This window comes from Nicotiana tabacum, chromosome 22, assembly GCF_000715075.1.
Source record: "Nicotiana tabacum cultivar K326 chromosome 22, ASM71507v2, whole genome shotgun sequence".
Classification (NCBI taxonomy): Eukaryota; Viridiplantae; Streptophyta; class Magnoliopsida; order Solanales; family Solanaceae; genus Nicotiana; species Nicotiana tabacum.
Genome location: NC_134101.1, coordinates 83,154,945 through 83,227,033, shown reverse-complemented (window position 1 = coordinate 83,227,033; position 72,089 = coordinate 83,154,945). Strand labels below are relative to the sequence as shown.

Here is a 72,089-nt window from a genome sequence, read left to right as displayed (position 1 = left end):
ATCCCGTACTCAGTTATATTCATGCATTGTTATATCATATTTCAGTCTCAGTTATTTGTTTATTCATCATGTCATTGTTCTGAGTTATTTTCATGACATTGTGAGACCGTGGGTGAGACTGGAGAGGTTGATGACCGAGTAAGGCCGAGAGCCTGGTTATGAGTGATAGTTGTGAGATCGGGCTGCACGCCGCAGTAGCTATATAGATGATTATGATAGTGTTTGGGCTGTAGGAGCCCCTCCGGAGTCTGTACACACCCCCAGTGAGCGCAGATTATAGTATTGAGGGATGGATTTCCCTAGACATGGATTTTTCCGAAGTACTTGATACCTGGAGATGTATTTCTCCACAGGGTTGGATTGCCCTTTTTCCTCGATATTGGGTGACTTATATCTAGTGCTGTATATATTTCGGGATGGATTTTCCTGGGTCGTCTGGGCCATATACAGTACCGAATTGTTGATCATGATGAGTGAAAAGTGTGAGACAGTGAGATTGAGTGCTCTAAGAGTGTGAGTACATGATTCATCTCTGAGATACATGGCATTCACATGCACACATGACATACATGCAAAGAGATGCATATTTTCTCATGCTCTATGGTATCACGTCATTTATGACTTTATTACACACATTGAATATGTAGGCATAGATAGGTATTTTAAACTTTCTATTTATTGTGGAAACAATTTTTGGAAAAATTTACAGTTTTCAAACTATCTCATATTTTACGACGATTTCGGTAAATGATTTGAGTTTTCACGGATATTCTTGAAAAGTGAAATTATTTTAGGAAAATTGGGAAAAAGCTGAGCATGTTTATCTCTAAGTTGCATTCTTATTTATATGCTCTACGGTGTTATAAACTGCTATTGGTTATTGGTGTTGGACCCGACCTATGTTCCAGCTCGTCACTGATTTAAACCTAAGGTTAGGTTTGTTATTTACTCAGTACATGGAGTCAATTGTATTGATTCTACACTTCTGCACATTGCGTGCAGATGTTAGTTGTTGTTTTTGCTGTGCTCGATGGTTGCCGGATTTGAAGATGTACCTGCGTTCCTGTTGTAGCTACCTCTTGTTCATGGTAGCCTTAGATTTATAAAAAACTTTGTTTATTTACTTTTCAAACAGAAGATGCATTTACTTCTTATCAGCTTTGTGAATTCTATTCTTAGAAGCTTATGATTATACTACCGGTCCTTGGAAAAGGTTTAAGATTCAGATAATTCCTTTGTTTGATTGTCTCATTACTAATATTGAAATTGGACAATTGTTAGTTGGCTTACCTAGCAGGTTGGGTTAGGTGTGCCATCACGACTAGCGGATTTTAGGTCGTCACTGATTGGTATAAGAGCTCTAGGTTCATAGGTTCTACAAGTCATGAACAAGTGTCTAGTAGAGTCTTGCGGATCAGTATGATGATGTTCATACCTATCTTCGAGAGGCTACAGGGCATTTATGATATACTTCCTATCTATCTTTCCCTATCGTGCGACATCGATTCATCTTGAAGCGTAATTCTTTGAATTCTTTCCATGCATTCGTATACGTACGTGAGCGCTCGGTATCAGCTGTGCATCAACGGCTTGTGATTCCATAGATAAGGTACGAGATCTGATTTTTGTATGTTGATGATGGGCCAGTCTAGAGGACTTGAGGTCGGGTTTCGACCGTAGCTTGAGCATGAAGATTTAGACAATGTGAGCACGAACTTATGGATTTATATGTCCGGTAGTATCCCTATTAGTGGAATTTATGGCTGGATGGCTATGTGATGAGTATGATGTGACTGCGAGATGTGTTCATATAGTTTGAACATGACAAGAAGAGTTTGTTTGATGTGTAGAAGGAGCTATTGGGTGCTTGATTTCTGTCTTTATTCGATGTATAGGCTCGAGTTATAGGCGTGTTAAAGGATCTTTCATGTTGTTTAGTTGTAGAGTGAAGTAAGTTTTCAATGTCTTGATATGAGTTCAAACTTAGGAAGATTAAATGACTGCGTAATAATTATGACTATAGAAGAGAATAGAGGAATGTTAGTTTGATGCAAAGCTGGTGGGTTATCTCCTGCGCGGGTGTCTTGAGGTTTGTGTGATCCTTATGTTGTTTTGTAGCGAGTTCTCTTTTACCAGTGAATTATATGTGTTGTAATTTGAGTTTGGATCGCTTATGAGAGATAGTAGATGATTTGAGATATTAGATGATTTGTGTTTCATGAGCTTATAGAGGATTTAGTGTAACCTCACTGCGGTATTCTAGCAGTAATAGAGTATGGACATTATGAGTTATTGTGTGTTTTGATCTATGACTTTTATCTAAGTGGGGGAGTCTGCTATTACTAAGTTGATTGCACGGGTATATGTTGTATTGGTTTCGGTCTGAGGTATACTTATGAATAAATTATGTTTTGTAGAGGGTGAGATCGAGTAAAGGAATTTTTGGATACAGGTTGTATTATTCTTTATGAGGATATGGGAAACGTGGAATAATTGAGTTGTTATGCGTAAAGGATATAGTCTGCATGGAGTGGGGTTTCGCTCGGTTGCTTAGAGGTATGGATTACTTCCCAGGGTGTTGGTGAGCTAATGGGGCACGGGTCATGCAGTCCGTTTGGTCAGTTTAGTCGAGATTTAAGCAGAGTGGGAGATTCTTGTGAAAGGTTCTAATGGATTCGAGATTTAAATGTAGCAATAGGAAATTTTCAAGATTTGTATATGGTTAGGGTCGGGGATTTTTCATTGGATGGTGTCGAGACTCACAATATTTCTATATCATTATGGATTCTACATTCAGTATCAAAAAGGTAAAATGAATAGCTTAAATTCATAGAAGGTCTCTTCAGATTGGGTGTCTTGGTTATGGTACTTTTGGGGTGCTTAAGAAGGGATGCAACAGTTTATGAGCCTTAGGGCGGTGTGGTTCTATGCTAAAGTTTGTAGGGCAAGTTTTGGTTAAGGTTAGTAGTGTTCTAGCAAGGAAAGGTATCAGTTTAAAGATAATTCGGGAGAAACTCGGAGAATTAGGACAAATTGGTAGTAGGTTGGACTTGCACATTAATGGATATTATTGGTTCTTTGGGTACTTATGATGCGGCCAGTCTCTACAGGTATTTCATGGCAATGCTCTCATGTTTTGGCGACCTACATGGCTTGGTGAAGTTAGAAAGATTCGGTTATGATAGCTTGGTTATGTGCAAATGGGCTTCGAAGAGTTCTCAGTGGTTTCTGCCACAGTTTGAGGGATATATTTCCTACTGACATGAGGAGCATGTGGTGTATAGTGATTTTCTCCTGGATGAAATCAAATGGAAGGTCCTTGGCTAATTGAGTATGTAGTTGATTGTGGCAGGGAGTGGATTACGAAGTTCTCATATTTTTCGTATGATGGCATGGTGTATGCGGTGTGTTGTGTAGGATTGGGATTTGCATGTGTAAGGGTACAGTTCAATTTTAAAGGGAAGGTCATGAGTCCTTAGGCAGCATGGATAGTTTCAGATGACTAGGTAAATGATACTACTATCTGGCATGGCTTGATGAGAGTATACATTTCAGAAGTGGCAATGCGTTTTGATCTATGGATACTTCATTGGTATTGCGGCACTCTCCTGGTTGATCGACTGTTGATGCTCAAATTTTGCTTTATGGCACAGAAGAATTATAGAAGTATTCCTCGTAGGATGATTGTGTATTGGAGAAATGTTAGACATTCAGGCGGTAGAATTAAGATCGAATATGGTGATCCATAGGTTCTATGGATTTGGAGACTGGGAGTTCTCATGAGTGGATGGTTTCGTGGTAATGGACTGTGAAAATATAGCCAAGGTTAGTCAGAGGGTAGTATGTGTTGTGATTTTATTATTGTGGACTTTCTGAGGGTTATTTATCTATCTATAGGTAACCAGAGCTGATTTGGGGGTCCATTGGTAGGATCAATTAGGATGTGTATTATGCACCGAGTCGGATTGGTTGGCTCCATACTGCTATTGTTGAGGGATGTGCCTTTCGGTTGTTGTTGAGGTTATTTGTGTTCTGAAGTGATCTGTGAGTTACTCTTCTATACTACGAGGTGTTGTGATTCGTTGGCCACATGCACATATGGTGCAGTTCTATTTTGGGCTTTATAGCAGAATTTGAGCGAGATGAGTATTTGCATACTGCAGGATTGATTGCGTGTTGGCTATGTTCTTTCCGGATTGTAGTGTCGTGTTATTTACTTCTCCATGGTTATGGTAATGCACTTTGGGTACTCTATGTCGAATCTCGCGTGGTTATTGATTTTGAGCAAGGCGGCTCGAGGTATATAATATGGACCAGCATTTGGATGGGGTCACACATTGCAGCGGAGTTATGTTGAGATATGATCCTTTGTGTTGGATTCGTGTTTTTTGGTTCTACGGTGTGTGCTAGGCTCTTAGCATGGCGTTGTGATGGTACTTGTTAAGATGGCGGGACAGTTCTCTCGTTTGAGTCATTTTCATGATTGAGTACATTTGGAAAGTTGCTATTTGGTGCAGGGGTTGCACGGGTTGTGGTTTTAGATTGTATTGATGTGTCATGTAACTAGAGTGGATGGGTTGGATGAGATGAGGTCATTGGACCTTGAATGTATACTATCGGATTTGATTGTGGTATGTTTGGAAGGATGATATCGAAAGTCGGCTTACAAATCTACTATGGTTCTTATCGGAGGAGAGGGAGCTCCACGACTTGTTGATCTGGTGAATGGTTATGAGTTTCTACGTGTTTCTTTCATCATTGGCAGTGTATGAAGGTGCTAGAACGAGGCTTTGTTTGATAAGAGGTTTATTACTGTCATTGGGTTATTTTGAGTAGCCACTATGATTAGAAGACATCGCTATGAGTAATTGAGTTATGCAGTATATCATGTGATTATATCTTGGGTCATGGTGAAGACTTGATACAACTTATTCAGACTAGTACAGTGTGTAGATGTAAGATTCTAATCTTATGGAAATTCCGGATGTTAGAAATTGGATTCAAGGGCTTATGGGTTAAGGTTGAAGTAATGATTTTCAGTTACGTCGTGTTATCAGACCTATATAGGATAGGGTGATGTGGGATCATCCCCTGGGTATGTTCATGGTAAGGTTACACGGCGATTTGATGGCTTTTGGAAAAACTCTTGGCACGTTCGAGGACGAACTTAAGTGGGGGAGAATGTAACGACTTGGTCAGTTATTTTGAGCATTTGCACTTTGCTCGGTTGTTTGGGGGCATGAGTAGCTTCTTATGATGTATTAGTACTTATGTGAATCGTCGAATTTGGTTTTCAGGCTATTCAGAATTGATTTAGAAGAATGATTTTCAGCTAGAAGCTTTAAAATTTAAAAGATTGACAAAGTTTGACTACTTAGTAATTGGCCTCGGATTAGATTTTTTATGGTTCTATTAGCTCTATTGGGTGATTTTGGACTTAGGAGCGTGTTAAGATTGTGATTTGGAGGTCCATAGTAATGTTTGGCTTGAAATGACGAAAGTTGAAATTTTCGAAAGTTTGACCGAAAGTGGAACTTTTAATATTGGGGTCGGATTCCGATTCTGAAAGTTGGAGCAGGTCCGTAATGTCAAATGTGACTTGTGCGAAAAATTTAAGGTCAATCGGACGTGATTCTATAGGTTTCGATATCGGCTGCGGAAGTTTGAAGTTTCAAGTTCATTGATTTCGAATTGAGGTGTGATTCGTCGTTTCGATGTTGTTATGTGTGTTTTGAGGCCTCGAGTAGGTCCGTGTTATGTTATGGGACATGTTGGTATGTTTGGACGTGGTCCCGAGGGGCTCGGGCGTGTTTCAGATTGTCTTCGGATCATTTTCCTTTATGTTTTCAGTGCTGAGGAGCTGCTGGTTCTGGTGTTCCGCACCTGCGACTGATATTGCATAGGTGCGATGGAAACAAATACAACCCAAGCGTTGCAGATGCGAGATATCACTAAGAGGTGGAGGTCCGCAAATGCTGAGGTATTTGCGCAGAAGTCCGACCGCCGATGCGATCAGGGCCATCGCAGAAGCATCTCTCTCGCAAATGTGAGTCCATCATCCGCAGAAGTGGAGGTCGTAGATGCGATAATTTGACCGCAAATGCAGAATAGCAAGGCAGAGTTATAAAAATCGAGGTTTTGGTTCTTTCTTCATATTTTCAGATGTGAGTCTCGGATTGAGGCGATTTTTAAAGCAAATTTCATCACAAGGATTGGGGTAAGTATGCTCTACTCAGTTTTGATTACATTTCATGAATCTATCTTCATTTTTGGTAATTGGTTGATGAATTTAAAAGAGAAAATGGAGGGTTTTGGCCTAAAATTGTATAATATGAATTTTTGAGCTTTGAGTGAAACTAGTATGGTTGGACTCGTAACTAAATGAGTTGTCAGATTTTGTGTATTTTATCTGGTTCTGGAGTGTGGGCCCGGGTCTGATTTTTGGCCGGAATCGGGATTTGAGTTAGGATTCGATCTTTATTATTTGAAATTGGTTCCTTAGGTTTATTTGATGTATTTGAGTTGCTTATGGCTAGTTTTGAGCCGTTCGGAGGTCGCTACGCGCGTGAGGGTATTCTTGGAGCATCACTTGGCTTACTCGATATTGAAATTTGGCTTGTTCGAGGTAAGTAACTCTTCTAAACTTAGTGCTGAGGGTATACAACCCCGAAGTACGTGTTATGTGATGGATGTTGATGTGGCGCACATGCTAGGTGACGGGCGTGAGTGCGTGCACCCTATAAATTGTGACTCTGTTATTTTATGGCACCGTTTAATGGCCCTATTTTGTTGATATCTATGTTTTTACCATGTGATTAAGTAGCTGAACTGTCAATCATACTAGATATCATATTTAGGCTGTATGCCAATATTGTTGGGACCCTTAGTGGTCGTTTCTTGCTGTCATATCACTATTTTCATTTATATCCCGTACCCAGTCATGTTCATGCATTGTTCTATCATATCTCAGTCTCAGTTATTCATTGATTCATCATATCATTGTTCCGTATTGTTTTCATGACATTATGAGTCAATGGGTGAGACTGGAGAGGTTGATGACTGAGTGAGGCCGAGAGCATGGTTATGAGTAACAGTTATGGGATCGGGCTGCATGTTGCAGCGGTTATTTTAATGATAGTGATAGTGCTTGACAGTTATGGGATTGGGCTGTACACACTACCAGTGAGCGCAGATGATATTATTGAGGGATGGATTTATATAACGACCCGAATTTCCCACCTTGGGAGTCGTGATGGCACCTACTAATGTGAGCTAGGCAAGCCAATTATTTAACCATCTACCTTTTTTTACCAATTTTATTCTCTTTAACAATTACGAAGAAATAACATTTAAACAGCGGAATATAACATAAGCGGAAGAAAACAATAAGCCATCTGAACATGAATATCTATTACAACTGTTTGAGTCTCGACTACCCAGAACTGGTGTCACAGTTTCACAGAAAGTCTAAGAATACTACAAATAAAGGTTTGAAAGAATCAATTACAACACTGTTTCTGGAAATACGTGTAAGAAATAGAAAAGTAGATAGAAGGAGACGCTAAGGCCTGCGGACGCCTATAGGACTACCTCGGGTCGCCTGATGATCAAGAACCAGCAATCTCACTGCGGTCTGAAGTCCACAATACTAGAGTCTGCACAAAAGAGTGCATAGTGTAGTATCAGCACAACCGACCCTATGTGCTGGTAAGTGCCTAGCCTAACCTCGGCGAAGTAGTGACGAGGCTAGGACCAGACTACCAAATAAACCTGTGCAGTTCAATTATATACAGCGGGAAAGAAATACAGAAATAAACAAGTAAAGTTGGGAGGGGGAAACATGCTTCGGGGAATAACAGGTAAAATAAAATATCAAGAGAATTATTAAGGAATCAAAACCACCCACTAACAAGAAAAAGGGAACAAAGGCAGATTTCACTTTCTTTTCATATCTCATGGTAGGCGTGCCACCTGCTCCCATTTCACCTGTCTTGTGGTAGGCATACCACCCGTTTCCATTTCATTATATCTTTGTTGTGGCGTGCAACCCGATCCACATATAATATTGTTGCGGCGCTCAACCCGATTCATATATGATATCGTTGCGGTGTGCAACCCGATCCATATATAATGTTGTTGCGGCGTGCAACCCGAACCATATATAATTTTGTTGTAGCGTGCAACGCGATCCATATATAATGTTTACAATTATAACGAGAGTCCCGACAAAATATCAATAGGGTCTACACTATCCTAGTAAGGGACTCGACAGCAAAAGAAATCACGTCCCGGCAAAAGAGAAACAACTATAGCCAAATTTGATACCATACCTAATTACCTTAGCTATAACCAAACTCGTTACAACATCCAACCACCTCAGCTATAACCAAACTCGTTACCACACCTAACTACCTCAGCTATTATCAACCTCATTCCGATACCTAACTACCTCAGCTATACCCATAATCCCTACCCAACACAAAGAATCATCAACCTAAGTATCCGTAATATCAATTAAGAACACAATGCAAGGGAACCACAATTCAAACATAGCCCGACAAGGGGGGCAATATAATGATCTCTTCTCTTTCTCACTCTTACTTCACAATTCACATCACAACTCGAGCCAATGCTCTAGAGTTTCAGTTATCACTTATACTTTCACAACTCGAGCCAATGCTCTAAAAGTTCAATTGTCATTTATACTTTCACAATTTCACTATACAACTTGAGCCAACGCTCCTCAATGTTCATAGGTCACAATTCTTTCCACAAACTTTATACAACAATTAGAAATCTTCACCAAGGCATGAATAATACAACTAAATCATGAAAATCACAATATAAGACTCACGGTCATGCTTGACACCAATGTATAGATACTCGTCACCATGTCTATACGTCGTACTCAACAAGAAGCAAATAGCGAATATGACACAACTCCTAATCCCTCAAGCTAAGGTTAGACTAAACACTTACCTCGATGCCACGAACACAATTCACGATTCAATTATAGCTTTACCCCTTGATTCCACCGCCAATTCGCTCGTATCTAGCGACAAGCTACTTAATTACATCAATAAACGCTAAATGAATCAATTTGAATGTATGAAAATGAGTTTTCCAAAGTTTTACCCAAAAAGTAAAAATCGCCCCCAGGCCCACATGGTCAAAACCCGAGGTTCGAACCAAAACTCGATTACCCATTCCCCCACAAACTCAAATATATAATTTGTTTTGAAATCGGACCTCAAATCGAGGTCCAAATCCCCACTTTTTGAAAAACCTAGGTTCTACCCAAAACACCAAATTCCCCCATTAAAATCATTGATTTGAAGTTGAAATCATGTTAAAAGATGTTAATGATTGAAAAAAACTAGTTAAAAATGACTTACAATTTATTTGGAGAAGAAAGGTTGTTTGAAAAATTGCCTTTTATGTTTTTGGGGTTTTGAAAAATGAAAAATGACTGAAAATCCCGTCTCTTTATACCCCTCTCAGACCCCCTGTGAGGACCGCACAAAATGGATAGCGGCCGCACAGGCCTTCCTGAGGTTACTGCGGTCCAGTGCCCTGTGTGGACCGCACAAAGTCGACTACGGCCGCACAGCCTCCACCGCGCACCACACAAGGTCGACCGCGGACCGCACTGGTGGGTTCAAAGACCTGCAACTTCTGGGTTTAAGCCTAAAACATCCCGAAATCTACCCGAAACTCATCTGAGCCCTCGAAACTCCAAACCAAGTGTGCATACTAACTCAAAAATATCATATGGACCTACTCGTGTGATTATATCATCAAAATAACATGTAAAATCATGAATTAAACCTCAAAACTTAACATTTCCATCAAGAACTCTCAAAGTCCATAACTCATCAACCGGAAGTCCAATTCACGTAAAAAAACTCCGTTTTTTCACCAAATTTCACGGAAACGTCTTAAATCATATATAAGACCTATACCGGGCGCCGGAACCAAAATACGGGCCCGATACCATCATGTTCTAAGCAAATTTCATTTCAATTTTCCTTAAACAGTTTCAGAAAACAATTTCTTTTAAAAAAATCATTTCTTGGGCTTGGAACCTCGGAATTCGATTCCGGGCATACGCCCAAGTCCCATATTTTCCTACGGACCCTCCGGGGCCGTCAAATCACGGGTCTGGGTCTGTTTAACCAAAACGTTGACCGAAGTCAAATTAACTCATTTTATAACCAAATTTTATCATTTTTCACATAATTTCATATTTAAGCTTTCCGGCTACGCACCCTGACTGCGCACGCAAATCGAGGTGACTCTAAATGAGATTTTCAAGGCCTCAGAACACAAAATTTCGTTTTTAAACAAGTGATGACCTTTTGGGTCCTCACATTCTCCACCTCTAAAACAATTGTTCGTCCTTGAATGGATAGAAGAAGGAAGTACCTGGGACGGGGAAAAGATGGGGATAATGGCTCTACAAATCGGGCTCGGACTCCCAGGTCGATGCCTCAGGAGGCTGACCTCTCCACTGAACACGAACAGAAGGAAAACTCTTCGACCTCAACTGGAAAACCTGTTGGTCTAGAATAGCCACCGGCTCCTCCTCATAAGACAAGTCCTTGTCCAACTGGACAATGCTGAAATCTAACACGTGGGATGGATCGCCGTGATATTTCCGAAGCATGGACATATGAAACACTAGATGCACGGCTAATAAGCTCGGCAGCAATGCAAGTCTATAAGCGACCTCTCCCACTCGATCCAGAATCTCAAACGGGCCAATAAATCTAGGGCTAAGTTTGCCCTTCTTCCCAAATCTCATCACGCCCTTCATAAGCGACACTCGGAGCAATACCCGCTCACCAACCATAAAAGGCACATCTCGAACCTTGCGGTCTGCATAACTCTTTTGCTTGGACTGAGCTGTACGAAACCTATCCTAAATAATCCTGACCTTATCCAAGGCCTCCTGAACCAGATCCGTACCCAACAACCGAGCCTCTCCTGGCTCAAACCATCCAACCGGAGATCGACACTGCCTACCATATAAAGTCTCATAAGGAGCCATCTGGATACTCGACTGGTAGTTGTTGTTGTAGGCAAACTCTGCTAAAGGCAAGAACTGATCCCACGAACCTCCAAAATCGATGACACAGGCTCGGAGCATATCCTCCAAAATCTGAATAGTCCGCTCGGACTGCCCGTCCGTCTGAGGATGAAATGTTGTACTCAACTCAACCTGAGTGCCCAGCTCTCGCTGAAATGCACTCCAGAAACGTGAGATAAACTGCGTACCTCGATCCGAAATGATAGACACAGGCACACCATGAAGATGAACAATCTCCCGGATATAGATCTCAGCTAACCTCTCGGATGAATAGGAGACTGCCACAGGAATGAAATGCACTGACTTGGTCAGCCTATAACCAATGACCCATACTGCGTCAAACTTCTTCCGAGCCTGCGGGAGTCCAACAACGAAATCTATAGTAACCCGCTCCTACTTCCACTTGGGAAGATTAATCCTCTGAAAAAAACCACCAGGCCTCTGATGCTTATACTTAACCTGCTGACAATTCAAACACCGAGCCACATATGCAACGATGTCCTTCTTCATTCTACGCCACCAATAATGCTACCGCAAATCCTGATGCATCTTTGCGGCACCCGGATGAATAGAGTACCGGGAACTATGGGCCTCCTCTAAGATCAACTCTCGGAGTCCATCCACATTAGGCACACAAACTCGACCCTGCAATCTCAAAACTCCATCATCATCTAGGGAAACCTGCTTGGCACCTCCGCACCGCACCGTGTCTTTAAGGACACATAAATGGGGATCATCATATTGTCGATCAAGGATACACTCCAATAACGAAGAGCGAGCGACTATGCAAGCTAGCACACGGCTGGGGTCAGAGACATTCAACCTCACGAACTGACTGGCCAAAGCCTGAACATCCAAAGCAAGCGGTCTCTCACTGACCGGAATATAAGCAAGACTGCCCATAATGGTTGACTTCCTACTCAACGCATCGGCCACCATATTGGCCTTTCCCGGGTGATATAAGATAGTGATATCAAAATCTTTTAACAACTCCAACCACCTCCTATGTCTCAAATTCAAATCCTTTTGCTTGAACAAATACTGAAGACTTTTGTGATCCGTGAACACCTCACATGCCACGCCATACAGATAATGCCTCCAAATTTTCAATGTGTGTACAATGGCTGCCAACTCTAAATCATGAACCGGATAGTTCTTCTCATGAATCTTCAACTGCCGCGAAACATAGGCAATGACCTTGCCATCCTGCATCAACACTGCACCAAGTCCAATACGAGATGCATCACAATAGACTATATAAGGCCCTAAACCTGTGGGCAAAACCAACATTGGTGCCGTAGTCAGAGCTGTCTTAAGATTTTGAAAGCTCGGCTCACACTCGTTCGACCATCTGAACTGGGCACCCTTCTAGGTCAACCTGGTCATCGGGGTTGCGATAAATGAAAACCCCTCCACGAACCGACGATAGTAGCCTGCCAATCCCCAGAAACTCTGAATCTCTGTAGCTAATGCTGGTCTAGGCCAGTTCTTGACTGCCTCAATCTTCTTCAAATCCACCTAAATACCCTCTGCTGATACAATATGACCAAGAAATGCAATTGAACTCAACCAGAACTCACACTTCGAGAACTTAGCATATAACTGACTATCCCTCAGAGTCCGAAGAACCACTCTGAGATGCTGCTCGTGCTCCTCCTGGATGCGGGAATATATCAAAATATCATCAATGAAGACTATCACGAACGAATCCAAATAAGGCTTGAACACTTGGTTCATCAAATCCATGAAAGTTGTTGGGGCATTTGTCAACCCGAATGACATAATCAAGAACTCATAATGCCTGTACCGAGTGCGAAAAGCTGTCTTAGGGACATCAGATTCCCTAATCCTCAACTAATCATAGCCAGATCTCAAGTCAATCTTTGAAAATACCTTGGCACCCTGAAGCTGATCAAACAAATCATCAATTCTCAGCAATGGATACTTATTTTTGATCGTAACCTTGTTCAACTGCCGGTAATCAATACACATCCTTATCGATCCGTCCTTTTCTTGACAAACAACACCGGCGCACCCCACGGTGAAACGCTGAGTCTAATAAAACCCTTCTCGAGCAAGTCTTGCAACTGTTCCTTCAACTCTTTCAACTCAGGCGGGGCCATACGATACGACAGGATAGAAATGGGCTGAGTTCCCGGAGCCAAATCAATGCAAAAATAAATATCCCTGTCGGGTGGCATACCCGACAAGTCTGAAGGGAATACCTCAGGAAACTCACGAACAATGGGCATAGAATCAATAGAGGGAACCTCAGCACTAGAATCACGAACATATGTCAAATAGGCCAAACACTCCTTCTCGACCATGCACCGAGCCTTCACATAAGAGATAACACTATGGGTAGAATGACCAGGAGTCCCTTTCCACTCTAAACGAGGCATACCCGGTAAAGCTAAGGTCACAGTCTTGGCATGACAGTCCAAGATAGCGTGGTAAGGTGATAACCAGTTCATCCCCAATATAACATCGAAATCAATCATGTACAAAAGAAGCAAATCTATACGAGTCTCAAGATCTCCAATAACCAATATACATGAACAATGGGCGCGATCTACCATAATAGAATCACCCACCGGCGTAGACACATAAACAGCGGCATTCAAAGAATCACTAGGTATGACCAGATACGGTGCAAAATAAAATCGAAGCTTTTCTACCACAAACCAGAATAGTACCTGCACCTCCACCTCTAATACCTTTACCTCCACGTATAGCATCTCTACCTCCGCCTCTAATACCTTTCTCTAAGTGATGTGAAGAAACTTCTCCAGGAATAACTGCGTGAACTGCTCCCAAGTCAAAGCTGGCGATCCGGCTAGTCTAGCCAAGCAATAATTTCTCCACTAAGCCTTGGCGGATCCAGACAAGCAAAAAGTAGCAGAATCGACCTCATCGGTCTCCACGATCCCCATGTTCCTGAGAACCTCATGACAACTGCCTAGAAAGTCTTGGAGATCCTCAGAAGATGCTCCGCTGAAAGTAGTAGTGAAGAGGTTGGTGAAACTTATACAACCTTCACAAAGCCTCCGAAAATGAAGCTAATCTATCACCGGTCTGTGCTGTTGTTGCTCGGCTGAAGAAGCGGTATATGACCTCGCCATTCGCGAAAGGACAAGAGTAGAAATTCAATTAGCATTGAGAAACAGAACCGCACGACATGAAAGAAAAAATGTGAAGTTTTTCCTAACTCTGTAGCCTCTGGGGGATAAATACAGACGTCTCCGTACAGATCCCTCAGACTCTACTCAGCTTGTCTGTGAACTGTGAGACTCATGTAACTTATAGCTCTGATACCAACTTGTCACGACCCAGATTTCCCACCTCGGGAGTCATGATGGTGCCTACTAATGTGAGCTAGGCAAGCCAATTATTGAACCATCTACCCTTTTTTTACCAATTTTATTCTTTTTAACAATTACGAAAAAATATAATTTAAACAACGGAATATAAAATAAGCAGAAGAAAAAAATAAGCCATCTGAACATGAATATCTATTACAACTGTTTGAGTCTCGACTACCCAGAACTGGTGTCATAGTTTCACAGACGGTCTAAGAATACTACAAATAAAGGTCTGAAAGAATTAATTACAACACTATTTCTGGAAATACATGTAAGAAATAAAAAAGTAGATAGAAGGAGACACCAAGGCCTGCGGACGCCTACAGGACTACCTCGAGTCGCCTGATATTCAAGAATCAACAATCTCATTGCAGTCCGAAGTCCACAACACTGGAGTCTGCACAAAAGAGAGCAAGGTGTAGTATCAGCACAACCGACCCCATGTGCTGGTAAGTGCCTAGCCTAACCTCGATGAATTAGTGACGAGGCTAGGACCAAACTACCAAATAAACCTGTTCAGTTCAATTATATACAACGTGAAAGAAATATAGAAATAAACAAGTAAAGTTGGGAGATGGAAACATGCTTCGGGGAATAGCAGGTAAAACAGAATATCAAGAGAATTATTAAGAATCAAAACCACCCACTAACAAGAAAAAAGGAACAAAAGCAGATTTCACTTTCTTTTCATATCTCGTGGCAGGCGTGCCACCCGCTCCCATTTCACCTGTCTTGTGGTAGGCGTACCACCCGTTCCCATTTTATTATATCTTTGTTGCGGCGTGCAACCCGATCCACATATAATATTGTTGCGGCATGCAACCCGATCCATATATAATGTTGTTGCGGCGTGCAACCCGATCCATATATAATATTGTTGCGGCATGCAACCCGATCCACATATGATATCGTTGCGGCGTGCAACCCGATCCACATATAATATTGTTGCGGTGTGCAACCCGATCCATATACAATATTGTTGCGGCGTGCAACCCGATCCATATATAATGTTTACAATTATAACGAGAGTCCCGACAAGAGATCAATAAGGTCTACACTGTCCCGATAAGGGATTCGACAGCAAAAGAAATCACGTCCCGGCAAAGAGAAACAACTATAACCAAACTTGATACCACACCTAACTACCTCAGCTATAACTAAATTCGTTACAACATCTAACCACCTCAGCTATAACCAAACTCGTTACTACACCTAACTACCTCAGCTATAACCAACCTCATTCCGACACCTAACTACCTCAGCTATACCCATAATCCCTACCCAACACAAAGAATCATCAACCTAAGCATCTGTAATATCAATTAAGAACACAATGCAAGAGAACCACAATTCAAACATATCGTGGCAAGGGGGGCAACATAATGATCTCTTCTCTTTCTCACTCTTACTTCACAATTCACGTCACAACTCGAGTCAATGCTCTAGAGTTTCAGTTATCACTTATACTTTCACAACTCATTTCACAAATCGAGCCAATGCTCTAAAAGTTCAATTGTCACTTATACTTTCACAATTTCACTATACAACTTGAGCCAACGCTCTTCAATGTTCATAGGTCACAATTCTTTCCACAAACTTTATACAACAATTAGAAATCTTCACCAAGGCATGAATAATACAACTAAATCATGAAAATCACAATATAAGACTCACGGTCATGCTTGAGACCAATGTATAGATACTCGTCACCATGCCTATACGTCGTACTCAACAAGAAGCAAATAGCGAATATGACACAACTCCTAATCCCACAAGCTAAGGTTAGACTAAACACTTACCTCGATGCCACGAACACAATTCACGATTCAATTATAGCTTTACCCCTTGATTCCACCGCCAATTCGCTCGTATCTAGCCATAAGTTACTTAATTACATCAATAAACGCTAAATGAATCAATTTGAATGCATGAAAATGAGTTTTCCAAAATTTTACCCAAAAAGTCAAAATCGCCCCCGGGCCCACGTAGTCAAAACCCAAGGTTCAAACCAAAACTCGATTACCCATTCCCCCACGAACTCAAATAAATAATTTGTTTTGAAAACAGACCTCAAATCGAGGTCTAAATCCCCACTTTTTGAAAAACTTAGGTTCTACCCAAAATACCCAATTTCCTCCATAAAAATCATTGATTTGAAGTTAAAATCATATTAAAAGATGTTAATGATTGAAGAAAACTAGTTTAAAATGACTTACAATTGATTTGGAGAAGAAAGGTTGTTTGAAAAATCGCCTCTTACGTTTTTGAGGTTTTGAAAAATGAAAAATGACTGAAAATCCCGTCTCTTTATACCCCTCTCAGACATCCTGTGCGAACCGCACAAAATGGACTGCGGCTTCACAGGCCTTCCTAAGGTTACTACGGTCCAGTGCCCTGTACGGACCGTACAAAGTCGACTGCGGCTGCACAACAGTGCCCTGTGCGGACGATACAAAGTCGATTGCGGCCACACAGCCTCCACCGCGCACCGCACAAGGTCGACCGCGGACCGCACTGGTGGTTTCAGAGACCTGCAACTTCTGGTTTTAAGCCTAAAACATCCTGAAACCTACCCGAAACTCACCCGAGCCCTCAGAACTCCAAACCAAGTGTGCATACTAACTCAAAAATATCATATGGACCTACTTGTGCGATCACATCATCAAAATAACATGTAAAATCATGAATTAAACCTCAAAACTTAATGTTTTCATCAAGAACTCTCAAAGTCTATAACTCCTCAACCGGAAGTCCAATTCACGTCAAATAAACTCCGTTTTTCACCAAATTTCACGAAAACGTCTTAAATCATATATAAGACTTGTACCAGGCGCCGGAACCAAAATACGGCCCCGATACCATCATGTTCTAAGTAAATTTCATTTCAATTTTCCTTAAACAATTTCAGAAAATAATTTCTTTTAAGAAAATTCATTTCTCGGGCTTGGGACCTCGGAATTCGATTTCGGGCATACGCCCAAGTCCCATATTTTCCTACGGATCCTCCAGGACCGTCAAATCACGGGTCTGGGTTCGTTTACCCAAAATGTTGACCGAAGTCAAATTAACTCATTTTATAACCAAATTTTATTATTTTTCACAGAATTTCATATTTAAGCTTTCCGGCTATGCGCCCGGACTGTGCACGCAAATCGAGGTGACTCTAAATGAGGTTTTCAAGGCCTCAGAACACATAATTTCCTTTTTAAACAAGTGATGACCTTTTGGGTCCTCACAATTTCCCTGGACATAGGTTTGTCCGAAGTACTTGATACCTGGAGAAAGATTTCTCCACAGGGTTAGATTGCCCTTTTTCCTCGATACTGGGTAACTTATAATTAGTGTTGTATATATTTCGGGATAGATTTTCCTGGGTCGTCTGGGCCATATACAGTACCGAGTGGTTGAGCATGATGAGTAGAAAGTGTGAGACAGTGAGATTGAGTACTCTGAGAGTGTGAGTACATGATTCATCTCTGAGATACATAGCATTTGCATGCACACATGACATACAGGCATAGAGATGCATTTTTTCTCATGTTGTACGGTAGCACGTCACTCATGACCTTTTTAGACACATTGATATATGGGCATATAGAGGTATTTCACACTTGATATCTGAAAAGAAAACGAAACAAATAATTTATTATGGAAAGAATTTTTGGAAAAATTTACTATTTTCAAAATATCTCATATTTTACGACGATTTCAATAAATGATTTGAGTTTTCACTGATATTCTTGAAAAGTGAAATTATTTTCGGGAAACTCTGAAAAAGCTGAGCATTTTTGTCTTTGAGTTGCATTCTTATTTATATGATCTACATTCTTATGAACTACTATTAGCTATTGGTGTTGGACCCGACCTATGTTCCAGCTCGTCATTACTTTCAACCTAAGGTTAGGTTTGTTACTTACTCAGTACATGGAGTCGGTTGTACTGATATTATACTTCTGCACATTGCGTGTAGATGTTAGCTGTGATTGTTGTTGTGCTCGGTGGTTGCCGGATTTGAAGATGTACCTGCGTTCCTATTATAGCTGCCTCTTGTTCATGGTAGCCTTAGATTTATAAAAGAAAAAAACTTTGTTTATGTACTTTTCAAACAGAAGATGTATTTACTTCTTATCAGCTTTGTAAATTCTATTCTTAGAAGCTCATGATTTGTACTACCAGTCCTTGGGAAAGGTTTAAGATTCAGATAATTCCTTTGTTTGATTGCCTTATTACTAATATTGAAATTGGACAGTTGTTAGTTAGCTTATCTAGCGGGTTGGGTTAGGTGTCATCATGACTAACGAATTTTGGATCGTAACAAAGTCAAAATTTGCAAAGTTTAAGTATAATCGCCACAGAATTAACTTCACACATACGAGTCTAAAGTTGAAAATTGTGGGTCTAAAGTTGAAAATTGAGACCTCCAGTTCTAAAATTGGGTTCTACTAAAGTCTATGTTCTATCCTTTTGTAGAGTCCAACTTCTAACAAAACACACTTTTCAAATCAGTATATTTTGGAAGCTTGGCTAACTGGATGATTTCTTTGTTACAAAAAAAATTTGATAACTTTTGTGATAATTAGGTTTAGTTAATTGACTTTTTCATTACAAAAAATAGTTTAGTGACCTCGGTGCAATTAAGTGAAAATTGATTGATAGTTCATTGTACTCTGCTCTTATATGTTTAGAGTTGAATTTTATATACCGATAGTTTGAAGGATAACTACTAGTTACCACCCATAATTTATGGAATTAATAACATGAAAAATAAGACAATAATCTGTTACAACAGGTAAATTCACATTAATAGTGTAAAACTTCCTTACAATATAAAATGTTAAATTAATATTTATATGTGGGCACTTCGCACATGAATGTCTCATGAAAAGACAGAACATAATGTGTTATTACCAGATTTTATGGTACTACATTCAAGATTTGAAATTTATTGATTGATTATAAATTTGTCATGTAATTTATAGTTCGTTTTAATTCATAGGTTTGCAATCACATATTAATATATATTTAATAAATTTCTTAATACAAATATGATCTAAACAAAAACTACTGAATCTGATGATATCAGTAACTAATACTCTCAGTACCTGCTAGTACTAGAAAGTATAACTTCTAATTTTGGGGGAGTCAGCGATTTTGAGTGTTTGTTCGATGAGTTTACGAGCTTTCCTACTTCTTATCTCGATTCTCATGCTCTCACTTTTCTCAATCTTGTCGTAATTTGGTTCCTTCATTTTCAGGCATCTTTTTAGTCTCGTCTTTAAGCTCGCCATTAATCTCACCAATCCCATCATCACCACTTCCTCAAGATTTTCTCTGTAATTATCGTTCTTTAAGTACCTACGCAAGAATAATAACCAATTAACGAATACCATTCCAAAAAAAAAAAAAACGCATGCACACACACAACAATTAGAAAAATTATGTAAATAAGAGTGCGCTCTTTCTAACATCTTAAACCTTTAGATGAGATCTTACATTCACACAATTCAACATGGTATCAAAGTAGACAGAAATATGGATTTGAGTCTCACAGCCACCAATTATCAAAAACTTTCACATCAATTCTTGACATGTGAGTGGTGCGTTTAATTCATAATTAAGTAAAAATAAATACGTATTTTCTCTGGCGATTTAACTGTTTAGATAAGATGATCACACAATTTAATAAGTACAAAAAAAACAAAAAACAAAAAACAAAAGAAAATGGATATCTACAAGAAAGCAAAATGAAAGAGTCATCTGGAGAAAGGAAAGGAGAATTAATTACCTGCAGCGGCTCTAATAATTCATATATGAAGAGGGCATTGTCCAATACTAGTAAGTATATACGGAATATATAGAGGAGATTAAGCTAATGCCAGAAGGAGGAGGATTTTGACAATACCAATAATAAAAGAAAGAATCAATTTATAGAAGTATGAAAGAGAAGAGGAGGAATTTGGAAGAGATGAGGTTAACTCTTTTTTTTTTTAATATATTTCTTTTTTAAAGTCAAGCTACTAAAATCATGATTCATGGCAGACTAGCCCTTCATTTAATGTGATATAGTATTACAAAAATTGACAGTATAATGTTTTTTACATTATTCGTGTAATTTTATTGGTTGGAATATTAACTTACAGTATTTTATTAGTAGGTTAATTATCAACGCATTAATTGACTTTCAAGTAATCTGATTATGTAAATTTTGTTAATGCATAAAAGTTAAATCTCTGCTTAATAATGGGGATGAAAATTCTCAAACTCTTGTTTTTGGTTCTGTCCCGATTTGTTTTATTAATTGTGTAATAGTTTTTTGTTTCCAAAATCTTGCACTTTGAAATGGTAAAATAGACTTGGGATTCCTCAAAACGGCAATAGGAATTGTTGGAGATGGTTTCTCACAACACTCAGTCACAATGACTGAGGATTCACGACGGAGACAAGGCAAAGAAAGAGTTGAATTTGAGGCAGCGTAGGTGGCTTGAATTATTGAAAGACTACGACGTCGAGATATTGTATCATCCCGGTAAAGCCAATGTTGTGGCAGATGCTCTCAGCCGTAAATCAATGGGAAGCTTAGTACATATTGAGGCAGGTAGATGGGGGTTGATTAAAGAGTTTCATCAGCTAGCCAATATGAGAATCAGATTGTTAGACTCTGATGACGGAGGTGTTACTGTACAGAATACATCAGAATCATCTTTGGTAGCCGAGGTAAAAGCACGACAATATGAAGATCCTATCTTAGTACGATTAAGAGAAAGCATTCAACAGTGTAAAAGTATGGCTTTTGGGATCGGAAAAGATGGGGCACTGAGATACCAGAGCCGATTGTGTGTGCCTAATGTGGCAGGGTTGCGAGAGAAGATTATGAATGAGATTCATCAATCCCGATATTCCATCCATCCCGGCTCGACAAAGATGTATCATGATGTTAAGGAGCAGTATTGGTGGGATAATATGAAGAAGTCTATTGCAGAATTTGTAGCCCAGTGTCCCAATTGTCAACAAGTAAAGATAGAACATCAGAAACCCGGTGGATTGCTTCAAAATATAGAGATTCCGACCTGGAAGTGGGAGGTGATTAATATGGACTTCATTATTGGATTACCTCGCTCTTATCATAAGTTTGACTCCATCTGGGTGATAATTGATCGACTTACAAAATGTGCCCATTTTCTGCCAGTGAAGACAACTTACACGGCTGAAGATTATGCAAAGTTGTATATCAAGGAGATTGTTAGCCTTCATGGTGTGCCCATATCTATTATATCAGACCGAGAAGCTCAATTTACGGCTAACTTTTGGAGGTCTTTCCAGAAGGGTTTAGGCACACAGGTAAATCTCAGCACTGCATTTCATCCGCAGACTGACGGACAGGCTGAACGTACCATTCAGACACTGGAAGATATGCTACGAGCATGTGTTCTAGATTTTAAGGGGAATTGGGATGATCATCTTCCACTCATAGAATTCGCCTATAACAATAGCTACCATTCCAGTATTAAAATGGCCCCATACGAGGCACTATATGGGAGGAGATGTAGATCACCAGTTGGATGGTTCGAAGTCGGTGAAACAGAATTATATGGGCCAGATTTGATTCACCAAGCTATTGAGAAGGTGAAAGTGATACAGGAGCGATTGAGGACGGCACAAAGCAGGCAAAAATCTTATTCTGATGTCCGACGTCGTGATCTAGAGTTTGAGGTTGGTGATTGGGTTTTCCTGAGGATCTCACCAATGAAGGGTATTATGCGTTTTGGAAAGAAAGGTAAGCTGAGTCCAAGGTATATCGGGCCGTATAAAATTCTTCGACGGATTGGACAGGTTGCTTATGAGTTAGAATTGCCATCCGAATTGGAATTTGTCCACCCGGTATTCCATGTATCTATGTTGACAAAATATATTGGAGACCCTTCTCGAGTTGTCCCAATCAAAGATGTACAAGTTACAGAGGACCTATCATATGAAGAAGTGCCAGTGGCGATATTAGATCGGCAAGTCCGCAAGCTGAGAACAAAAGATGTAGCTTCCGTCAAAGTATTGTGGAGGAACAAAAATATGGAAGAAATGACATGGGAAGCAGAAGAGGAGATGAAGTCTAAATACCCTTACTTATTCCAGAATGAAGATAACAAGGATGCTGGTGGAAGACATGATACATTGGAAGGTGAAACGGCTCTATGAGGTAAGCAATAATTTGAGAATACTCCTCCTTAATACAAAATGGTGATATGTAGATAATGTAAATACGCATAATGCTTTGTGTAGCCTTGTGAAGCCATATGTTGGGCTTAATTACTTGCAAGTTTTGCTAGTGACCATTTTATAGGGGAAAATTGATCGGAAATTTCCATTGGAATCCACGATGATTTAAACTCTCCATAAACCCTTACATTCGAGGACGAATGTTCCTAAGGGGGGAAGTGTTACAACCCATATCCACATGTGTTAGTTCATGCCATATATTAGTTAACATAAATCCAAGAAGGAATTATCTTTAAGATGATAAGAAGTCAATCCTATTGGTCTTAAGTGATACAAGAGTGTATAAGGGTGATTAACCAGTATTAGAAGTTAAACGAATCAAGGATGTTGTAACTCATATTTTCAGGTAATCTAGCGGTGCTTAATACACTCAAGAGATCATTTATTAAGGTATTTTAATCATATAATATCCTTATCATAAGTCTTGAAGTCAAACGAGTTATGAAACAAAAGTCGACAAAAGTTGTCGCAACTTAGGTTCATAATTTTACTTAAACATTAGGTCAAGTGTTTCTAATCTTTTCTCCTAATTTACAAGGAATTACGGGGTGATATACCAACCAAATTAAATATCTATGAGTCTAGTTTCCAACGCATTAAACCTTTCATCGATACGATCTCGGAGTAGAGAGATATTTACGTTTTCGCGAGATTGCGCCAAACACCTCTCTATGGGGCCCACTAAGGCGGTTTAAGATATTTGGACCTATATAGGATGCCTCCAACCCGTTTTAAGTCATTTCTTCTCACTATTTTCAGACCTTAGAACCCTAGGAACATCCTCTCAAGGTTCTCTCAAGATTCAAGACCCAAAAAAGGGCAAACAACACAAATCAAGTGTCGGGAATTCCGTGGCGCTAGTAAGTCTCTTGTTCTTCTTGTTGTTGCTCATTTTTGTGTCATTCCAGCTCGTGTGGGAGGTTGTTTTAAAGGGTTTATGTTCTGTAAATACTCCCTCATGTTCTTATTATCAATCCTAGGTGATTTCAAGCCTTCTAAAGTGATTCTAGTGCCGAAAAACACTAATTGATCGCTAGTTTCGCTTTTTTGTTGTTATGGCAGCATTGGAGGGATATTTCATGGAAATTTAAGGTCAAATTGGAGTTGTTCTTTCTGTATAAAGGTAAGGAACCTATTACTCTATATGTATTTAAGATTATCCAAGTTGCGGCTAAGCCATTGAAGCTAGAACTTGTGAGATATATATCGAAAGGCTTGGTAGTAATGTTATTGTTTTGTGGACTGTTTTGCGTTGTTGTTGGGCTGCGTATTTTACTACTATCTTGTGGAGTTTTGGAGGAGGAAGGGTGTGGAGAAACACCATATATATGTAGGGTTATGGGCTGATAGTTATTCGTAACATTTCTAGGTTGTTTGACACGACTACGGTGGTCGTCGTATGTATGGAGTGATTAGGCTGTGTGTGGACTATTTTGGGAGGATCAATATGTTTATTATTGATGTTGTTTGGGCTGTTTGGTGACTGTTTTGAATGGTGTTAGGTCATATATATAGGGGAGGTGCTGTCCGTTTCATCGTAAAATAGGTTGTGGTCGATACATAATAATTATGACGATTAAATGATAACGATAGTATCGTTTCTCTTATTGTAGACAAAGGAGTTTTGAAAATTGCATAGCTTGAGATTGGGGCAGTATATACAAGGTATGTGAGGCTATTCCTTTCCTTCTTTTGCATGACTCCGATTGTACATAATGTAATGAACGAGCTTCCAAGATACTCTACTCTTAGAAGCTAGCAGTACTTGCATTGTTATCCCTCTTATGGAACGATTGATATTAATGTTTCTTCTCTTATTCTTATGTTATCAATGTTGTTCGTACTTCCTAAATCTTATAAGGTTCACAGTGAAGAGTTAGTCCTAATAACGTGTACAGAGGATACCGACCTTACGTCACTCCGAAAGGTTTAGAATGTGATTCCATGAGTCGAGCATGCATTATATATATGTATCTATTTTACTCTACCGAGCCACGCTATAGTTGGTCGGGTACGGCACCTATTGTGCAACCACTGATCAGTTGGGTTTTACCGAGCTCCACGTGGCCGGGTACGATTCTACCGAGCCTTATGATGGCCGGGTACGTTTTTTTTACCGAGCCTATTATGGCCGGGTACGATATGATGATGATGATGCCCACAGAGGCGAATGTTTTAAGGGTTTATGTATTTATACATATGTATCATGCATTTCATGTAAGTAGCCCTCAGAGGTACTAAGATGTTACAGGTTGTATATTCTCTATCCTTGCTTACATTACTGATCGTATTTATGGTTCCCTGCCTTACATACTCAGTACTTTATTCGTACTGACGTCCTTTTATTTGTGGACGCTGCATGTCGTGCTGCAGGTCCTGATAGACAGGCAGGTGCAGCTCCCCCACCACAGTAGACTGTCCAGTTCAGCAGTGATTGGCGAGATCCCTTCTCCGGACTTGCCTTGGTCTTGGTATGCAATTTTTGTTATAGACATTATGGGTATGTCGGGGCCCTGTTCCGGCTATGTTTTAGCACTTATGTTCTTTTAGAGGCTCATAGACAAGTGTCGGCTCATGTATAGTTTGGTATGCCTTGTCGGCTAGTTTTTGTTATATAGTCTTTCATAGTAGCGTGGTAGCTCATACCTTATATGTAGTTTCTTGATTGTCAGGTCATCCCCTGCTATGTATGTTCATGCCGTCATATTTTATTGCTGGTTGTCCATGATCTAGGTCTACCATTTATATTGATCTCGTCAGCCCTAAAAGATAATAATGAAGGTTAGATGAAATGTACGTTGGTGCTCGGCAAGTGTGGTCGGGTGCTAGTCATGGCCCTTCAGTTTGGGTCGTGACATTCGACTTTTCTTCTGAGAACTAAATCTAATGCCTTCCCTATACTTAAAGATTTTCTAGCCATGACTGAAAGACAGTTTGACACTAAAGTAAAGATTGTTAGGTCTGAAAATGCTTTGGAATTAGGATCTGGTTCTATCCATTCTGAATTCTTTAGTTCAAAAGGAATCCTTCATCAAACAACATGTGTTTACTCTCCCCAACAGAATGGAGTTGTTGAGAGAAAACACAGGCATCTTCTTGAGACTTGTAGAGCATTGCTATTTCAGTCTAACCTGCCTACTAATTTTTGGGGGGATTGTTTGTTAACTGCAACTCATCTAATAAACAGATTCCCCTCTAAAGTCCTAAAGGGGAGAACACCTTATGAAATTTTATTTGGTTCACCTCCTTCTTACCATTTGAGGTCTTTTGGTTCACTTTGCTATGCTTCAACTCTACCTATACAGAGGTCAAAATTGGATCCTAGATCCATCAAGTGTGTCTTTGTGGGATACCCCTTTGGGAAAGGGCTACAAATTGCTAGACTTACAAACCAAAAAGGTTTTCATTTCTAGAAATGTGGTATTCTATGAACATATTTTTCCTTTTTCCTCACCTAACTCCACTACTTTATTTCCTATTGATTCACCTGTACCATCCACAGATCATGTTCCTACACCTCCATCTCAGTCTCCAGCAATACAGAACCCTTCACTTTCTAGACCTGACTTTTCCCCTGTATCCAATTCACTTGGTTCCTCACATACACCTTCTAATTCTTCCTCTCCTAGTATTATGGATCCCCACTTTTCCCATTCTCCTATTCCTTATAACAGTCCAGCTACTTTTTCTGAGGGACACTCTACTTCACCTTCTTCTTCTACAGTCAATCAGCCAGCTCTTAGAAGATCTCTTAGGGACCATCATTTGCCTAGTTATCTTAATGACTACATCTGTAATTCTGTCTTCTTCACTGATTTTTCAGCTCATTATTTTTCTTCCCCTGTTATCCTTCCTACTTTGTCTTTTTCAGCCCTGTCACACTCTAATCAATCCCTTCTAAACTCAGACTCTTATATCTCAGAACCCTCTTCCTATTCCCAAGCCTCCTTACATCCAAGTTGGGTAGATGCCATTTCAAAGGAAATCCAAGCACTAGAGGCAAACAACACTTGGGAAGTGGTAGAATTACCCAAAGATAAGAAGGTTTTACCTTGTAAATGGGTCTACAAGATAAAATACAAACAAGATGGATCACTTGAAAGATTGAAAGCACGTTTGGTAGTTAGGGGGGATATTCAGAGAGAGGGTATCGATTTTACTGAAACCTATTCTCATGTGGTAAAGATGACTACTATCAGATGCTTGCCAGCTGTTGCAGTCAAGAGAAATTGGGAGGTTTTTCAGTTGGACGTTAATAATGCATTTTTACACGGGGACCTACAAGAGGAAGTCTACATGAGGTTCCCAGTTGGGATATCACCTCCAACACCTAAACATGTATGCAAACTCACAAAATCCCTATATGGTCTTAGGCAAGCCTCAAGACAATGGTATGCCCGACTTACAGTAACATTAAGTTTCAAAGGTTATTCTCATTCACTCAATGATTATTCTCTTTTCTTTAAGCATTCAACAAGGAAGACTACTATTGTTGCAGTTTATATCGATGACATATTGTTAACTGGGGATAATCCCTCAGAGATTATTTCACTCAAGTCTTTTCTTGATTTAGAGTTTCATATTAAGGATTTAGGAAAAGCCCAGTACTTACTTGGCATGGAGATTATTCGCGAACCACAAGGATTAATCTTAAGTCAGAGAAAGTTCACCTTGGATATATTGTCTGAATTTGGTTGCCTGACCATGAAACTAGCTTCTTCTCCCATTGAGCCTTCTTGCCATCTTCGTCTAGATGATGGGGAATTAATTTATGATCCCATAGTTTATCGGAGGCTCATTGGTGAGTTAAATTACCTCACCCGCACTCGCCCAGATCTCTCCTTCACCGTGCAGCATCTTAGTCAATACATGCAGTCTCCTCGAGCACCTCATTTCGATGTTGTTGTTCGTTGCTTAAGATATCTCCTCACAGACCCTTCTATGGGGTTGTTCATGTCTGCTACTTCCTCTTTTGACTTGGTTGCTTTTTGTAACTCCGATTGGGAGAGATGTCCAGATTCTCGTCGATCTATCAGTGGATATTTTATCTCTCTCGGTGGAGCCCCGGTTTCTTGGAAATCAAAGAAACAATCTTTAGTTTCTTTGTCCTCGGCAGAAGCAGAATATCGCTATATGCGTAGGGTTGTTGCAGAGATTACATGGCTGGTTCGTCTTCTTCAAGTCCTTTCTTCATCTCCACCGTTGCCGGTGCCGCTCCACTCCGATAGCCAAGCCGCCATCCATATCGCCAAAAACCCTGTGTTTCATGAGCGTACAAAGCACGTCGACCTCGACTGCCACTTCGTACGCCAGCAGTACCTCGCCGGGCTTATTTTTCTTTCTTTTGTCCCTTCAATTTCCCAAATCGCTGATGTATTCACGAAACCCCTTTCTAGGCCTTCTCACCGATCTATTATGGGCAAGTTGGGGGTTGTTTCACATCCCTCCAACTTGAGGGGGATGTTGTAGATGGTTTCTCACAACACTCAGTCACAATGACTGAGGATTCACGGCGGAGACAAGGCAAAGAGAAAGACAATGGTATTTTGAAGAAGAATATCCATTTGAAGAATGACATAGATGGTATTGATACAACTCAACCTTGTCTGAAGAGTTGACTGGTCAGAAATATACAAATGGGTTTTACAACAAATTGGGCCTAGTATAGATTTTCAGATGACTAATACACTTGGGCCCAAAGCTGAAGACTAAACTTTGTTGGGTCTTCTAGAAGATAATAGAAGAGTATATAGCTGTATTTATATTTTCTTTATTTTAGTATTTATCCAATAGGTTGTTATAGGATAGCAAATACACATGGGACAAGTGTCCTAGTTAGTTATACATAAATTCTTTCTTACTTGTATAAAGGACGTCAGTCTTGTTTTTGGTTCTGTCCCGATTTATTTTATTAATTGTGTAATAGTTTTTTTGTTTCCAAAATTTTGCACTTTGAAATGGTAAAATAGACTTGGGATTCCTCGAAACGGCAATAGGAATATTAGTTTAAAATTGGTGTTTGGAATTGTCACCACTCGCTAAACTATACCTTTTTAGTTCAACAGAGAAAATAAAAACCATTTTTTGAACGACAAAGTCAAAAAAATTTAAATAATAAAAACAAAATACACTCAAAAGTTTAATTCCACAACAGCTTACAAACATTCAAAATTTATCACTTTGTGTTTTCTTTCACAAGTTACTTTGAAATATTTACATACTTGAATTGAAGCTGAGTTTAATAATATGAAATAAAACCCAATGAAAGAGTTATTCTATCTGAAAATAATTCTTGAAAATTTCTCAAAATATTTTCCACCGAACATTTCCACAGATTTGTCCCAGCACCATCTGAACTTTTCAATCTTTTAGAAGCTCCACATTCTATGGCAAGGACAATTTGGACGGGGAATTTAAACAATAAAAACTAAAAAAATTCATATTTTTGGGGTCATCAGATTAGTGGACTTCTTATGGTCTGAATCAACAGAAAATCTGCTGACATCGACATGTAGGGGAAATTTCTCTTATATCTTCTAAAAAGTTTCTCAAAAACTGTGGTTTAGAATTGTGTAGCTGTGGGATAGTTTGTATCATTATATCAGTGTTATAGATAACAACGAATTAATAAAGGGAAAACATAAGAAAATAAAGTGAAGGTCAATCATTTTTCAAAGAAGTTTTTGTAAAATTGGTTGATACCAGATGACCGAATGGTAAGATGATACGTGGAACCGAAAATAGGCAAAGGATGAGTCGGGAAATAAGTAATACCAAATACGACATGTGTGGCTAATAGCGAATGGATTCCGTAGGGAACGTAGTCGGCATTAGAAGTTCAAAGGTTTGTCATCGGACAACATTCAATGAGAGAATATTTGCTAGCATTAAATGAGTAACCGTTACAGCGAATATTTGCATTCAAGGCATGCCGTTATATATTCATCAATGACTCTTTTATTCTCATTTAAAGAGGAGCTTGATCTCAAGATCTTGTTTCCCTATGTAGAGCTATAAATAGTGGGGTAAACAGCCATTGTAGGGACATGAAACATTCTGCACACAAAAGCTATAATTTACCATTTTGCTCTCACGCTTTACTATTTAGCTCTCAATCTGACAAACTTTATCATCGCTTTATCTTCATTTGTATTGTTGCTCTCGGAAAGGCTGAGTTCGGAACCAGGCTTGTTATCTTCTTTAAATTCAATCATTAAATCTTATTTTAATCTTATTTCTTTATCATTCTTAGATCCAATCGATTCACTTGTTTATCAACCACGTTACAAACACAGTTTGCCGTCTACCGTGGGGCCTAGACAGCTGCATAATCACTTTGGTTGATTCATTTATTACTAACAAATTTTGATTCGTTCCTTAGTAAAAATCATATATGACAACCAATGACGTCAACTACACACAACATTGAAGCACGCGTCAAACAGGAAGAATTGTCCCAGCGCGATGACTCAATCAGCGAGAACTACAATAAAGGGGATGAGATGACCTCGGTTCGTGAAGGTCAGTATCCTCTGCATGTGCGAGAACCAACTCCTGATGATGCGGAGGAGGAACATGTCGTAGAAACGGTCAAACTCCTGAGGGAGAAGCAAAGAACAATCATGGATCACCTCTCAAGACAGGATCGGGTTATGACAGAATTAAAACAAACATTGATAGGTGCTTGTAATAACGTGAGCAGAAGGGTCCCGATTCCTCCAGTGTTCTGGCAAATCAAACGACTTAGAGAACCGATAATAAAACTCCAAGAGGCGAAATCGGTCTTGACGAATCTGAAACCTGTAGCAAATTTGGGAATTATAATAATATGGGTTATCCTTTTAAAACCGAGCTCATGAGATTCATGAGAGAGATAGTGAACAGAAGGATCAGAATGCAAATTAGTTTCACGCCCGGATGGATCAAATTCCGGGTGTGCCACCGGTGTTTAAAGGTCCATATTCGAAAAAATACATAATTGTCGTTCAAGCCAAGTACGTCACCAGAACTAATTCGAAGAGATTCAAGATGTCGGACATACCAAAATACGATGGGATGTCTGATCCGTAGAATTACATCATAACCTACACTACCACAGTGAAATGAAATGATTTGGCTCAACATGAGATCAAGCCGGTTCTGTTAAAACAGTTTGGTAAAATCCTCACAAAAAGGGCCTTGACATGGTTCTCTCTCTTACCCGAGCATTCTATTGATTCTTTTGAAATGCTTGCAAACTCATTCATTAAGGCTCAGGCTGGAGCAAGGAAGGTTAAGGCCAGAAAAGCCGACATATTCAAAATTGCACAAGGTGAATTCGAGTTGTTGTGAGAATTTTTTGATCCGGTTCTAGAAAGAAAGGATGTTGCTATCGACAGTTCCATATGAATTGACAACAGATTCATTCACAAAAGGTCTAAATCCATTGAGTTCCGATGTCTCCCAAAAATTAAATGAGATCCTGCTCGAGTTTCAAGCAACCATATGGGCAGATGTCCATAACCGTTATGAGTCAAAATAAGGATAAAAGACAATCAACTTGGGTCTTCGGTATCAACCAAGGGACGAGGTCGAGATAAAAACTAGGGCAAGTTTAAGAGTGATTTTGATGTGGATTGACAGTCCTCTAGAGGCCGTTTTCTATCGTATAAGAGAACCGATGGATGTAGTAGCAAAGGGCTTCAACAATCGAATAGGTTCACTCCTGACAGAAGAGCCGATCGTGGCGTGAACAACAGGTCGTTGCAGGAGAAAGAGGTGCCAAGGGCTTGAGACTCCACATATCCCAGGTTATTGGATTACAACTTCAACATCAGCCTTGTAGAGCTGGTATCAACTATGAGAAATATCAAAGAAGTGCGGTTCCGGAAGCCAATCCGATCAGATCCTAACTAGAGAGATCCAATTTATGGTGTGAATACCATAGAACTCACGACCATATAACTAGGGACTACTGACATCTTCGTGAAGAGGCGGCGATGTTGTTAAAGAATGGCCATCTTATGGAGTTTTTAAGAGATCGAGCCAAAAATAATTATGGTCGAAGTCGGGATAATGCGAAGCCTTTGAAGATAGCAGAAAACAAAGATATTGGTGTCTCACAACAAGAGACTCCGGGAAGTTGCGGAAGATGACATCACATTCACGGAGAAGGACGCTGGCAGACTTGGTTTGCCATATAATGACGCTTTAGTAATCTCTCTCAATATTTTCTATTTCAAAATTAAGCACGTTCTGGTTGATCTAGGAAGTTCAACTAACATCATCCAATGAGAGTTCTGGAAAAAGCAAAGTTAATTGGTATCATCGTTCCGGTGACATAACTCTTAGTTGGCTTCAACTTGACAAGCATTGTGAGCACGTGATTTTTTTCCTACATGAAAATAACTCCTAAAAATCAACAAAAAATAATTTTAATTGATTTTTAGAAGTTTTTTCTTTATTTAGTTGCATTTCATGCATTTTTAAATCCTAGAAAAATCATAAAAATTGTCATGTTTTAATTTCATGCCATCTTAGGTTTAATTTGCATTTAGAAATTTAATTTCATAATTTAATTGCATTCATTAAACAAAAATCACAAAAAATTACTACAATAATCATGTCCACATTTTAGCTTTTAGTTTTAAATTAATTAGTGTTAAATTAATAAAAATAAGTAAAATTAACTTTACAAAATAATTTAAGATAGAGCATAATTTAAGATTTTATTTAGCTTGTTTAATTAGTTCAATAAAAGTTTTTAAAATCAAAGAAAGAAAGAAGTACAAAAGAGAAAAAAAAAGTTGTCTTATTTTCGAATTGGGCGAATGCCCAAGAGGCCTAAAACAAACAAGTCAAATTTACCCTTATTGATACTTATTGATAGATGAAGATATCTAGACCCAAGAAGACATTCAGAAACGAATGAGACCCCCCCCCCTCCCCCCCGCCCTCTTTGGAAAAAAGAAAATACGGCGCCCTCATCTTCTCAAAAAAAAAGGAAAAACCAGAAGCCATCACCCCCAATTCTCTCAAAGAACAGACCCTTCTCCTACACCCATGAAGCTGTCGCCCCTGCTCTGAACCCGTATTCACTCACTCCCATTTTTCTCACCTTCACACACACACTAGAAGATGGCTGAAATAAGATTGGATTTGAAAAATTCAAACTAAGATCTGGAAATTTCAAGAGCTTCAAAAATAAAGAAAAGTAAAAAAAGAGAGAAAGAAATACGAAGAATTGTTAAATCTGGTCCGATTTCTGTTGCATTACTTCTATAACTTCTGGGGTTCTAGTTGATTTCAATTTCAGAAATGGAAGCTGGGTTTTGTTGATTCTGCTGTCGCCGAGCTTCAAACTCGTCAATTCCAGCCTTATTTGCCTTTTCTTCTCTTTTAAATTTGAACCTTGCGCGGCAAGGTATGTTCTTCATAAAAATTGTTCTCAGATCTGTTTTTTTAATGGGATTATTGGTTGTTGTTTAGCTTATCTATGAAAGAATGGTTAGAAACTTAAGCTCTTTTATTTGATATGAAGAATGTTGGAACAGTGAAGTGAGTTCTTTTTGTTTGTGATATTGAGTTAATCATTTACTTATCCTACTGATTCAATTCCGCTAGTAATCGTAAGTTTCTTTTTCTAGTTTGAAATCACGTTTTTCCTGGTTTTATTGTTTGTTTGTCTGCGTTTTAGATTTAGTTCGAAATTGTTGTATCAGTATGCCATGTTTATTGTCCACCTTCATTGGTTTTGGAATTCTCGACTTTGCCCATTTTGGTTTGAATGAGTTATATGAAATACTGGAGATTTCATTTCCCTAGTTCTTGCCCTTTTTGTTGTTCGTTGTTGGTTTAAAGAAGTAGGCCATTGTTTAGTTAGTTAAGGATGCACAAAAGAGAGGAAATACTTGAATTTTTAGATATTAGAGTTGTTGATATAGTTAAATGATGAGTTATTTAGTATTGGATAAAATGGATGGGAGCAAAGAGGAAGGTTCAGAAAAGCATGTTAAAGTGTATGTTTGGATAGCTTTTCTCATATAACTAATCTCATATTCAATTCCATGAACTAAATTTATATTTCTGACATGCTCTTGCCTTATCATTTGTGCAATACTGTCACACTTTAGCAATATCTGCTTTGCTTCTTGTTTCTGAGTGCTGACATGGAATTAGCTTAGATTGACTTCTTGGTAACTTGATTAAAATGAGAATGTTGTTTTAACTCAGATTTCTTTGATAAACGAATTTGTTATATTCGTTCATTCTTCTCGTGATATCATACGCGTGGAAATTGAGCTCATATAATCAGTTGGATTAATTGATTAGTGGTTCATTAGTCATTGAGTAGCGTAATGGTTGTGTGACGATGCCTATAGGGATTTTGGAGTGTTCATTGTTGTAAAAGGAAGGAAGGCAGCAATTTGTTTAAACAAATAATTTGTGATCATATACAAAGTGAGCTTTGGGGTGTTGAGGATATTGGATTTGGGCCAAAGAGTTCTGCCAGCCCACCTTCCATAATTAATTTACCACACTTTACCCATAACAATTTCTATAATCCATGACTTTGCAATAATCTCACACATAAAAATAAATAATTTATGAACATCGTAGTTTATTTTAGGCGCGATTAAACCATTGTAACTATGGGTACGGTTCCCGTGACATAGTTACAATGTCTAATTCCAAAATTCGGGTGTGCATTTCATGTGACCCGACCATAACAACTTTGAACTTTAATAAAATAAACATGTTGCAAATTGCGGGGGCATTTTATGTAGCGTGATTTGCGGCGTATTCCAAAACGGCAAGTGTACGACAATCGTAACTTGTTCAAGAAATAATTTCATAAAACCTAAAAAGGGTTTAAAATAGTTAAAAGCGGTTATAAAGTTTAAAATGCACAATAGGTTTAAAACGTGTAGTAAATCAAATAATAGGCCAATTATTAATAGTTTAAGCGACTGTGCTAGAACCACGAAACCCGGGAATGCCTAACACCTTCTCCCGGGTTAACAGAATTCCTTATCTAGAATTTTCGGTTTGCAGACTTTTAAATAAAGTCAAATTTTCTCGAATTGGGATTTTAAAATAAACCAGTGACTTGGGACACCAAATAAACAATTCCAAGTGGCGACTCTGAAGAAATTAAATAAAATAATCTCATTTCGAATAATGTCACTTTAATTGGAAAAACTCCCTTATATTACCCCTCGGGTGGTAAAAAGGAGGTGTGACAAGCGTAGCAACCCGAGGAGAGATTTTGCTGCCCACATATGTGTAAGGATTAACGAAGACCACTATTCAAAGTGGTAGATGGCGATATGGGTTACAATATAATCCTTAGAAGGTTGTGGATATGAGATGAAGGTTGTACCCTCAACATATCACTAGTTTTTGAAATTTCTGATGCCGGAGGGAATCAAGCAATTAAGAGGAGACCAGCCAGAGGTGAGGGAGATGAAAGCAGTGACTATTTCCAGCAGCAAGGGTAAAGAGTCCAACAAATAGCAATCATAGGTACCGATGCCTTCTCCCTTTCAGAATGAAGATGATAAAGGCGAGGAGTCAGCGAAATCCTACCAGGTTCCGAGATATTTTCAGATAACAGAGGAGACAGATTCGATCAAGTCGACCATAGAAGAACTCGAGCAAGTGGCCTTGTTCAAAGAGTTTTTGGAAATGAAGTTTCATCTGGGAACACGATTAAATCCCGATCTCAAGTTAGAATTTATAAATTTTCTTAAAGATAATGTTGACTTACGTGGTCGCACTCAGATATGATAGGTATCCCATTGGAGATAGTGGTTCACAAGCTAAGTCTGGATCCAAACTTTCCACCGGTAATGTTACATCTCGCGTTTCTCGTATGTTGAAGTTTCGTCTTCAGTTAATTGACGTAGACTCTGGGATGAGATTTTCTTGAGATTATAAGCATTATGCTATTTCAAACACATGATGGGTAAATTCGTGAAGGAGAGAAGGTAAGAAAATAGAATAAAATGAGTTTCGTTGAAGATTGTCGATTTGGGATAAAATACTATAATACCCAATACTTATGGACTAGTACCATACAAGATATCATATGACCCCGATAGTATGATATATAAAGTATATTAAAAATGAGTAGAATTTTAAATAATTTGAGATAATTCTTAATTATGCGGGTAATTAATTAATTACCGGATAACGGGACATTACCTAATTAACTAATAAGTTTGATAAAGATTAAAAATTTCTCCCCCACCCCCACGTGGCAGCAAGACCATAATCAAACAAATGACTCATGGTCATTTTTGATTAGGTGGCAACCTATTATAGTGATTTCAAGACACCTTATTCTAAGATTTTAGATACAAACTATATTTCATTCTCAAACACTAATAATTTAATGCCAACAAAACATTACAATCAGACGTGAGAGTTCAACGTGATTTCTTACCAATTTCCCACAAAAAAATGTGAATTCTTGCAACCAAAAGAAATCCAACGAGAATTATTAGCAACGTAAAATTTTGCGGTTCTAAAGGAGTATAGTGCAACCATTTCCAAGAACATCATACGGATATTTTTCTACTCCAGGTATGTTAAGGCTAAGCTCTTCCTCCATTTTTCATGATCTCGTAACTACACGAGTTTGATAACTAGGCATAAAGAAAAATTCATATCCTGGAATTTACGTATATTTTTCTAGTCTCGTAAGTTACAGTATTCTCCTTATCGGGACTTCATATTCAATTGAGTATTTCCTTCTTCCAGTCAAGAGAGCAGAAAGTTTATATATACAATATTACATTATTTTCATTACCATCGAGCTATAGTCGATGGGCGAGCCCCTATTGGGCAATCTCTGATCAGATGGTAAGTTATATACCGAGCCTATTATGGCTGAGCGCCTATGAGCGAGCCCAGCATAGCCGAGATACAGAGCCTAGTATGGCCGAGCGCCTATGAGCGAACCTACTACGGAAGAGCAGTTATATATATACCGAGCCTTATAAGACCGGACAACTATTTTACTTACTATATTGAGAGAGTTGAGTCAGTATCAATAGGTGAGCATATCTTTAGATTATCTTTGACTTCTAGTTACTTCCAGCTATTATATTATTAGTTCAATTTCAACTTTCAGTTATATTATTGCCTTGCATACTCGGTACATTATTTTGTGCTGACGTCCCTTTTCTGGGGATGCTACATTCATGCGTTCAGGTTCAGATAGACAGACGGGTAGACCTCCTTAGTAGGTGTTGCCCGAGTTCAGCTTTATCGGTAAGCTCCACGTACTTCGGAGTTTTCAAGTCTAGAGTTTTGTATACATCTATATGTAGATAGGTTATGGGTAGGTCGGGGCCCTGTTCCGATCACAGTATGCCCATCACAGTATGTCCATCAGTAGAGGCTTGTAGACATATCCTGTCAGTTATTGCAGTATGTTGGGCTTGTAGGCCCTCTATGTATATTTTGTTGGCTTGTCAATTGCAGTATTTATGTTGGCCTTACTGACCCAGCTTTATATTGACATTTAATCAGCGTTAGTTTCCATTCAGTTTTATATTTTGCTTCGCAAATTGTCTTGCAATGTGGCCCCTAGCCAAAGTATGACATTTGTCACACCTCCTTTTTCCGCACCTGCGAGGGTGCAAGAGAGTTTTTTCCAATTAAAGGACAATCGAAACGGGATTTGTTTATTTATTTCAGAGTCGCCACTTGGGAGGTTTAGGGTGTCCCAAGTCACCAATTTTGATCCCGAATCGAGGAAATGAATGACTCCATATTACAGTCTGCGTACCAGAAATCCGGATAAGGAATTCTGTTAACCCGGGAGAAGGTGTTAGGCATTCCCGAGTTCCGTGGTTCTAGCACGGTCGCTCAACTGTTATATTCGGCTTGATTATCTGATTTTATACAAATATGAACTTATGTGCCAATTTTATCTTTTAACCGCTTTCATAATTATTATTATTTTTTACAAGGAATTGCAACGTCGTGAAAACATACCTCGAATCACGTTACATCAATGTACACGTGATTGTTGACATATCTCGACTCGGTTGAGATTTGGATTTGGGTCACATAAATGTGCACCCGAGTTAAGGAAAATAAATTATTAAAGGCGCGCTTAAAGCAACTAGCGTATTGTTATTTTGGGGAAAAGCCATGAAATTCGCTAAACGGCATGTCCCGAATTCTAAGTATTTTTTATGTATATACATTTAGAGAGCCCCGCACCTTGTACATCTTTGTTTGTCGAGGCTCGTCTCATTCCTTATGAAAAGAATTTGCAACGTCATGGAAATGCGTCTCAGACCACGCCACAATCAATGTACCCGTGGTTAGAGACACATTTCGATTCCGTTGAGATTTGGATTTGGGTCACATAAATGTGCACCCGAGTTTAAGGAGATAACATTATTAAGTACGCGCTTAAAGAGACTATCGCGTTATTATTCTGGGAGGGCCGTGAGATTTGCTAAACGACCCGTCCTGGAAACTGAATGCTTCGATAATATACATTTAACGAGGGCCCCGCAGCTTGTGCAATTTTATTTATTTTTGTCGAGGCTCATCTCGTTCTTATTTTAAAAGGATATCCTATAGCAACTACGTTTCTTGTCGCGTTTGTCTCTACTAATTGAAAACAGTAGATAGTCCTAATTAATTACGTGCTTGCAAGTTATCCATAACAGCATTCGAAAATGCTTAAAAATCAGAAACGAGTTTGCGTGCACAGTCAGCCGAACAAATAATCACGGGCCCAAATCCAGCCCATGTGTGATGGGCCAGACCTGGGCCATGGTTTGTTCGATGCGGGCCTGCTTGGTCCGTTTCGACCTGGGCTCGACCTTCGCGAGGTTGAGATTGCAAGCTATGTGTTCTTTGGCTTAAAACATGGTTTACCAGTTATATGAAACAGTTTATCGGAAAGGAAAGAACTTAACTAGTAGAGTACGATTTTCATGCTTGGCCTACATTAAAGGACACACTACAAAGTTAAACTAAGTCTGAGATACAACTTATTACATTGGGAATATTTTTACCTATCAACATACGTATATAAACTATCGTTCAGCTTAATCTACATTGATATACACTGGGCATACAGGCTACTTCTATTGTCAACACAGGAAGGAAAATTATTACACAGTACATGATATCTAATGTAATAAACTATGTATGAGAGTCGACTTCAAGTCTTTTCTTTTCGTATTCATGCTCAATTTTCCAATTACATTTGACAGTGTATGGGTTGTGTACATGGTATAGAGGACAAAAAAGAAAGGAATGATCAGCTGGGCAGTATGCAGTAAGCACAGCAACAGCAGATACACAGCAACAACACAACAACAAACCAACAATCACAAGTGTTTTCCACAGTCAAAAGACAACCAGCAACAATTCCCAGAACAAAGAAAACCAGCAGATGGTCGAGCACCAAACGAGTAATCCCAGAAAGAGTAATTAAACAAACAGAAGTAACAGAGTGTTCTATGCAACAACACCACCAGTCCAACAATCACAAACAGCTCAATCAATGCAAACAACAGAACTTTGGCCGAGACAACTTGACCAAATACAAACTCTTATGTAGCTTTCAGACAGTGTTTTGGTTACAGTGTTTACTAGAAATTTCCTTATGTTTTCAGTTTTTTCTTTAAGCTCACAAGACCTCTCTTCAGACTCAAATTTTCAGCCCATTTTAAGTTCTGAAATGGCCTATTTATAAGCCAAACGACCCAGTGCAGCTAAGCTGCCTGGATCCTCCCACTTGCAGACTGCCCATACTCTTTAAACCCATGCCTAAGCATCTTTTGGTGCCAGCCATTTGTTCCCCACGCCTGGTTTATTCTTTAATCAAGGATTATGGGCTCATTTTAGTATTCATTTTAAACTCATACTCTTGTGTCTTGTTCCCCATTGGCATTAGTTTAATCCTAATTTAGTACCCTACTTGTCAGCTCATTTAAACTAAGCTTTTTTTGTCCTTTTCAAACCCTAGACTACCCCTGTTAAACCCTGCTTATTACTGCCCTGCCCATTGCAGCATCAGGGCATTCTGAACTCATGAAAGTTCAAACTCAGGACTGCCCTGGACTGAACCTTTTCAGTCATTTTTGCAATGCAAACAAACTTATTTCAGACGATGTCGGACATTCAGTCAGTGACAAGGTTCAATTAGTCACGTGAAATTATTAGCTCATTTGATCCATTAGTTATAGAAAAACTAATCGACGAGGTTTATCGAGTCGACTATACTAAATACAACAGGTAATAATCAATCGTTCACATAAACAATACGTACAGGGACCCAAAAGGGCATCAGACAACTTTTGTTCAATTATTGGGAACCTATATGAATTATTTATGCGACGACTAATCTAATCGAACATGTATATCACAGAATACGTTCAAAACATACACAGAAGACAATCGACCAAATAAAAGGTCTTTACAAGGACGGAAGAAATTAAGAAAAGTATCAGAAAATACCGAACAAACACAACAGAACATGCTAACAGACTCATCCACACAAAAACAGAAAAGGAAAACTTACTAGAAAATGTTCAAAGCAGGCCGACCCCAGTCCGAATTAGATTTGACCATTTGAGGCCAAACAAACTCTAACCAGGGTGTTCTCAACCGAGAACACCTTGGTTAAGGTCTATTAGACCTCAAACCCTCTATGAAGCAGGTCGGATTCCTCAGGCTCTTGTGTTCTAAGGTTCAGATTCTCAGATTTGAGTTTTTGGGAGTTGTGGGTAGATTCGGACCAAACCAAATCTGGTTTGGTCACGAGGAGGGTCCGGGGAGTGTCTGGTATGAAGATGGGGTGGTTTGGTATAGATCGAGTTTCGTCTCGAATCTTCAAATCCAGATTCGAGACGATGGAAGGTGATTCGAGGTACAGGGTTAGTAGATTCGTGTTCAGGGTGGTTGGATGTTTCAGGGGTGTGAAGGGGGTGGTCACCGGCATTCATGCCGCCGGGTTCTGGTGAAAGGGAAACTAGGGCGGCGTTAGGGTTTGGGGGTTTCAGGGCTTGGGGGAGGAGATGACTGAAGGGGGGGTTCGGATAGGGGGCGTGGGGTGAATGGCCAAGTTTATATACGGAAAGGGAAGAGAGATTGGAGCCGTTAGATCAAGTGATCTGAACGGCTTAGATCTATTGGTGGGTAACAGGACGGGGTCATTTGGTATGGGAACGGGGTCGTTTTGGTTTAGGTGAGGGGTTGGGTTGAACCGGCTAAATAGGTCGGGTCATGAGGGAAGCCAGGGACCGTTGGATCAATGGGGTTGGACGGCTCAGATCAACTTGCCTGAAACGGCGTCGTTGAGGTGAGTTGAACAGCCTGATCTGGACCGTTCGTTTGAATCAGATCAACGACTTCAATAGGGACGCCGATACGGCGTCGTTTGAGTCCGTGCTTGGGCAGGCTCGTCATGGACTGGATCAGTGCTTTGGTTTTGGGCCTCGTTTTGGGGCCCAATCAGATTTTCCTTTCCTTTTTAATTTCAACAAATTAACCAAAAATTCCTAAAAACAATGCAAATAATTAAAATAAACTTACACACATATTGTGTAACACCTACAACAATAAACACACATATTAGAATTTTAAAAATGGTTAAATCACAGCCTAGAGTAAAAGCTGCATATTTTTTGTGAATTTTCTCTTAAAATCGGACTACGGCCTGATTACCCACGGCGTTCTTATTTTTTTTTTATTTTTTGTTTTTTGTAAGATTAATTGCAACACGGGTCGAACCACAAATGACTAGCAGCGCATGTCATGAAAAAAATTGGGAATTTGTACAGCGAGGTCACTGGTCACTATTTTTGTTTTCTTTTGGAGTGATTGCCCGTGAAGCAAAAATCACGTGCTTACAGATGCCCCTCTTTGCACGAGGACACAAAGGGTTTTCGCGCAAAGATAAAGCGGGCGATTTTTGCTCGTCCGAGTACTCCGTGTGAAGCATTTTTTGAAAAAGATTTGACCGAGCCTTTGCTTCAGAGGTTTCCTACATATCCTGGGCTAAACAGGAATCAGGTCAATGTAGTTCGGGAAACTTTGGTAGCTGGGACTACCGTGTCACTGTAGTGCTTGCTGTTGTTGTGCGCTGTTGCCTGCCACTGTAGGATGCTACCGCTCAACCGATCTCCTTGTTACATTGTTCTTGAAAGGAAAAACAAGAAGCTAAGTTAGGGTATGAGATCTCATCTATCTTCAACTTGTTCTTGTTGCCTTGCTTTCTTGTCGGCTAACGCTTTCCTCTGATGCCCTTATTTTGTGAACTTGGGAGATGATGCTGGTCCTTTGCCTTTTCTGGATGCCAGTTCTCATCACTTTGCTTGATTTGCTGGGAACATGGCTTTCTTCTTTAAATCTTTCAATGGTTTCTTCAGTGGTCTGGCTTCCTTTATCAAATTTGTTATGTTGGGCATGCTACAACGTTCCCAAACTGCTTCTTTTGAGACGCGTTCCTTTTTCCTTTTGAATTGCGCGCTTGCCTTTGCAGCTTTCTGCTTCTTGGTGCTGGGGATTTTATTGTATACTGCTTGGGGGACCTCTGTTGCAACCTTCCGTCTTCAGGTGGGGTTACTGATTCCAAAATCTAGAGCTGAAATGTATTCCCGCATTTTACTGGTGGGCGACCTAGAACTTAAATGTATTTCCCGCATTATACTGGTGGGCGACCTAGAACTTAAATGTATTCCTGCATTATACTGGTGGGCGACCTAGAACTTAAATGTATTCCCGCATTATACTGGTGGGCGACCTAGAACTTAAAAGTATTCCCGCATTATACTGGTGGGCGACCTAGAACTTAAAAGTATTCCCGCATTATACTGGTGGGCGACCTAGAACTTAAATGTATTCCCGCATTATACTGGTGGGCGACCTAGAACTGAAATGTATTCCCGCATTATACTGGTGGGCGACCTAGAACTTAAATGTATTCCCGCATTATACTGGTGGGCGACCTAGAACTTAAATGTATTTCCCGCATTATACTGGTGGGCGACCTAGAACTTAAATGTATTCCCGCATTATACTGGTGGGCGACCTAGAACTTAAATGTATTCCCGCATTATACTGGTGGGCGACCTAGAACTTAAAAGTATTCCCGCATTATACTGGTGGGCGACCTAGAACTTAAAAGTATTCCCGCATTATACTGGTGGGCGACCTAGAACTTAAATGTGTTCCCGCATTATACTGGTGGGCGACCTAGAACTTAAATGTATTCCCGCATTATACTGGTGGGCGACCTAGAACTTAAATGTATTCCCGCATTATACTGGTGGGCGACCTAGAACTTAAATGTATTCCCGCATTATACTGGTGGGCGACCTAGAACTTAAATGTATTCCCGCATTATACTGGTGGGCGACCTAGAACTTAAAAGTATTCCCGCATTATACTGGTGGGCGACCTAGAACTTAAAAGTATTCCCGCATTATACTGGTGGGCGACCTAGAGCTTAAAAGTATTCCCGCATTATACTGGTGGGCGACCTAGAACTTAAATGTATTCCCGCATTATACTGGTGGGCGACCTAGAACTTAAATGTATTCCCGCATTATACTGGTGGGCGACCTAGAACTTAAATGTATTTCCCGCATTATACTGGTGGGCGACCTAGAACTTAAATGTATTCCCGCATTATACTGGTGGGCGACCTAGAACTTAAATGTATTCCCGCATTATACTGGTGGGCGACCTAGAACTTAAAAGTATTCCCGCATTATACTGGTGGGCGACCTAGAACTTAAAAGTATTCCCGCATTATACTGGTGGGCGACCTAGAACTTAAATGTGTTCCCGCATTATACTGGTGGGCGACCTAGAACTTAAATGTATTCCCGCATTATACTGGTGGGCGACCTAGAACTTAAATGTATTCCCGCATTATACTGGTGGGCGACCTAGAACTTAAATGTATTCCCGCATTATACTGGTGGGCGACCTAGAACTTAAATGTATTCCCGCATTATACTGGTGGGCGACCTAGAACTTAAATGTATTCCCGCATTATACTGGTGGGCGACCTAGAACTTAAATGTATTCCCGCATTATACTGGTGGGCGACCTAGAACTTAAATGTATTCCCGTATTATACTGGTGGGCGACCTAGAACTTAAATGTATTCCCGCATTATACTGGTGGGCGACCTAGAACTTAAATGTATTCCCGCATTATACTGGTGGGCGACCTAGAAATTAAATGTATTCCCGCATTATACTGGTGGGCGACCTAGAACTTAAATGTATTCCCGCATTATACTGGTGGGCGACCTAGAACTTAAATGTATTCCCGCATTATACTGGTGGGCGACCTAGAACTTAAATGTATTCCCGCATTATACTGGTGGGCGACCTAGAACTTAAATATATTCCCGCATTATACTGGTGGGCGACCTAGAACTTAAATGTATTCCCGCATTATACTGGTGGGCGACCTAGAACTTAAATGTGTTCCCGCATTATACTGGTGGGCGACCTAGAACTTAAATGTGTTCCCGCATTATACTGGTGGGCGACCTAGAACTTAAATGTATTCCCGCATTATACTGGTGGGCGACCTAGAACTTAAATGTATTTCCCGCATTATACTGGTGGGCGACCTAGAACTTAAATGTATTCCCGCATTATACTGGTGGGCGACCTAGAACTTAAATGTATTCCCGCATTATACTGGTGGGCGACCTAGAACTTAAATGTATTCCCGCATTATACTGGTGGGCGACCTAGAACTTAAAAGTATTCCCGCATTATACTGGTGGGCGACCTAGAACTTAAATGTATTCCCGCATTATACTGGTGGGCGACCTAGAACTTAAATGTATTCCCGCATTATACTGGTGGGCGACCTAGAACTTAAATGTATTCCCGCATTATACTGGTGGGCGACCTAGAACTTAAATGTATTCCCGCATTATACTGGTGGGCAACCTAGAACTTAAATGTATTCCCGCATTATACTGGTGGGCGACCTAGAACTTAAATGTATTCCCGCATTATACTGGTGGGCGACCTAGAACTTAAATGTATTCCCGCATTATACTGGTGGGCGACCTAGAACTTAAATGTATTCCCGCATTATACTGGTGGGCGACCTAGAACTTAAATGTATTCCCGCATTATACTGGTGGGCGACCTAGAACTTAAATGTATTCCCGCATTATACTGGTGGGCGACCTAGAACTTAAATGTATTCCAGCATTATACTGGTGGGCGACCTAGAACTTAAATGTATTCCCGCATTATACTGGTGGGCGACCTAGAACTTAAATGTATTCCCGCATTATACTGGTGGGCGACCTAGAACTTAAATGTATTCCCGCATTATACTGGTGGGCGACCTAGAACTTAAATGTATTCCCGCATTATACTGGTGGGCGACCTAGAACTTAAATGTATTCCCGCATTATACTGGTGGGCGACCTAGAACTTAAATGTATTCCCGCATTATACTGGTGGGTGACCTAGAACTTAAATGTATTCCCGCATTATACTGGTGGGCGACCTAGAACTTAAATGTATTCCCGCATTATACTGGTGGGCGACTTAGAACTTAAATGTATTCCCGCATTATACTGGTGGGCGACCTAGAACTTAAATGTATTCCCGCATTATACTGGTGGGCGACCTAGAACTTAAATGTATTCCCGCATTATACTGGTGGGCGACCTAGAACTTAAATGTATTACCGCATTATACTGGTGGGCGACCTAGAACTTAAATGTATTCCCGCATTATACTGGTGGGCGACCTAGAACTTAAATGTATTCCCGCATTATACTGGTGGGCGACCTAGAACTTAAATTTATTCCCGCATTATACTGGTGGGCGACCTAGAACTTAAATGTATTCCCACATTATACTGGTGGGCGACCTAGAACTTAAATGTATTCCCGCATTATACTGGTGGGCGACCTAGAACTTAAATGTATTCCCGCATTATACTGGTGGGCGACCTAGAACTTAAATGTATTCCCGCATTATACTGGTGGGCAACCTAGAACTTAAATGTACTTGAAATTGTTTCCCCGTTCTTCCGAGAAAATTTTTTGACAATTGGCAGAAAGTTTTCTGCCCCGGTTTTTGGTAACTTCCCTGGCGTTGCATCTCGCTGCCATCATCAATCCTTTGTTTTCTTGCAGCAGACAAAAGGATTTAATTAGTTTTAATCGTGGTGGTAGAGGGTGCCTTTCCGGCGGATGATTTTTCCTCTCTTCCCCTTTTCTTGCTCTATGTCCCCATAATTGGTTAGTGGACAAAATTGCCTGCTGGGGGTCTCTAGCCTGCTGGGGCTGGTTTTCAATTTGTTCCCTTTTCTGCTTTTTCTTTAAGCACATGCTGTGGGAATCTGCTTTATTCCCGAAACCATTCCCTTTGGAGCTTACTTCCTCCAAACTGCGAGGCACGATTATTGTATTGCCTAGGGCCGGCTTTTAAGACTGTTTGTGTTGTCCTGCATTGGATGAATTCCCCTTCGGTCTCTGGTAGTAAGCTTTGAAAAATCCTTTTCAAGACAAATTTTTAGGAAGAGAAAATAAAAAAAATAGGAAAGGAGAAAATCTTTCTGAGCCAATATTTGGTGGGAGAAGAAACTCAGAAGAACTTATCTGGGGGACATGACTGGTCCCCGTGATCATGACGTGCACCATAGATTCCCGACCCAATCTATTTGTATCAATCGATTTGCCCGATGGTCTGACTTGCTGGGGATGATAAATGACTGTCCATTTCGTTGCGAATGTGGTCGCTTTTTGTTGATCTGTCTTGTCGCCTCATAGTGCCCTTCGAGGGGTTTTCACCAATGAGACTCTCTCTTTTCTCTCATCTCCCGGCGCCTTATGGTGCCTGTGAAGGTTTTCACCAATACGACTCTCTCATTTCATATCTCTCATCTTACGTCGCCTTTCGGTGCCTGTGAAGGTTTTCACCGATAAGACTCTCTCGTTTCATATCTCTCATCTTACGTCGCCTTTCGGTGCCTGTGAAGGTTTTCACCGATAAGACTCTCTCATTTTATTTCTTCATCGAGAAATCGGGGTGTTGTTGATACGACCCTCTCACCTGGAGATTCCTTTGACCATCAATTCATTCCCAGTCTTACGATCCTCTTCTTTGCTGGGGATTGGTGTATTATTCTCGGCCTTATTTGCCTGTCTTGGCATCTCTTGGATATTGATCGGGAGGTCTTTTGGACGTCGATGTTGGTTTTGGTGTGGGGTTAAAGAAAGGCTATAAACATGAAAATAATTTGATGGGTGATGTGCTACAACTTTGGAATCAAACCTTTGTTGGAACTTAAAACATAACCTCTGCCCCAGTTTTCTTGCTTGGGGAATTTATTTTTTACACTTATGTTGCGCTATGTGCGTTACGCACACTGTGCCTATTATGCACACTATGTACATTATGCATCCTATATTCACTATGATGCATACTATGACCGAGCCGTGAGGCGCCTACGTATCCTCTTTGAGGAATCAGGTCAAACGTAGTTCCCACGGTTTTGTATTTCTTATGATTTTATCTTCCTTTTTTTTTCTTTTTCTTTCTTTTCTTTTCTCTCTTTTTTTTCATGTCTTTTCCATTAGTGATTCCAAAAGAGGGGTATGAAAGAATAACTTAAGGCTCAAAAGGGGAAGCAAGGGTTAAAAAGTGTTTGGATAGAAGAAAGAATTGCCTCCGTCATCTCATTATCCAATAAATGCCAAATACAAACAAATACACCAACAATTGCCATAATTAAAGAAATTACGCATAATATCTCTTGACTGCATCTGAATTGATAGCCATGTCGACGCATCTACCTTCGACATCTGTCAAACACAAAGCACCGTTGGACAATACTCTGGTCACGATATAAGGCCCTTGCCAATTTGGGGCGAATTTGCCTTTTGCCTCGACCTGATGTGGGAGGATCTTCTTCAATACCTGCTGCCCTACTTCAAACTTCCTGGGGCGCACCTTCTTATTATATGTTCTTGCCATTCTCTTCTGGTACAGCTGACCATGGCACACTGCTGCCAATCTTTTCTCATCTATCAGGCTCAACTGTTCCAATCGAGCTTTGACCCATTCATCATCATTAATCCCGGCTTCAGCGACAATTCGGAGGGACGGAATTTCGACTTCCGCTGGTATTACGGCCTCAATTCCGTACACCAACAAATAAGGAGTTGTGCCTATGGAAGTTCGGACGGTAGTGCGGTAACCCAACAAAGCGAAGGGTAATCTCTCGTGCCATTGTCTGGATCCTTCCACCATCTTTCGCAGTATCTTTTTGATATTCTTATTGGCTGCTTCGACCGCTCCATTCGCCTTGGGACGATATGGGGTGGAATTGCGGTGTGTAATCTTGAATTGTTGGCATACCTCTCTCATCAGGCTGCTATTAAGATTCGCACTGTTATCCGTGATGATCACTTTTGGGATCCCAAATCTGCAGATGATATGGGAATGAACAAAGTCCACCACCGCCTTTTTGGTTACCGATTTGAAGGTTTTAGCCTCAACCCATTTGGTGAAGTAATCAATGGTCACAAGAATGAACCTGTGGCCGTTGGATGCTGCCGACTCGATAGGCCCAATGACATCCATGCCCCATGCCACAAACGGCCAGGGTGCTGACATCGTATGTAACTCTGTTGGCGGAGAATGAATCAAATCTCCATGTATCTGGCACTGATGGCATTTCCTCACAAAAGTGATACAGTCGTGTTCCATGGTGAGCCAATAACACCCTGTTCGAAGGATCTTTCTTGCCAATACATATCCGCTCATGTGTGGCCCACAAACTCCAGCATGTACCTCTGCCATAACCGTCGTTGCTTGACTGACATCTATGCATCTCAACAATCCCAAATCCGGGGTTCTTTTGTACAATACTCCTCCGCTGAGGAAGAAACCATTCGACAAACGCCGAAGGGCTCTTTTTGGTCTCCAGAGGCATGTTCTGGATATATCCCCATTCTGAGGTATTCCTTGATATCATGAAACCAGGGTTCGCCATCTGCTTCTTCTTCTATGGCATTGCAGTAGGCGTGCTGATCACGGACCTGGATGTGCAGAGGATCAACATACATTTTGTCAGGGTGGTGCAGCATTGATGCTAAGGTGGCCAAGGCATCCGCAACCTCATTGTGAACTCTCGGGATGTGTTTGAATTTCACCGATCGAAATTGCTTGCTCAGATCATGCAAGCATTGTCGGTATGGTATGAGTTTTAGATCTCGCGTTTCCCATTCACCCTGAATCTGGTGTACCAAGAGGTCCGAGTCTCCCAAGACCAAGACGTCTCGGACATCCATGTCAGCAGCCAAGCGCAGACCCAGAATGCAAGCTTCATACTCGGCCATATTGTTGGTGCAATAGAAGCGTAGTTGAGCCGTAACAGGATAATGGCATCCTGTTTCAGAAATGAGTACTGCTCCTATTCCAATCCCTTTTGCGTTTGCAGCTCCATCGAAGAAAAGCTTCCAACCCGGTTCCTCAAGTAATTCCAACTCATTTGTATGCATTGCCTCTTCGTCAGGAAAATACGTTCTTAAAGGCTCGTATTTTTCATCAACGGGATTCTCCGCCAAATGGTCTGCCAGCGCCTGGGCTTTCATGGCCGTCCTCGTCACATAGACGATATCAAACTCTGTGAGCAGAATTTGCCACTTTGCCAACCTTCCCGTGGGCATAGGTTTCTGAAAAATATACTTCAATGGGTCCAAACGGGATATGAGATAAGTAGTATACGAAGACAGGTAGTGCTTCAACTTCTGAGCTACCCAAGTTAGGGCACAACATGTTTTCTCGAGTTGAGTGTACTTGACCTCATGTACTGTGAATTTCTTGCTAAGATAGTAGATGGCCTGCTCCTTCCTTCCTGTGTCATCATGTTGCCCCAATACACAACCAAATGAATTTTCCAAGACCGTTAGGTAAAGAATTAAGGGCTTCCCAGGCTTCGGCGGGACCAATACTGGTGGATTAGACAGATACCCTTTGATTTGGTCGAAGGCCTCCTGACACTCTGCCGTCCAACCTACCGCAACATCCTTTCTCAGCAACCGAAATATGGGCTCACAAGTTGCTGTGAGTTGGGCGATGAACCTGCTGATGTAATTGAGTCTACCCAGCAAACTCATTACCTCTGTTTTGTTCCTTGGCAGTGGCAAATCTCGGATGGATTCAATTTTGGATGGGTCTAACTCAATCCCCCGTCGACTGACGATGAATCCTAGCAGCTTTCCTGATGGAACCCCGAATGCGCATTTGGCCGGGTTGAGCTTGATATCATACCTTCGGAGTCTTTGGAAAAATCTCCTTAGGTCTGCTACATGGTCTTCCTGACGCCAAGATTTGATGATCACATCATCGACGTACACCTCGATTTCTTTGTGTATCATGTCATGAAACACAGCAGTCATTGCTCGCATGTATGTTGCCCCGGCGTTCTTCAGTCCGAACGGCATTACCCGATAGCAGTAAGTTCCCCATGGCGTAATAAACGCTATTTTTTCCGCATCTTCCTCGTCCATTAGGATCTGATGATAACCCGCATAGCAATCTACAAAGGATCCGATCTCGCGCCCCACGCAATTATCGATCAAGATATGGATGTTGGGCAATGGAAAATTGTCCTTGGGACTTGCTTTGTTGAGGTTGCGGTAGTCGACGCACACCCTGATTTTTCCATCCTTCTTTGGGACTGGTACCACATTGGCCAATCACTCGGGATATCGAGTGACCCGAATGACCTTCGCTTGCAACTGCTTAATCACTTCTTCTTTGATCTTTACACTCATTTCTGTTTTAAATTTCCTTAGTTTGTTTGACCGGAGGGTATGCCGGGTCAGTGGGCAATTTGTGAACCACTAAATTGGTGCTTAATCCAGGCATGTCATCGTATGACCATGCAAAAACATCTTTGAATTCCACGAGGGTTTTGACCAATTCTTCCCTGACATTCGGCTCAATGTGGATGCTGATTTTGGTTTCTTGGACGTTATCAGCGTCTCCTAGATTTACAGCCTCAGTGTCATTTAGGTTAGGCTTGGGTTTTTCTTCAAATTGGCATAGTTCTCGGTTTATCTCTTCGAAGGCTTCACCTTCGTCACATTCAGATTCATCATCACAAACGACCTCTTGCATTTTTGAGTCGGATTCAGATTGATTTATTAGACTAGGTCGAAGATCCGCTGTGCATGCCATGTCATTAGAACAAGTAAAAAGAGAACTGTTCAGAAAGAAAAAGAACAAAACAAAATTAAAATGGGACAAAAGAAAAGAACTTTATTAAACTTGTGGGATAAAAGGGTTCGCACTTTTACAAAAATGAAAGTAAAATTTGGATTACACCCTTGAATAATCCGGACAAAACAAAACACACAAAACATAAATCAAAGCCTACTACTAGGACTCCCCTTGGACAGGAAGAGGAGTAACCGTCCAATTGTTGGTCTTGGCCTCAGGCCCCACAAACTGTATCTCTGCTCTGCTGGAACCTTCTCCAGCTTCCACCATACTGACATCCGCGAATAGCTTCTCAAAACTCTGATTCAGGTCTTCATTTATACCGATCAAAGGTCCTAGAATCTTTGGGACCGGCGACCCCTTGGCACTTGCTTTGACAAAAGACCTTGAGAGACGTGGCACTGGTTTAGGCAGAAACCAGACCCTCTTCTTCATTTTTCGCGCTTGCTTCCTATCTGCTGCGGTTGGTTTGAACCCCAATCCGAAAGTTTCCAGATTTTTAGGAAGGGAGACAGGTTGGACAATCCCTTGAAGCTCGACTCCCAGGCCTTTTCCCGGCACAAATCCATTACCCAGCATTTCTGAGACCATCATGTTTGTTGCGGCAGCTACCCTAGGGTGCGGGATGATTTCTCCTTCAGAAATTTTGTTGGCCGACCCTGTATCGAAAATCTGGTAGACCCAAGGACCTTTGTCATCAACGGTCTCTATGAAAGGTACAATGGTTCCGCCCATGGTGCACGTTGTATCCTCGCCGTGTAACACGACCTCTTGTCTTTCCCACTCGAACTTTACCATCTGATGTAGGGTGGAAGGCACCGCTTTGGCTGCATGAATCCAGGGTCGTCCCAACAGCAGGTTATAAGATACTGTGGCGTTCAACACCTGGAATTCCATGGTAAACAGGACCGGACCAATGGTCAGTTCAAGTACAACATCCCCCACAGTGGCCGTTCCATTTCCGTCAAACCCTCGGACACAGATACTGTTCTTGTGGATCCTTCCGTGGTCGATCTTTAACTGGTTCAAGGTAGATAGTGGGCAAATATTGGCGCTTGAGCCGTTATCCACCAATACTCGAGTTACCACCGAGTCTTCACATTTGACAGCTAGGTATAGAGCTTTATTATGCTCCGTACCTTCCACCGGCAGGTCATCATCTGAGAATGTTACCCTGTTCACCTCGAAAATCTTGCTGGCAATGGTTTCCAGGTGGTTTACAGAAATCTCACTGGGTACATGAGCTTCGTTCAATATCTTCAACAGGGCCCGACGATGCTCCTCAGAATGGATCAGTAACGACAACAGTGAGATCTGGGCCGGTGTTTTTCTCAGCTGTTCGACCACAAAATAGTCTTGTACTTTCATCTTCCTCAGGAACTCTTCAGCCTCTTCTTCGGACACAGGTTTCTTGGTTGCAACTGGGTTGGTTCTTCTTAGCTCCGCCGGAGCAAAACATCGACCTGATCGAGTCAACCCTTGCGCTTCACAACTGACTTCTTCCACCTGTTTTCCTTTGTACATCACCACCGCCTTTTCATATTTCCAAGGCACAGCCCTGCTGTCAATCATCGGCAGCTGGACCACAGGTTTTATGGTCACCAGTTCTCTACATACCCCTTTCAACACGACCGCCGGTGTGGGCGGGATCCCTGGTATTACCAACTTGCTTGGCTCGGGTTTGCTTGTTATGGCGGATGGGCTCTTTCCCAATATCACTACCAGCTTGACGCCTTCTCCCTGCGACTGTACACTCGTTCCTCCACTAGTTGAGACTTCTTTCGGGGCGGCTTGGATCATCATCTCTGTTTGTGAGGGTTTTCTCAATTCTCCTCCCTCACACACCAACTCAATCATGTGAGTTTCGTGGTGCGCTGGCAGTGGGTTTTGGTTGATGTTAGGAGCCTCCGGTGTCTGGACCTCGATCTTATTGGTGTCAATAAGATCCTGTATGGCATGCCTTAATTTCCAGCACTTCTCGGTATCATGCCCGAGCATCCCTGAACAGTATTCACAACTGATTGATCGATCCAAATTCTGAGGTGGGGGATTTCGTTCTCGAGTCTGGACAGGACTAACCAAACCCAATTGCCTTAGCTTGTGGAACAAAGCGGTGTAGGTTTCTCCCAGCTCCGTGAAAGTTCTCTGCTTCTGCAACCTGTCATTCCTAGCATCTGGATTTCCCCGAAAACCTGCCCCTGAAGGGTTTCTATACGCCCTTGGTGGAGGGTAGGTGTTTTGTGGTGGTGCATATATGTTCTGGGGAGCCGGTGCGCGCCATTGTGGGCGAACCGGAGGCTGAGTGTATGCCTGGGCTTGGTGTACGGAACAATGTGGTTCTCGAGGTGGATAGAAATTTTGTGGTGGGTTGTATGGGTATTCTGACCTGTGAGGTCTGGGTTGGTTGTAGTGCGGCCTGCCAGCCCTGGACCAACTGCCTGCCTCGATCGTGGCAACCTCTTCTTTCTTTCTTCTCAGCGCACCTTCCGTGCCGCTTTGAATAGCCTGGGTTGTGGCTTTGAGTGCCGAATAGTTCAAGATTTTGTCAGATCTCAGACCCTCTTCTATCATGACCCCTATCTTGACCACCTCGTTGAAAGATTTTCCAACTGTTGTCACCAAGTGACCAAAGTAGGTTGGATCTAGTGTCTGCAAGAAATAGTCCACCATCTCTCCCTCTCTCATGGGAGGATCGACTCTAGCTGCTTGTTCTCTCCAGCGGAACCCGAACTCGCGAAAACTTTCCCCGGGTTTCTTCCCAGTTCTCAATAATGTGAGACGGTCAGGGACTATCTCGAGATTGTACTGGAAATGACCTGCAAAAGCCTGCGCCAGATCATCCCACGTGTACCACCTGCTGGAATCCTGCCTGGTATACCATTCTAGTGCAGATCCGCTCAGACTTTGGCCGAAATAAGCTATCAGCAGCTCATCCTTGCCGCCTGCCCCTCTTATTTTGCTACAGAATCCCCGCAAATGTGCCATGGGATCATCGTGCCCTTCATATAAATCAAACTTAGGCATCTTGAACCCAACCGGGAGTTGGACGTCTGGGAAAGGGCACAGATCTTTGTATGCTACGCTGACTTGATTGCCCAGCCCGTGCAAGTTCCTGAAGGACTGCTCCAGGCTTTTGAACTTTCTCAATACTTCATCTTGTTCAGGGGCCTTAGCCGGCTTCTCAATCTCTGCCGGCACTTCCAAATGTGGATTGTAAGCCTGTGGTTCGGGGGCATGAAACGTAGGCTCGTGGGGATAATATTGTGTATCGTGAGCCTGAAACAATGACTCACTGGTCGTTCTTTGCAAAAGGGCTGATATTGGTCCCACAAAAATGGCAATATTGGGTGTTGGGAGAGGTTGATGGGGTGGTGGAGCCTGGGAATCATGAGGGCTTCTTTCTTGATGATAAAGGGGATTTGAGCGGCTTGTGGAAGGGCCGGAGTGAGGGTATTCTGGCATGTGTCCCAGTGTTTCAGGGCTCTTTTGTGTTTTGGCCATGGCTAGCTGCATTGCATTCATCTCTAGTCCCATCCTTTCAATCTTTTTCATCGCTTCTTTCAGCAACTGGCTCATCGGCCTCTCTTCCTCATTACTATTCTCTGAAGTAGTCATGCTTGTTGCTATCGGTCCCTTGGATCTGGTTTGATAGGAGTGTGTTGCCAGAGTTCTTTAACAACTAACTTGTCTGGTATAGACAACAACAAACTTTGTTAGCGTTAGAGTTTAACAGATTTGATCATAACACATAGAGGATGCAATGCACCTAGGCAGTTAACCGTTTCTACATGCTTTGCTTCAAACAACATGCGTCATCCCGGTTTGCTCATTCGTCCCTTTAAAGTATTTTGGGAAACCCTGTGTTTTATTTTATTTGTATTTTCTTTTCTTTATTTATTAAAGCGGTCGAATCTTATGGGGATTGCCTACGTATCACGTCCCCGCGCGAATCAGACCAGGCGTAGTTCTGCCTCAAAGTAAAGAAATACAAAATTCTTGTGAAGCCATAAATTCATTCTCAAAATTTTGCTATTACAAATTACTTCAAACAAGGAATAGCAACAATACAGACTCCACGGTTCTTTGACCCTATTTGATTGAAGGAAAAATAGAAAACAACATATGGGAAAACATCAAAGCTCAAATAAAACAAGACTCGACCAGAGGTTAATTTTCCAACTTAGGGACCCGCGAGGCATCATTCGGCCTTTTCGCGGTTCTAGGTGCGAGATCCCTTTCGAGCTGCTCCAACTCGTGCATGGTCTGTTTGACATAACCCATCACTGCTGGGAGAACGGTAACGCAGGTCATGTTTTCGCACCGCCGACACCGTCTGATGATGGCATGGGCAATGGCCCTGATCTTATCTCTGGTTTGTTTCTTCTCTATGAGTAGGTGTCTTATCTCATCACTGCACGTCTTCAATACCTGTGAGTCTTGTATATGCTGATTCTTCAGCTGCCGCACTTCTGTCTTCATTTGGGCCAACAGGTCGTAACAACATCTACTCTCCAATTGGAAATCCCTGGCCCGCTCAACTGCTTTAAACTCAAGTGTAGTCATCTCTCTCTTTATTTTGGCAACAGTCTTCTCGTGGTCACGTTTCAATTGGTTCAAGCATCGGCGATGCTTATCTACTCTTGTATCCCACTGTGCCCTGAGCTCTGCTATGACGTTTTCGGATTTCTCCAAACCATCTTGCCATTCCCTGATTTCACTTTTTAGCCTTTTTATCAGCTGCTCGTCTGATCGACGCCTTGGCTGTTCATCCGCATCCATCCTTATCTGTTTGATCTGGGCTCTGAGCATTTCGTTTTCCTGAATTAACCTGTTCCGCTCTCCCAGATTGGCAGCAACCTGCACATTGTGCTCATATTTCAAGCTTTCCACTTGTTGTTTCAACCTGCTGATTTCGGCGCAATAGCCTCTTTCTTTTGCTAGCCAATCCCATTGTTTTTGCGATGTTTCAGCGAAATTCAGGATGTGGGGTCTCTTAGCCGACCTTTCATGCTCAAGTTCCCTTCTATACCACGCGAGGTAACCTGGTGCCGTCTCACCTTTGGCTCGATCCCGTACGCAAGTATCTGATTTCAAATATTGACACTCACTCCAGATTTGGCGAATTTTCGCTTCTGGAAACTGTCCGTCAGGACTTATCTCAACTGCTTGAGTGCTAAGATCTTCCTCATGAGGTACTGTCTGGCATCTTCCGAACTGTCTCAAAACTCGGCAGGGTGCGTAAGGTTGAATGCTCTTAAGCCCCATCAGTAAGAAATGAGTTTTAGCTGCCGACATATATAGGATCTCATCAACAGGCAGCCATCCTAGTGTCCATTGTATTTGGCCGGCAGTAAGAGCTTGAAAGAACGAGGTCCATGCCAGGACTCCTTTGGGCAAACTGATCTCTTTGGTTCTCGTGTAAGATTCTTCTATGCAAGTTTTTTTCGGGGAACGATGGCTCAAAATCTCGGAATGATGGCAAAGGTGCTCAGTCATCCATATCTGTAGGAGCAAGTTACAACCTTCGAAGAAATGTCCCCCAGTTTTACAAGCTGTAAGAGCTCGAAAGATGTCAGATACCACCATTGGCGCGAGAGTACTGTCACTTTGCGTGAGTAAAGTGCTGACGACCCCGGATATCTTCAAATCAATGTTTCCGTCTTTCCTTGGAAATACCAGAAGGCCCAGGAACATCATCATGAAAGCTACCCGTCTGTGTTTGTCCCACTTCTGACGAACACCTTTGCTGCACAGTTTGTTGATTGGATTATTGAATCCCCCCTCATGACCGTACCTATCATATATGAAGCATGGAGTGCAAAATCCGGCTGCCAGATCTGGGTTGTGGACCGTTCTGGGTATCTTCAATGAATCTAGGAATCGATGTACCGTGACAACTCTTGGGGCGACCAAGTATTTTTGCCTCAACGGAAGTTCCGCATTCCCGATGTACCCGGCCATTTCTTCCAAAGTTGGGGTGAGTTCAAAATCAGAGAAATGGAAAACATTGTGCGCCGGGTCCCAGTAGGTAACCAAAGCTCTTATGATATCTCCCCGAGGCTGGATTTCCAACAAACCCACAAGACCTTTCAAATATTTCTTGACCTCATTCTGTCCTTCAACACCTAGATCATTCCACCATAGCCGTAACTTGACAGGGATTTTGGTCATTATTGAAAAATGTTCATTTTGCATCGTGCTCATCCTGCACATTTATTAAGGTGATTTTAACAAAAAATGACTTGACTCCAAAATATTTTACAAAGGGGATCAAGTTTTGAACACGACCTTTAAACACTTTGGGGACGAAGATTTTAAGGCTGTATGGGTGAACTGGACAAAAATGCTAAACAAGACCCAAAGGTGGCTATTCATGCAAAGTCAGCCTTCCGGCGTCCCTTTTCGGGAACATTCGGCTATTTATGACAAAACAACATCACCTGACTTATTTATGACTCTTTTAAAAATTGACACAACTTCTTTTTTTTTTATTTATTGATTTTGGCTATTTTAGCAAAATGGGGTTGAACCCGACGAGGGTTGCCTACGTATCTCACATCCGGTGAGAATCAAACCGGCGTAGTTCGGGCTATCGTGAATAGAGAAAATCAAATAAACCTAGAAAACAAGAATATATATTTTTATACTATTTTTGAAAAGAGATAAAGACTAAAGAAAATATTTATTATTATTTATTTATTTTTATTTTTTTTTTTTTATTTATATATTTTAGAAGAAATTCCGGCGCGGTTTTGACACTACTTGGACATTGGTTTTTCCAAAAGAAGTAATTATCTCCCTACGCTGCTATTTTTCCTTTTTAATTTTTTTTTTAAAAAAAACCGGTCAGCATGCGGAACTGAAGCAAATAAATGCGCAAAACAAATAGGATGCAGCAGGATGGTCTTTTCGTTTCAGGTTGCCTGTCCTAGACGGACCCAACCCCTGTGTTGAGTCCCCTAAGTCAAATGCCACATGATGCAAATAAGCGTTCCTACTAGGGATCCGGCATGAAGTCAAGTTATTCTAGGTTCGTAACCTGGGTATTTGTTCTAGACTGTGTACCCGAGCGGACAACTCGAGTCGAGGAGGGGGCTACGTACCGGGGACCCGCGAGATCGTCCGGCTTTGTAACTTGTCCGACCTCCTTCTTATTTCAGGTATTGACACTAACAGAATAGGGAGTCTCGACCAGCGAGCTTCTCCTCGGAGGTAAGAAGAGAAGGGTTTCGGCACAGTTTATATACAGTTCAGATAATATCAAAGCGGTAAAAGACAACATTTAGCACGTTATGCAAAAACATGTAATAAAGATCAGATAATAAAGCCAAATATAACAATTATCCTAAGCTCGAATTCTTGAACCCTGAACCAGAGATTCTGGGTCCGATCCCCAGCAGAGTCGCCAGAGCTGTCACACCTCCTTTTTCCGCACCCGCGAGGGTGCAAGGGAGTTTTTTCCAATTAAAGGACAATCGAAACGGGATTTGTTTATTTATTTCAGAGTCGCCACTTGGGAGGTTTAGGGTGTCCCAAGTCACCAATTTTGATCCCGAATCGAGGAAATGAATGACTCCATATTACAGTCTGCGTACCAGAAATCCGGATAAGGAATTCTGTTAACCCGGGAGAAGGTGTTAGGCATTCCCGAGTTCCGTGGTTCTAGCACGGTCGCTCAACTGTTATATTCGGCTTGATTATCTGATTTTATACAAATATGAACTTATGTGCCAATTTTATCTTTTAACCGCTTTCATAATAATTATTATTTTTTACAAGGAATTGCAACGTCGTGAAAACATACCTCGAATCACGTTACATCAATGTACACGTGATTGTTGACATATCTCGACTCGGTTGAGATTTGGATTTGGGTCACATAAATGTGCACCCGAGTTAAGGAAAATAAATTATTAAAGGCGCGCTTAAAGCAACTAGCGTATTGTTATTTTGGGGAAAAGCCATGAAATTCGCTAAACGGCATGTCCCGAATTCTAAGTATTTTTTATGTATATACATTTAGAGAGCCCCGCACCTTGTACATCTTTGTTTGTCGAGGCTCGTCTCATTCCTTATGAAAAGAATTTGCAACGTCATGGAAATGCGTCTCAGACCACGCCACAATCAATGTACCCGTGGTTAGAGACACATTTCGATTCCGTTGAGATTTGGATTTGGGTCACATAAATGTGCACCCGAGTTTAAGGAGATAACATTATTAAGTACGCGCTTAAAGAGACTATCGCGTTATTATTCTGGGAGGGCCGTGAGATTTGCTAAACGACCCGTCCTGGAAACTGAATGCTTCGATAATATACATTTAACGAGGGCCCCGCAGCTTGTGCAATTTTATTTATTTTTGTCGAGGCTCATCTCGTTCTTATTTTAAAAGGATATCCTATAGCAACTACGTTTCTTGTCGCGTTTGTCTCTACTAATTGAAAACAGTAGATAGTCCTAATTAATTACGTGCTTGCAAGTTATCTATAACAACATTCGAAAATGCTTAAAAATCAGAAACGAGGTTGCGTGCACAGTCAGCCGAACAAATAATCACAGGCCCAAATCCAGACCATGTGTGATGGGCCAGACCTGGGCCATGGTTTGTTCGATGCGGGCCTGCTTGGTCCGTTTCGACCTGGGCTCGACCTTCGCGAGGTTGAGATTGCAAGCTATGTGTTCTTTGGCTTAAAACATGGTTTACCAGTTATATGAAACAGTTTATCGGAAAGGAAAGAACTTAACTAGTAGAGTACGATTTTCATGCTTGGCCTACATTAAAGGACACACTACAAAGTTAAACTAAGTCTGAGATACAACTTATTACATTGGGAATATTTTTACCTATCAACATACGTATATAAACTATCGTTCAGCTTAATCTACATTGATATACACTGGGCATACAGGCTACTTCTATTGTCAACACAGGAAGGAAAATTATTACACAGTACATGATATCTAATGTAATAAACTATGTATGAGAGTCGACTTCAAGTCTTTTCTTTTCGTATTCATGCTCAATTTTCCAATTACATTTGACAGTGTATGGGTTGTGTACCTGGTATAGAGGACAAAAAAGAAAGGAATGATCAGCTGGGCAGTATGCTGTAAGCACAGCAACAGCAGATACACAGCAACAACACAGCAACAAACCAACAATTACAAGTGTTTTCCACAGTCCAAAGACAACCAACAACAATTCCCAGAACAAAGAAAACCAGCAGATGGTCGAGCACCAAACGAGTAATCCCAGAAAGAGTAATGAAACAAACAGAAGTAACAGAGTGTTCTATGCAACAACACCACCAGTCCAACAATCACAAACAGCTCAATCAATGCAAACAACAGAACTTTGGCCGAGACAACTTGACCAAATACAAACTCTTATGTAGCTTTCAGACAGTGTTTTGGTTACAGTGTTTACTAGAAATTTCCTTATGTTTTCAGTTTTTTTCTTTAAGCTCACAAGACCTCTCTTCAGACTCAAATTTTCAGCCCATTTTAAGTTCTGAAATGGCCTATTTATAAGCCAAACGACCCAGTGCAGCTAAGCTGCCTGGATCCTCCCACTTGCAGACTGCCCATACTCTTTAAACCCATGCCTAAGCATCTTTTGGTTCCAGCCATTTGTTCCCCACGCCTGGTTTATTCTTTAATCAAGGATTATGGGCTCATTTTAGTATTCATTTTAAACCCATACTCTTGTGTCTTGTTCCCCATTGGCATTAGTTTAATCCTAATTTAGTACCCTACTTGTCAGCTCATTTAAACTAAGCTTTTTCTGTCCTTTTCAAACCCCAGACTACCCCTGTTAAACCCTGCTTATTACTGCCCTGCCCATTGCAGCATCAGGGCATTCTGAACTCATGAAAGTTCAAACTCAGGATTGCCCTGGACTGAACCTTTTCAGTCATTTTTGCAATGCAAACAAACTTATTTCAGACGATGCCGGGCATTCAGTCAGTGACAAGGTTCAATTAGTCATGTGAAATTATTAGCTCATTTGATCCATTAGTTATAGAAAAACTAATCGACGAGGTTTATCGATTCGACTATACTAAATACAACAGGTAATAATCAATCGTTCACATAAACAATACGTACAGGGACCCAAAAGGGCATCAGACAACTTTTGTTCAATTATTGGGAACCTATATGAATTATTTATGCGACGACTAATCTAATCGAACATGTATATCACAGAATACGTTCAAAACATACACAGAAGACAATCGACCAAATAAAAGGTCTTTACAAGGACGGAAGAAATTAAGAAATGTATCAGAAAATACCGAACAAACACAACAGAACATGCTAACAGACTCATCCACACAAAAACAGAAAAGGAAAACTTACTAGAAAATGTTCAAAGCAGGCCGACCCCAGTCCGAATTAGATTTGACCATTTGAGGCCAAACAAACTCTAACCAGGGTGTTCTCAACCGAGAACACCTTGGTTAAGGTCTATTAGACCTCAAACCCTCTATGAAGCAGGTCGGATTCCTCAGGCTCTTGTGTTCTAAGGTTCAGATTCTCAGATTTGAGTTTTTGGGAGTTGTGGGTAGATTCGGACCAAACCAAATCTGGTTTGGTCACGAGGAGGGTCCGGGGAGTGTCTGGTATGAAGATGGGGTGGTTTGGTATAGATCGAGTTTCGTCTCGAATCTTCAAATCCAGATTCGAGACGATGGAAGGTGATTCGAGGTACAGGGTTAGTAGATTCGTGTTCAGGGTGGTTGGATGTTTCAGGGGTGTGAAGGGGGTGGTCACCGGCGTTCATGCCGCCGGGTTCTGGTGAAAGGGAAACTAGGGCGGCGTTAGGGTTTGGGGGTTTCAGGGCTTGGGGAAGGAGATGACTGAAGGGGGGTTCGGATAGGGGGCGTGGGGTGAAGGGCCAAGTTTATATACGGAAGGGGAAGAGAGATTGGAGCCGTTAGATCAAGTGATCTGAACGGCTTAGATCTATTGGTGGGTAACAGGACGGGGTCGTTTGGTATGGGAACGGGGTCGTTTTGGTTTAGGTGAGGGGTTGGGTTGAACCGGCTAAATAGGTCGGGTCATGAGGGAAGCCAGGGACCGTTGGATCAATGGGGTTGGACGGCTCAGATCAACTTGCCTGAAACGGCGTCGTTGAGGTGAGTTGAACAGCCTGATCTGGACCGTTCGTTTGAATCAGATCAACGGCTTCAATAGGGACGCCGATACGGCGTCGTTTGAGTCCGTGCTTGGGCAGGCTCGTCTTGGACTGGATCAGTGCTTTGGTTTTGGGCCTCGTTTTGGGGCCCAATCAGATTTTCCTTTCCTTTTTAATTTCAACAAATTAACCAAAAATTCCTAAAAACAATGCAAATAATTAAAATAAACTTACACACATATTGTGTAACACCTACAACAATAAACACACATATTAGAATTTTAAAAATGGTTAAATCACAGCCTAGAGTAAAAGCTGCATATTTTTTGTGAATTTTCTCTTAAAACCGGACTACGGCCTGATTACCCACGGCGTTCTTATTTTTTTTTGTTTTTTGTAAGATTAATTGCAACACGGGCCGAACCACAAATGACTAGCAGCGCATGTCATGAAAAAAATTGGGAATTTGTACAGCGAGGTCACTGGTCACTATTTTTGTTTTCTTTTGGAGTGATTGCCCGTGAAGCAAAAATCACGTGCTTACAACATTATATGTCCAGAGTTCCTGAGTCACAAGTTGATACACAAGGATAGATGAGGCACTGGGTGCCGGTCTCGCCCTCAGGATCGGGGCATGACAGGTAGGGCAGAAGAAATGCCCGATAGCGGAGGTTAGGAACATGTTTGTCAAAGAAGAGGTAACCCAACTACTCAATAGCGGTTCAATTCTGGAGGTAAAGTATCCAGAATGGTTAGCCAACATAGTTGTAGTACCCAAAAAGAATAACAAATTTAGGATGAGCATAGAATATAAAGATTTAAATAAAGGCATGCCTAAAGACTCATTCTCGTTGCTAAATGTTGATCAAATAGTTGATGCTACAACCGAACACGAGTTAATGAGTTTGCTTGATGCTTACTCCGGGTAAAATCAAATCAAGATGAACCTAGAGGATCAAGAAAAAACTTCTTTCATAACAAACTTTGGCACATATTACTATAATGTGATGCCTTTTGGGTTTAAAAACACCGGGGCCACTTATCAAAGGCTCGTTAATAAAATGTTTGAGGATCAGATAGGCAAAAAAATGGAAGTATATATTGATGGCATATTAGTCAAGTTTTTAAATGTAGAAGATCATTTGAAACACCTCCAAGAGACTTTCGACACTCTAATGAAGCATAACATGAAAATCAACCCGGAGAAATGAGCGTTCAGCGTTGGTTCCGATAAGTTCTTAGGGTTTCTGGTTTCGCAAAAAGGGATCGAGTTAAATCCCGATAAAATCAAAGCTATCGAGGACATTCTGGATCAGCTAACAAGTATGAAAAAAGTGCAGAGACTAACCAGAAGTAGGGGTGTTCATGGTTCGGTTTGGATCGGTTTTTCTCTAAAAAGAAACCAAACCAAGTAAATTAGTTTTTCAAATATTAGAACCAAACCAAACCAATTAAGTCGGTTTTTTCTCGATTCGGTTTATGTCGGTTTTTCGGTTTTTTCGGTTATTTGTCGGTTTTTTTCTTAAACATAAGACATGCACTACCAAACACATATTTCAGCGACCACATTTTTAACGTAACACTATCAAATCAATTGCCCTGTGAGAAATCTATTATTTATCAAATTATATTCATGATAATTGAATCAAATAATGATAAATAATTTACGGACTCAATTAAAAATATATTACTTTTAACATGAAATAGATTCTTACACTTAATAAAAGAAAACTACCAATCAAACTAGAATGTAAAGGTAAAGAACTGTACTAAAAGTGCAAACGATTAACATTTACTATAAATTTTTGAAACTTTGTATAAAAGTATACATATATATATGTGTAATTCTAAATTTAAAATAGCTACTCCTATATTCGGTTTGCTTCGTTATTTTTGATTAAAACCAAAACCAAACCAAATTTGATCGGTTTTTAAATTTCAAAACCAAAATCAAACCAAACCAAAAAGTATCGGTTTTTTTGGTCGGTTTGGTTTGGTTTTTGGTTTGGTTTTTCGGATTTTTATGAACACCCCTAACCAGAAGGTTGGCGGATCTAAGCAGGTTCATCTCATGATCCTTAGAAAAGTGCCATCACATAATCTGCTGATTTTGAATAGCAAAGGAAATCACATGTGACAACGAGCTGCAATTCCTAGGTTCAAAAGTCACAAAGTTTTTGTAAAGATTAAAAATCAAGAGAATTATGATTTCACCATACCATCCAAGTGCTAACGGACATGCAAAAGCGACTAACAAAGTAATTATTCAGAACCTTAAGAAGAAGTTGGAAGATGTTAAGGGCATGTGGTCGATGAGATACCAAGAGTGCTATGAGCATATCGAACAATGACGAAGTTGATCACGAGACAAACATTCTTCTCTCTGGTGTATAATGTGGAGGCTCTGATACTGTTGAAATTGGGGAAACCGACTTTAAGATTTTCCTAAGCAAACGAAGAGGCAAACAATGAAGAGTTGCAAGTGAAGCTAGAGTTGCTCAATGAACACCTAGATTTGGAATACGTGAGGATGGTGGATCAAAAACAAAGGATGGAAAGATATTATAATCGTAGGGTCAATCTCCATTATTTCAAAGTAAGAGATTTAGTATTGAGGAAGGATATGCTGCACCGGGACTCAAAGTACCATTGTACTCGGGAAGTCAAAGTATTTGAGGAAGGTGACTCAAAGTACTCGGGAAGTCAACACCGGGAAGCTAGGACCAATGTGGGAAGGTCCTTACCGGATTTCAGCTATCACCGATAAATGATCATATGAGTTGGAAAATCAAGTTGGAATTAAATTGCCCAGCAATTGGAATGTGACTCACCTCAAAACTTATTATTGCTGATGGTTCCTACCGATACTGAAAGTATATGCTGCACTATTTTTTCCTTCGACCAGTTTTTATCCCAATTAGGTTTTCCTGACAATGTTTTTAACGAGGCACTAATGAAACGTATACTATGAAGGAAGCTTCATCGGAAAATGATAGACTTTTAAATATCAAGGCACTAAAATTTTCACATCGATGGTAAACAACTATATGGATAGTTAAATAATCTTTGGCTCGATGACAAGCTTTGTCTTCCTTTATTAAAAAAAGGATTAGTTAACCATTCAAAAGTTGTCTCCACGATGAACCAGTAGTATGAGTACAAGACTTTCAATGTTCGAATTTGCATGCTTCGCATTCGAACACTAGGGAGGGGGGTGGATACTATCTAATACGACACCAAGAGTGCCACGAAAATCGGGGACTACGAGAACCGGGATCGATGTTTCATTAGGACCGGGGACTGTATGATCAGCTCCGTAGAATCAAGTTGTACAAGTTAGCTACATGTATTGGCAACTTTATTTACTGAAGCAAACGAATGCCTATGTACTTTTAAAAATAAAGGGTATAAAACAAAGTTTTTATTTTTTATTTTTATCTTATTTCATGTCCAAGTGATGAGTTAGTTTTATCGTTTGAAAGTTAACAAAAACTTCAATTACTTATGTCGGACTGAACATGGGACATCCTTTTTAATAGCACCATAAACATAAAGGCCCTCTCTTATGAAACCCTCATAGTAAAGGGTAGATTCTGGAAAAGTTTATGCCCGGAATCAAAAGTTGTCGGATGAAAAAAATATACATGAAGCTTTAATCAAGCAAACATACACGGGTTATTTTTTGTGCAACACTTAAACAAACAATTCTTTTTTTTATCAAGTGCCAAAATTGATAAAAGTTTTGGCATAATTACAAAATGTATAAAAGAAAATTATACATCATTGCACCAGAACTCGAAGATAGAGAATGATTACGTTTCCCCCGGTAGAGGAAGGTAGATCCACCAACCTAAATCTTCTTCAGTATCCCATTTGGTTCCCAAATACTCAAAACCAGTATTCGGAGAGTCGGTTGCAACGGGCCGAGCATGAAGATTCTCGCGAGTAGTTAACTATTGTTCTCGAGCTTTGGCAATGCAATCATAGATATCAACAATGCCTACTTTGATTTCCTCAAAAGTCTTCCTTTTCATATGGTACATGGCATAGGTCTTCTCAAAGATGAGGGAATCTTCTTGATACTGGAGTTGAACTCGGAGTTTATCAATTTCGGCCTGAAGTCCTTCCCTTTTAGCTTTCATGGTGCTGAGGCGGGAGTCAAGCTTTACATTTTTAGTTGAGTGAACTCGGTTTTGCTCCATGACCCTCTTGAGCCTCTCTTCTATTTTTTCCTTCTTCTCCTCGACAACATTGGCCTCCTCGGTTTTGGAGCATAAGTCAGCCTTCTGATTATTAATTTGCTCCTCGAAGGCAGACTCGCGCTCTACAACAGCTATTATAGCATCCTGAAGTTCGACACACTTAGCCTTAGCTTCTATAAGGTGTTTGTGATCTGATGTAGCTTCTTGGTTGTGTGCTATCTTATCTTTCTCGGTTTACTATAACCGTGCCTCAAACTCATCCACCTCTTCAACTTTTGGCTACAGCACCGGGAGGCATGCGACGAGCTGGTTCCTCTCAGCTAAAAGGTTGTCCTGTTCAGAAACAAGCCCTTGTTTATTGAGGATCAACCTTTGCAGGCCCTCAGAAGCAAGAAAGTTGGACTATAAAGAAATGGTTTAAGTTAGAATTACCATTGTGACACAAAAGCAGAAAAGTTGATTGGAGGAAACTAGTATGGCACCTGCACCAAACAATGTATACTGTAATTTATCATGCACTCTCCAGAAAAGGAGCCCATGTTCTTCCAATCCTTCAGCGAAGTCAGCGACTTCATATAGTTGGCAAGATCAACCAGCCTGGAGGGAAGATGACTCTCATTCGAAACCGAAAGGGTAGCGCTTTGCCTTCTTTGGGGATCTTAAGAAGGTATAGCATACGTGCTCACCAAGTTCACGTGGTCATGAGACTCAAGAGGAAAGGTATCGCTTCCTTAATCAACTGGTGCAGGTGGAGGAGATGCAATTGGTGCTAGTGTTGAAGGAGCAATGGGCGTCGATGGGCGTGAAGTTGTTGGTTAAGAAGGAGAAGAAGTAGTTGTGGCAGAAGGGATGGTGATTGTTGCTTGCTCAGTAGGTGAAGGTAAAATAGGCTCGGGGTTCGAACTTCTTTGGCCAGAGACAACAATAGGGGCCGGAAAGCGTGAGTCAACATCTTTAACTAGACCCATCTTACCCTAAAGAGCCTGAACTTTATTAGATGATGGGTTTTAAAGTTCCCCTGACTAAGCAACCAGTTGAGCTGATGAAGATTCCTTTCTCCTTTGAAGGGGTGCCTCTTCATCAATGGCTTCCCCTTTATCAACGAGAAACACTATGGCTAGCTCAGATGTCGTTTTCTTTTCCCTCTTCTCTTGAATCTCAACCGAGGAAGAGCGTCTCCTCTTCGATTTCTTGTTCTCGGGTTGGGACAATGAGATGAGGCACCCTCACCGGAGGCTTGGGCAGATCCACGAGCTCTGCTTCAAGCAAGGGCATTCTGCAATACCCTCTTAGCCTCCTCATAGTTATCTAAGGCATCAACTTCGGGGCAAGTAACAGAACCCCTCGGAAGCCCTGTATAAGGAAAAAACAGGGTTAGCAATTTATTCAGGGGGATTTCTTGTGTTCGAGCAAGGATAAAAGAAAAAGGAATTTTTTGCATACCATGGTGCTTTGCCTTCCACCCATACTTGGGAACCATCTCTTTCCACGGACGGGTTTCTGAAGTAATTATATCTAGAATTTTTTGAACCCATTGGTCCAGACCATGAACCCGTGGTGGTTCACAGCTGGTAGCTGAAACTAAGGAAACAAAAAATAAGCAAAATAGGAAATTATCTATTTACTAAGAGAGGAAGAAAATAAACGAAGGCTTACGAAAAATATTCCACGATTCGGGAAAAATTGGAGTTATGGGCCGGGATGATGTCCATGGTAGCAATGATGACGAACTGTTCCATCCATCCACGGTCATTATCAACATCTACACTGGTGAGAAGGGTGTGGTGTCCACGCTTGCTAAAGTTTATTACACCCCCATGAAAAATTTTGGGAGAGTAAAGGTTCATCATATGTGCAAGAGTTAGGGTTTCCCTGATCTAAGTGCACAATTGATGAAGGCATGTCATCATCCGCCATATTGATGGGCCTATCTATGCTAAGCAGACCTGATATCCGTGGAAAAATTTCAAAATTCTTGGGCCGAGCTCTTTTCTCGACCCTAAAGAAAATAAACCCAAGGTAAAAAGATACATATAGATATACGTGAATCCCTCCTTGGATAAGGTAACTCGGTCTCCCATATCTAGGGAAAGGATTTGAATATTGTGGAAGTTGAAGTTGTCCTTAACAATTGGGATACTATTAGGACGAATGGAGGAGGGAAGCCTACGAATTGGCCAAAATCGGTGGCCTTGAGAAGTTGAAGAAGCAGTTTTTTTTTGAAAATCATTTGCAATGTTGAGTTGAAGTGGTGTGATGGTGCTAACAGTTGGAGGATCAGACTCAATGTCAACCTCCTTGTTTTAGTTTTTCTTCGGGCCTCCACCGCAGAGAAAAACGGTATTATTGAAGGAAGCAGTGTATGAATACATGATAGTAAGAGGTTGTTAAAGAAAAGTTTTTGCTGAGAAACTTGAAGGTCAGGAGAGGGTTCTATGCAAATGTAGAGAAGAAGAAAGACTTCTGAAAGTTGTGAAAGCGAAGAAGTAAAAATGTTGAGTAGTAAAGAAGTTATAGATGAAAAAAATCGTGGTCATGACTACCTCGAAAACCGGCAAAAATACTTGTTGAATCGTGGGACAACACATGTTCGGAGTATTAAATTCGAGAAGACGTGCGTCTTTTCAAGTGTCAGAGACTCTTCAGGAACTTTCCCGCCAATAAAGGAATCCTAACCTACTTCCCGGTAACACTAAGTTGCGCCATCGAAAAATAGGGGGACTATCTATATGCGGTAAAATTAGTTGATACGAGGTGGTCGAATGGTAAGATAACATGTAGAACCGAAGATAGGCAAAGGACGAGTCGGAAACAATTAATACCGAATGCGACGTGTGTGACCAGTACCGGATAGATTCCGAAGGAAACGTAGTCAGCAGTAGAAGTTCAAAGGTTTTTCATCGAACACCATTCAATATGGGAATATTTACTAGCGTTAAATGAACAGCCGTTAAAGAGAATATTTGCATTCAAGGCCTGCCGTTATATATTCATCAACGAATCTTTTATTCTCATTTAAAGAGGAGGTTGATCCAAGGATCTTGTTTTCCTAGGTAGAACTATAAATAGTGGGTAAACAACCATTGTAGGGACATGAAACATTCTGCATGCAAAAGCTATACTTTACCATTTTGCTCTCAGACTTTACAATTTATCTCTCAATCTAACAAACTTTATCATTGCTTTATCTTTATTTTCACTGTTTCTCTCGGAAAGGTTGAGTTCGGAACCAGTCTTGTTATCTTCTTTAAATTCAATCGTTAAATCTTAGTTTTAGTCTTATTTACCGTTTTACAGGTAAACAGTTTTTGCTCGAGCAATACATACAATGCATTCTCAATGCAGCTCGCTGGAATTGGTCTTAAATTTTATTTCGGTAATATAAGAACTTAAATGTATTAACATCTACATATATTTTTAGTTAGAAGTTTATTTTCCTAACTTTTTGAGATGTAAAATTATTAACTTTAGTACTTTTTTTAAATATTTTTAATATTTTCTTTTACAAAATAGTCAATCTTTCTTAAGACGTTGATCCGGTAGGCCCATCTCATAGGACGGGACGCGACGAGACGTTAAAATAGCACAGTCCAGTCAGTTTTCGGATTGATCATTCAAAAATAGCTAGCGTTTGCCAAATCATTGAAAAATAGCCACTATTTTACTGCAACAGAGACCGGTCCAACATAATATACTGGAGTTCGGTGCACCTGTGTATGAACTTCCAGCATATTATGCTGGACCGATATACTTTGCTGGCTCCAGTATAATATACTAGAGACTGGAGCACCGGTGCTCCAAACTCCAGTATATTATGCTGGACCGGTATATTATACTGGAACTCCAGTACATTATGCTGGAACTCCAGTACATTATGCTGGAACTCCAGTACATTATGCTGGAGTTCTAGTGTACTTATGCGGGAACTCCATCATATTATGCTGGAGTTCCAGCATACTTATCCTGGAACTCCAGTATAATAAGCTGGAGTTCAAGTATACTTATGCTGGAACTCCAGCATAATATACTGGCATATTTTCCGGGTTTTGAACAGTGTTTTCGCTCAAATTTATCTTTACATGAAAAGTGGCTAAATTTCGATTACTTTTGAAATTGGGCTATTTTTAAACGACCAATTGTAAATTTGGCTATTTTTGAATTTCTCCCGTAAAAATTCAACTAATATTTAGACAATTGATCTAATTTTAAAAAAGTGGCCAACTTCTAAGTATGGTCATAAAAGTGACCATCTACTGTAAATTGGGAAACGTGCATAAATAGGATCATTTAAGAATTGTTGTTTAACTTTTACTCCCGTTTAAGAAAATTTTGCAAAAAATAGGCTCAGTGCGACGCACCTGCATTAATGAAAACTTACGCTTTCACAAGTTATATGTCGGCAGGGTATAACTTTAGTACAATATTCATTCAATCAATATACCTTGTTAAAAATTTTCACAATACTTGTAGGAATATTGGTAAAAACTTGTCCTCTTAACAAGTTATGCTGACGAGGCATAACTTTAGTACAATTTTCATTCTACATTTGATGCTAAATTTGTTAGTAAATTGTATTTGCAAAATAATGCTGGAGAAAATAAAATAACATATAAATAAAAATATAAAAAAATAGAATTTAATCTGAGTCTACTGAATTCACAGTGTTTCCTTAAGGAACTTAACCCTCTCCTAGTATCCGAGGTTGTGGATTATGTCCTTCCAGGATATAGAACGAATTACACATTAGTGTAGCGGTACTTTAAACCCCAGTGTTTTAGCGAACACAATGATCGATAGCAAATCACACTTACTGTTGTCTTCTTTGTAGTTAAAACAATGCAGAAGAAAGGAGTAGAATTCGGAATTTTGTATGGAAAATCTGAGAGAATGGACTGCTATTTATAGCCCCAACCTATTGAGTTCAAACGAAGAGTTTCAGTTACGTAAAACGACCATAACGTAAATGACCATTTATGCAAATTAAAACGGGAATTTAAACGCAGAGGAAATTACTTTTCTGTTACAAAAAATGGATGGGCAGAGAAATTACTTTTCCGTTACAAAAAAATGGACAAGCAGAGGAGATAATTTGGATTTAATATTAATTTTCCGTTACAAAAAACGGATGTTTAATATTTACTATTAACAAATAAATTTAGTTCAAAAAATTAATCAATCAATCATTTGACTAAATTTGAAGCCGAAGCCGAAGCCGAGCTGAGCTAGCGATGACGACGACGGCGCGATGCTTTCCTTCTTCTTAACTCTTTAAGAGCTAAAAGAAGAGCAATTATATATAGGAATTTTTAAATTCCTATGCCATATAGTAAACTATATTACCCTTCATGCTTAACTTTTAATGTAATTACCTTCTATATACCTAATTACCATTTATGTACCATTTTAGGATTTTAATAGTATTAATTAGTCTCCTAATTTTACTCAACCGTATATTCCCACTACCCCAAGTTTCTCTCTCCAAATCCCACCACCTCACTCACGTATCAAACTACACCCACGATTTCCTCTTCTAAAACCAGCGAAAATCTGTAACTCCTCCACCATTGACAACCATTAAAAAGCTTTGAAGCTTTGAATTCGAATTTGAGTTTTCAAAAGACATTGTTTATTTGGATTGGATGTTGTTGCAAAGAATTGAGAATTCTCTCTACGTCTCTATCTTTCAATCCCAAATTTCAGTAATATAAGAGGAAAGGAAAAGAGACCAGCAATTCCACCATTGACAGCCATTAAAAAGCTTTGAAGTTTTGAATTCGAATA

General features: G+C 40.6%; 2 long non-coding RNA genes across 2 annotated transcripts; one reads left to right on the top strand and one right to left on the bottom strand.

The window, feature by feature from the left end:
* Positions 1-19,411: 19,411 nt before the first annotated feature.
* Positions 19,412-28,334, bottom strand: LOC142176564 (uncharacterized). Its single transcript, XR_012705244.1, has 2 exons — positions 27,393-28,334; positions 19,412-19,806 (listed from the first exon to the last, which is right to left on the bottom strand). It is a non-coding gene; the product is annotated as an uncharacterized LOC142176564 (long non-coding RNA).
* A 4,315-nt stretch (positions 28,335-32,649) lies between these two features.
* On the top strand, positions 32,650-39,352 carry LOC142176732 (uncharacterized). Its single transcript, XR_012705486.1, has 2 exons — positions 32,650-33,124; positions 38,949-39,352. It is a non-coding gene; the product is annotated as an uncharacterized LOC142176732 (long non-coding RNA).
* Positions 39,353-72,089: the final 32,737 nt, after the last annotated feature.